At 41.2% G+C, this 71,349-nt stretch overlaps 4 protein-coding genes across 12 annotated transcripts; 3 read left to right on the top strand and 1 right to left on the bottom strand.

The window, feature by feature from the left end:
- Positions 1-382: 382 nt before the first annotated feature.
- On the bottom strand, positions 383-12,401 carry prkar1aa (protein kinase, cAMP-dependent, regulatory, type I, alpha (tissue specific extinguisher 1) a). 2 transcript variants are annotated; one of them, XM_053616594.1, is made up of 11 exons: positions 12,254-12,401; positions 9,351-9,544; positions 8,981-9,148; positions 7,824-7,915; positions 6,935-6,996; positions 6,749-6,795; positions 6,495-6,653; positions 6,345-6,405; positions 6,139-6,260; positions 5,257-5,338; positions 383-5,095 (listed from the first exon to the last, which is right to left on the bottom strand). In XM_053616594.1, exons 2-11 carry the CDS (start codon positions 9,522-9,524, stop codon positions 4,923-4,925), a joined length of 1,140 nt encoding a protein of 379 aa, XP_053472569.1. In that variant the 5' UTR covers positions 9,525-9,544; positions 12,254-12,401; the 3' UTR covers positions 383-4,922. The 2 variants fall into 2 exon arrangements, with proteins under 2 accessions (XP_053472569.1, XP_053472576.1); XM_053616601.1 differs by having other exon boundaries at positions 9,351-9,530; positions 12,254-12,399.
- Positions 12,402-14,876: 2,475 nt separating this feature from the next.
- On the top strand, positions 14,877-21,185 carry zgc:86896 (uncharacterized protein LOC415190 homolog). The gene is made up of 11 exons (XM_053616646.1): positions 14,877-14,893; positions 15,064-15,156; positions 15,535-15,615; positions 15,881-15,985; positions 17,001-17,223; positions 17,769-17,876; positions 18,899-19,105; positions 19,696-19,771; positions 19,925-20,118; positions 20,507-20,597; positions 21,031-21,185. Coding segments are annotated over exons 1-11 (1,185 nt in total). The 5' UTR covers positions 14,877-14,892; the 3' UTR covers positions 21,037-21,185.
- A 2,294-nt stretch (positions 21,186-23,479) lies between these two features.
- Positions 23,480-45,912, top strand: wipi1 (WD repeat domain, phosphoinositide interacting 1). Of its 4 annotated transcripts, none has more exons than XM_053616622.1 (14): positions 23,480-23,553; positions 23,693-23,848; positions 29,663-29,745; positions 30,462-30,631; positions 31,610-31,706; positions 32,328-32,425; positions 33,040-33,132; positions 33,230-33,300; positions 33,529-33,636; positions 34,332-34,496; positions 36,296-36,403; positions 38,026-38,135; positions 40,249-40,349; positions 45,332-45,912. In XM_053616622.1, the coding sequence occupies exons 2-14, from the start codon at positions 23,775-23,777 to the stop codon at positions 45,380-45,382; spliced, it is 1,329 nt and encodes a 442-aa protein (XP_053472597.1). In that variant the 5' UTR covers positions 23,480-23,553; positions 23,693-23,774; the 3' UTR covers positions 45,383-45,912. The 4 variants fall into 4 exon arrangements, with proteins under 4 accessions (XP_053472597.1, XP_053472607.1, XP_053472612.1 ...); XM_053616632.1 differs by having other exon boundaries at positions 23,544-23,571; XM_053616637.1 differs by lacking the exon at positions 23,480-23,553 and having other exon boundaries at positions 23,578-23,848; positions 30,465-30,631.
- Positions 45,913-55,086: 9,174 nt separating this feature from the next.
- Positions 55,087-68,147, top strand: slc16a6b (solute carrier family 16 member 6b). Of its 5 annotated transcripts, none has more exons than XM_053616681.1 (6): positions 55,087-55,172; positions 59,452-59,710; positions 61,056-61,199; positions 63,046-63,174; positions 63,939-64,811; positions 65,027-68,147. In XM_053616681.1, the coding sequence occupies exons 2-6, from the start codon at positions 59,473-59,475 to the stop codon at positions 65,230-65,232; spliced, it is 1,590 nt and encodes a 529-aa protein (XP_053472656.1). In that variant the 5' UTR covers positions 55,087-55,172; positions 59,452-59,472; the 3' UTR covers positions 65,233-68,147. The 5 variants fall into 5 exon arrangements, with proteins under 5 accessions (XP_053472656.1, XP_053472632.1, XP_053472648.1 ...); XM_053616657.1 differs by lacking the exon at positions 55,087-55,172 and adding an exon at positions 55,185-57,607; XM_053616673.1 differs by lacking the exon at positions 55,087-55,172 and adding an exon at positions 55,187-57,779.
- The last annotated feature ends 3,202 nt before the right edge of the window (positions 68,148-71,349 follow it).

A 71,349-nucleotide genomic window follows, 5' to 3' on the forward strand; every position in this document is an offset into this window, starting at 1 on the left:
ATTTTCTTACATCACAAAAACCTGCCATTCTCACAGGCGTGTGCGGACTTTTCATATCCACGGCAGCTATTATCGTTTCTTATCAGGATTAAAAACGGTAAAAGCCACGCCCACGAGAGTGAAACCACAAGCACCACGAACGCCTTTTCGACCCGCGGGTTCAAGCGTAGGTTTAGTGGCTCGTTTGAAAACAGGAGGCGTGGCTTCTGCCAATCCTAGTGAAGGGGGGCGTGGCCTCTTACTCCTCTCATGAAAATGGACCAGAAGTGAATTAAATCGCAAGATCCACACTCCTACTATTAAAGAAAAAACCCCAAAAAACTCAAGAGCGAAAATACGTAGAGTAAAATTCAAACTTTAATGAACGAAGAGAAAAGAGAGACATGTTTAAGAATTTTTTTTTTTATTGCTTGGCCTGCCATTAGGATGATCGATACCAAAAAGGGTTACAACATCAGCACGATAAGAAGGGATGGAAAGAAAAGAAAAAAAAAAGAAAAAAAAAAACTGTATACATCACTGAAACAGAGAAGAGAAAATGGTCCTCAGCAAAGCTCAAGAGCAGCGCAGATGGACACTCAGCCATGATCACATCATATCAGCTTTTATCCATACTATAGCTCTGAAAAGAATACATGGGAATGACTAATGCACAAGGGGAGGTGTGTTCTGGTGGTTAAGGGGACCAATATGGCCACTTACAGAGGGAGCCGTGAACGTTTCATCATCATCATCATCATCATCATCATCATCAGAAATAAACAGCATGTCGTTGCAGCACTACGCAATGCACAGAAAATCATTTAACTCTAAACTATAAACGCGTCACAAATTCGCGAGAGCCGTTTCCTAAAATCAAATACTGCAGAAAATCGACGTGAGGGAACAACGTAAGAAAATCACATCTGGTTCTTTTCACAAGGTTCTGCTTAAATTTTTTTTTTTTTACAAATGTAGGAAATCCAGGATGTTCAGTCAGTATTATACTACATGAAATAAAACACATGGTGTGACACTAAAGTCAGTCAGTCATCATCATAAAAAAAACAAAACTGTTTCATTAATACACAATGCCAATGTTACATTTTCACATCGCAATAATCGCGTAGCTGTTTAACACAGTTCACGATGTCTTTATGTCATATCGCTACGTTTTTAGATGCTCATTCGTGAACTGGAGCCACCATTTTGTCCCCCATGCTAGTTTGTCTCGAGGCCCATTTACGATCGATACGCACCGATTTCGTTTAAAAATCCTTCGAGCCAATCGTCTGCATTTGAAGCTTTACCACGTCATAACTGCGTTTTGTAATAGCGTTTGCTAGTGTGAACGTGCGGTTATGCGACATGAACAAGACCGCACTTCAATCCTGCCCCTGCAGAAGCTTTGAACAATCCCCACCCTTTCGTGCCGAAACTTTCGACCAATCCCGGAATTCCCTGCAGTCATTACCGTTTGTACCCGCCCGCCATATTTTCTAACGAACGTTTTCTAAATGATTCTCTTTCGCATGACATAAACGAATGAAGGATTTAAACCAAAGCGACTCGGACCACCATAAGGAACTTACAGAAGATGAAGGGACGAACAAGAACATGTTGCGTTGTAAAACTGTGATAAGACGTGGGGCGATTATTGCGATACGAGACTTTATCCTATGCTCAAACCCACAGACTGATAGATTTGCGTTTATCAAAAGCGACACTCAAGCTAAAGGAACTTTTGAAAATAAAGAAATCAGGCACTTCCACAACCTAAAATTATCCGACACGAGTGTAAAGAGACTCTTATATGGGTTTGCAGCTCTCACTCACACACACACACACACACACACACACACACACACACACACACGTTTTCAGCTTGAGTTTCCTCAGTCAGTGTTGAGAAATACAGTACGATGTTTGGAGAACCATAATTCACTGTCCTGTTTAATACTATACAAAAATGTTTGCTATATAAACATTCTGTATTAAAGTTGCAGTATGTAACTATTGGGAATATTTGGAGGCGTGCACATGGTGGTTTACAACGTAAGAGTCCCATCCGACAGCTCTAAATTTATTTGAGACTTTTAGGCCGACTTGAAAGAACTACGTATTTCATTTTTAGAAAAAAAAAAAAAAAAAGAAAAAAGGAAAAAAAAAAAGTTACATACTGCTACTTTAAACATGTTATAAAATGAAGTGACCATAGACCATACTAAATAAAAGCTATTCTGTTGTTACGGTAACGACGAGTTCGCTTTCTGCTCCACAGTGTTTATAATCCAAACACAATTACGTTACGAGGACCTTAAAAAGAAAAACACAGTACCGCACGTGTGCTAAAGTTCACTCCGCGACGCTTCGCTCCGTTAATCCAAAGCAGTTACTCGAGAAATGTGGACAACAAACCCGCAACACCCAAACAAAACTCTGCTATGAAGAACAGAAGCACCGTGAGGTAAAAAAAACTGAGATTTATCCCCTATTCCGTACGCAAACGCGTCACTATTCCGCTGTGGACGTGTCCCAAACCACACCCTATTCACTAATGAGACATCTGAAATGTCTCCGTTCCACTATAGAGACGACACTGTGGGCGTGTCCCAAACCACACCCAGTTTACTAACCACCATCTAAAATGTCTAAGCATCATCAGTCCGCTGTGGAAATGTCCCGAACCGCTCCCTATTTAATATACAAGGCTTGATAGACGCCACGAACACCTCTCCCTGATCAGTCTATTATGGAGGTGTCCCAAACCACACACCCTATTCGCTAGTGTGGCCTCCTCTATATTAATCTACTACGGACATGTTCCAAACCACACCTTATTCGCCTCGGAACCACCACGACAGAACGAGCGGTCTACCGTCGACGTGTCGCGATACACACTCGCTACATAAACACCTCACCACTAGTCCGTTGTGGGCGTGTCCCAAACTAGAGACTTTATTCACTACACCACGTATGCCACATGTGTAGATGTCGACGGTATTTGGTGTTTTGGATTGTTTAACCTATTGCGGGCCATAGTGGGATTTCGTGTGCTGGATATAGAAAAATAGTGCACTACGTAGTGAAAAGGGTGCGGTTTTGGATATACAGTTGAAGTGAAGGGAGAGTACAGCAAGCAAAAGAAAACAAAACAAAAACAACAGGACCAATAATAATGCAAAATAAGCGCCACATATATTTATATATATATTTAGAGAGAGAATCTTAATATTTCAATTTCAGTATATAACAAAGTGTGCAAAAAATACAGTTATGGTGATTTACTATCATTTACTTCTGCTATATATGTGCAATAAAGAACAATAAGGAGCAAAGCGGATCGCTACAGTACACACACACACACACACACACACACACACAGAGTGTTTAAATGATTCAACTTCAGTACCCTCGAGAGAACAAACAGAACCAACAAGACACACACACACACACACACACACACACACACACCAGCCCAAAATGAATTGTAAACACTGCTAAAGGGCGCAAACTTGAGAACGCTCAGTTTACAGCCTCGTCTTGGGATTCGTCGCGCTCTGAACACTTCCAAATAAATCACGTCATTCGAAAAGAGAGAGAAATCGGTGATTCCTGATCTTCACTGAAGCCCAAAACTCAAGATTGGAAAAGACAACACAAAGAAAATTAAGACCTTAAGGTGGGCTTGGTTTCATTACGATTAAACAAACTCATATTTTACGATTTTCTCAGCCATTAGGAATTGATTTTGAAAAGGAAAAAAAAAAAAAAAAAAAGTACAGAAAACAGTAAAAGACAAGGATCTTGAATAATTTCTCCCTGAAGGTTTTGTTCTTCCAGTGTTTATATTATATCATAATCGCTGGATGGTCTGTTTAATTGGTTAAACAGAGTATAACCCCCCCCCCCCCCATTCACTTAGGTTATTGTAACCTCTTGTAAGTTTCATCTGATTGATATTAGACTTTAAACGTCATCGAGTTCTTCGTCAGAGAAGCAACCCTTTGGAACAAAAAGTAACCGGAGCAGTAGGGCTGGGCGATATGACCACCTCATATCAATATAGCGATATGTTACGAGAGCAGTACGATATCGGTACATCACCCAGCCCTAGCTTGCAAAGCGGTTATCCTGGTCAGGATCACGGCGGATCCAGAGCTCGTCCCGGGAATAGTGGGTTCGAGGTGGGAATACACCCTGGATGGAACGCCAGGATTTAGTAACAGTAAGCTTAAATATAATAAAACAAATCTATTGTACCTATAAACGAGTTAACAGGCTCATCTGTAAAGAAGAGGAGTCTCTCTCTGTCTTTTTTTTTTTTTTTGTAATATTTGACTTCCTGTTTCAACGTTTTGTTTGAGAATATCAGATTAAGCTACAACACACACACACACACACACACACACACACACACACACACATATATGTGGAAAACGTATGAAGATCTACTACAAGAATGTGAAAAAAGATGAAAGTGATCTCGGTGGAACTAAAGCCAGATGCTAAATACTCTGAAATGGTTTGAACGGCTGAACAAAGAAAAAAAAAAAAACGCAATAAATTAAAAAGAAACGAACGGATAGATGGATGGATGGATGGATGTACCGAGCAGCCTTGTCTCGGGACTCGTCACGCCCTGAACGCTGCAGAGAAATAAATAGTCACATTTACATGAACAGAATAACTGTTAAGGAGAGTAGTTTCTGGTCGACTTCCTGTTTCGGCAGCTTCACTTTACATCTCTACGTTCGAGAATACGAGGTTAAATCGACAACACACGCACGCACGCACGCACACACACACACTCACGCACGCACGCACGCACGCACGGCGAGCACGAACGAAACGTACACAAGTAAGAAAATAAAGCGTAGCTGGACCCTGCGATAAACAGAGGAGGTGAAAGAGAAGAGAGAGAGAGAGAGAGAGAGAGAGATTCAAACGGAGAGAGAGACGAAGCTGTTGTACTGCTGGATGTTCCTCTTCAGGATGTCGGAGCAGGGTCCGAGCACACGCTCAAACCGAGGACGGTCGAGCTTCACGCACTTCAGAGGGCTGCGTGCGACCACGGTGGCGGCGCGAGGACGGTTCATCAGCAGCGCGATCTCACCTGAACACGCACACACAATTTTTTTTTAAAGCTCGAAGGGCATAAAAACGACAAATTCTCATCTATTAGAAATGCACGGGCGAGAACGAAAGCACGAAATAACAAGAAAACATCAAATCTTTTTTATTATATTTCAGGTGAATAGAGGAGAAAACGCTCACCGAAGTAATCGGAGGAGCCGAGTCTGCCCACTTCTACAAACTCTTCGTTCTCGGAGCGTCTCTGAAGCACCGCTGCAGATCCCTGTAAACACCAGAGCACCTGAGTGTGTGTGTGTGTGTGTGTTTTATACAATGGATATAAAAAGTCTACACACCCCTGGTAACACCAGACTTTTGTGAGGTATAAAAATGAAGTGAAAAACAATCAGAAACATCTGAAATAAACTTTTTTAAAGTTGCATAAGTATTCGGGACGAGTGTTCAGAACGAACCGATCGCATTCGATCTTGTGCTCAAAAGTAATTATCACACGGCCGTCATCGACGAACTTGTTCCGATTAACCCCAAATAAAGACCGGCTGTTTCTGTAGGATCTTCATCACATCTTCTCGGTTTCGTCCGCGTCGTGGTTTGTGAAGAGCTTACAAAGGCTGTATGGTTACCTCGCTGTTAACCATGAGAGGGGTAAAGAAGAATTTCCCCAGACATTAGATATACCATGGGACACTCTGAAGGCGCTTTAACGAAGTAATAGTGTTAGTTTAGGGGGGGGTGGGGTGGGGATTTGTACACTTGTGCAACCAGATTATTATACATAAAAAAATGTTCTTTTTCTTTCCCCTTATACAAGTTTCTGATTGTTTTCTCACTTTATAATTTCAACTTAAAAGTGGAAAGATAACTGACATGATTGATCTTAGTTTCGTCCTTTACTTAACAAGAACCTGTCCTTTTAACAGGTGTGTGTAGACTTTTTGATATCCGCCGTAATGCCATCTACAGCACCTTTGGATTTTCGCTCGGGAGATCTATCAGTTTCTTTAAAAATTTTTTTAAAAATAAACATTTTTTAAAAAAAAGTTCCGCTAAACTAGTGTTTACCTCGAGGATGATGAAAAACTCGTCTCCGGGTTGGCCCTGGACGACGATCTTCTGCCCGTCCTCGAACTGCACTGTCTCCAGAGCGTCGGCCACCGTTAACCTCTCCCATTTATCCAGGGATTCTGAGCGCGGGGAAAATGCTCCGTTAGCAAACTTATGGATTCAATTTAAAAAAAAAAAAAGACGAAACGAGTGATGAGGCTTACCCAAAATGGACACCTTGCTCAGGAATTCCTCGTACATCTTCCTCTTCCTCAGAGTGCTCCCCTGCAAAACACGTACGATTTTCATGCTGAAGATGAGAGAATTGGTCTCGTATTGAAAAGTGAAAACCGTGTGTGCGTGTGTGTGTGTACCATCAGTATTCTCCGGTAGCTGTCTCTGTCGATGCCCCACAATTTGACGTTGGTTTTGGCTCGAACGGTCGCCGCTCTCGGAGTGCCGTAAATCAGCGCCAACTCGCCGAAACTGCCGCCTTCTCCGATACTCGTCACCCACGTGTTGTTCACGTACACCTTACGCAACGTACAGAACGCAACAACACATGACGGACCGGACACGTGACGGCAATCGATTATATACTTAAAAAAAAGGAACGTCTCGCTCTTACGTCCATTTCACCCTGATCGATCACGTAGAAGTTGTCGCCCTCGTCACCTGGAGAAAGGAAAAAAAAAGAGAAAAAAATTTAAAAAATAGAATACAATGTTTGACATTTGTTGTTTCAGTTTAATTACATGAACTGCATTTTGCACACACACACACACACACACACACACACACACACACACCGCACCTTGCTGAATGACGGTCTCTCCGGCGATGTAGTTCACAGGAAACATAGCATCGAATATATCGCTATAGAGGAGGGAAAAATATATATTTATATATTTAACACGAGTCCGTCGGTACACTCGTTGATATAAAGACAAAAGGAAATCTGTCTCACTTACAAATGTTCGCTATTAAGGATTACCTATACTCTAGATATTAGTTATTATTAGTACTGACTGAGTTATTAGTAACAACAGGGGAAATCTGTAACCTGAACTTTCCAACTCAGTCATGTCACTGGAACACCACTGGATAAAACCTTAAGGTTTAGTTGAGGTAATCTTACTAAATTAGCATTTTTATTCACGCTAGACAACGATATTACAGGTGTCTTACTGACGCCGTGCGTTCTCCCTGAATACAGTATTTACAGCACTTTGCTATGAACACAAGAGGGCGCTGTTCACTTCATGATGTATGAACCCCCCCCTTTCCACTCCAGGTTCTGGAGGGAGAGCGTTTGGATATAAAACTCAGCAGCGTATATGTGAATCCCATCCTACAATCTGTCGGAGAAGCTTATAGAAATGTTATTAACGAGCCACTGAATATATGTGGCTGGTTTTATGCTGGAGTTTTGTGTAAAAGTATAAAACATCTGTATACATTTGAAGAAAAAAAAAAAATTGTAGCGGTTTTGAACCCGAGTAATATCTTGAATGTAATCTGAATTTTTATCGTTAATAATCATAAAATCTTGATACGTATATATGATTATACGGTACTTCTATGTACATACTGTATAGCGTTATGCCCCGCCCCCCGAACCATCAAACTCATATATTCAAGCGATTGTAAACATCTCAGTTTATATTAAAAAGATTTTAAGCAGAGTAAAAAAGAAACGTCACCTTCTCTCGTTGTCATCGAGGTGGGAGAACAGCACGTTCTTCTCGATCGCTTTAGCGAGAGCAGCCATTGTTTTGTAGTCTTTCGGAATGACCTGGAAAACAAACACGAACACATTCGTTCTTTAACTTCTTCACTGCGCACACACCAAGGGTGTGTTTAACAAAAATCTAAATATATACCCAACAACCGTAACTTATTTATAGTTTTCCCCATTATAGCTACTTCCGAATATATATATATATACACATACATATATACACACATACACACACCCCAAGGTCATAAGTTTGTGGACACACGACTGAAATGTTTCTCATGATCTTAAAAACCTTTTGATCTGAAGGTGTGAGATTAAACCTGTGAAATCGGTGCTATAGACAAAAACTATGATCGTGCCGACGTATTCGTTTCTTTCATTAGAAAACTAACATTTTATTTACAAAAAAATAGTTTCTTAAACGGACGACTCTGAGGGAAACATTCGGAAAAGCAGCCGATAAGAGTCCAGCGTCGGTGTGGACTCCTTTAATACTGTTTAAAAATCATCTCAGGGAAATTCCTCAAGAAATCGGGCGAGAAAACGCCAAGAACACATTTCTGGAAATTCTAGGCAAAAAGGGCGTTGACTTTGAAGATGCGAAAATACTCAATTATTTTCATTTATTTTGGATTTTTTATCAACATAATTCCCATAGTTCCACTTGTGTTATTCCAGAGTTTTGATGACTTTATTATTATTCTAAAATGTGGGGAAAATAATAAAAATAAAGAACGAGTGTGTCTAAACTTTTGACCGGTAGGCTGTGTGTGTGTGTGTGTATATTTTATATATATATATATATATATATATATATATATATATATATATATATATATATATATATATATATATATATATATATTTTAATTAGCAAACCAGTTGTTTTTTTTGTTTAAGCGGTTTGCTAACATCTCTGAATAGCTAGGTAGTTCACTAAATTACCAGAAATACAAATACAAGAACAGACACAAGTTCACACTAGCAGGTGACAAGTCACTCGTGTCTTGTAGTTTATTCCTTGTGGGTGTGGCCTGTCGAACGTTTTTTTTTTTCTGTGTGAACACAGCATAAGAGTTTAATTAGTTCTTGGCTCAGTGTGTAGAGAGGTCTCAGTACTTTTCTGACGTAGGATGCGGCGTCCTCCTCGGTGTAAACCTCTGCGCTGATGGCGCCACGGCGACGGCGACCTTTCACCACCGGGTTCATGGGAGGAGAAATCTCGTCCTCGCGGGAATCGGAGCGAGAACCGGACTTCTGCTGGCTGAGAATCTGTTTGGCCTCCTCCTGCATATAATCGATTATATACATTAAATAAATATAATTTTTTTTAAACTAGTGTGTTTAGCCTCATTAGCCTTGCCTCTCCAGCGCGCTAAACTACAGATGCAAACTTAAGACAACAAATATGTCCGACGATCAACAAGGACACCGTGGGCGTCTTTTCATTTTTCACTGATTGTTATTTGCTGTGAATGAAAGCGCGCACCTTCTCGAGCCTCTCGAAGTAGTCCCGGAGGAAGGCCATGGGTCGCTCTGGCCTGGACGTGCACAGCTGCACGATGCAGTCCTTCAGCAGCTGCTGGATGTTGTGCTTCTGCACGTAGAGCTCACACTCCCGCAGGCTCCTCTCCTCCTCGGTGCTTGAGCTGCCGGACGCCATGATGACCTGGAGGAAAACACCTAGAAAAATGAAATCTGTCAGAGAGTTCTGCATCGAGCTCATCCGAGTCAGTTATTTGTCGATACGTTTCAGAGTCTTTCGGTTCGGGTCGGTCGTGCTACAGTCAAATCAAGTCTTATTCAGAAGTACTGAAACAACCGGCTCTGGTAATGGAAAACCAGAAAAATCTGTGTGTTACGGCTCAGCTATGCTAGGAACACACATAGTTTACTTAAAGCTGCTCTTCTGAGTGGGTTCGACATCAGTTCCCGACCTCACTAATCCCACGCTCCAAAATGTAGTGGACAGCCTTCCCAGAAGAATGGAGCTTGTTATAACAGCAACATCTGGAATGAGATGTTCGACAAGCACATGCAAGTGTGATGGTCAGGTGTCCGCAAACTTTTGGCAGTATAGCGTATATTATCTGAAGTTACTTTGCCAATCCATTCTACAGTACACTCTTAGGGGGGGGGGGGGGAGCGTTCAAAGGTTCTCTAAACGGTTCTATCCTTCTAAAAGGGTTCGAGAAAGAAATTTTTAAAAGCCTCCCTTTTTCACACATACATGAAAGACTGAAACTGTTTCGCAAGCTTCAAGACAGTTTGAGGTTGAAAGACAGAATGAAAGAAAGAATGAGTGACAGTCAGTTACGGGGAGAAAGACTGATAACAAATAGAGTGATAGAAAGTAGAAAGTCAGAAGGAGTGAGAGTGTGACACAAGTTGGAGATGATGAGAGTGCGCGTTATTGGCAGAAAGACAGAAGGCGTGAGAGTGATACGGGCAGATTGATAGAAAGAAATATGGGAACAGAGCGAGGGAGAGAAAAAGAGGAAGGGAGAGGGGGGGGAAGAGAGAGGGAGAGGAAGGGGGAGAGAGAGAGAGTGAGAGGGAGAGAGAGAGGGAGAGGAAGGGAGAGAGAGGGGAAGGGAGAGAGAGAGAGGGAGAGAGAAAGAGAGAGAAGGAGAGGAAGGGAGGGAGAGAGAGAGAGAGAGGAAGGGAGAGAGAGAGGGAGAGGAAGGGAGAGAGAGAGGGAGAGGACGGGAGAGAGAGAGAAGGAGAGGAAGGGAGAGAGAGAGAGGGAGAGGAAGGGAGAGAGAGAGGGAGAGGAAGGGAGAGGGGGGGGGAGAGAGGGAGAGGAAGGGAGAGAGGGAGAGAGAGAGGAAGGGAGAGAGGGAGAGAGAGAGGAAGAGAGAGAGAGAGAGAGAGAAGGAGAGAGAGAGAGAGAGAGAGAGAGAGAGAGCGCTACTAGTAAATTGATGGAGAGATAGATGGGGAAAAAATGGATAAGATAATGTTACAGATGAATGCCCATGAAATAACAGTGTTGTTTTGGGATAGCAGTAAGTATAAGATAATCCACAGACCAAGCTGAGCGTAACGCGTACCCGGTCCCTCCCGGATTTTGTTCAGACCCATCAGCCGACGCCCTCTTCGGTTCTCATGCGGCGAACGCGAGTACAACTAAAAGGTCTCATTTACCAACAAACATCACTGCGAAAGACCGCGCAGAACAATGTCACCAAGTCAAGAAGTTTTCCACACACACAAAAAAACAGACGCAACAAAATGAAGCATTTTTTTGGCCGCAACAATCACAAAAAGCGCCGCCACGTCCCTGATTCGACGCCGAACTCTGGTTACCGTCTGTATGGAACGGCGCGGGTTCTCACCCTGTCTGAGCTGGTTTCCTCAGGGTTCTCCGGTTTCCTCTTCCTGTCCAAAAACACAGCAGTAGGTGGACCGGCTACACAAAATGTCCTGTTTGTGTGAACGACTGGGTGACTGTGTGAACGATGCCCTGTGCTGCCAGCGTTCCCGGGAACGCCTCTCGGACCCCGTGCCACCCTGACCCGGATGCAGCGCTTACCAAAGATGAATCGAGGAATGAATGAATTAAAGAAAGAGTACACAGACTTGAAAGCCTTGTATACGCCAGGTATTATCCTGGTGTATCAGCACCCCGTTTTAGGTAACCCTGAACCCACACCTGCACTTCCTTTACTTGTGGGATATGTAAATAGAAAGTTAAGCTTTTAAGCACTACGTTGCAAAATAATAATTATAAAGTGTTCTATAGGAGGATGTAGGTATGTGGAACTGCATTTACACTGCACACAAGCCCAACTCTCCTGTAGTGAATTTAGCCTTGGAAGCCTAGCCATGACAGATTTTGCTCGTTATTTGCTTAAGCTAGTTATTTTTTTTGCACAAGAAAAGACGAATACACGACACAATTTATCGCTATTAAGATGCAATGCAAAATTTCCCTTTAATCCGACGTATTTATATCAGCTTCAACCAGTCAGGTGATAAGCGTAATGCAGCTAGCCAGCTTTTTTTTTTTTTTTTTTTTTTTACATTTTTTTCCCCCCTATCCGCATTCGCTAAACCCCGCCTCCCGGCACTGGGATTGGCTACCTCTTTCCCGCTGTCCGCGCGAGGATTCGCTACAAGTTTCTTTCTCGCGAAAAGTCACCACATCGACCAATGACCCCGAGGGGGCGGGTTGAAGTTGTCCAATAGCCGCGAGAACACAGTGTTTGTCGTAATACTGGTGGGAAAAGATCATGCGCCTGGAGAACGGTTAAGAGAAACGCCATCTTGTAAACGCTACCGTTATCAAAACAAACGGAAACCACCGCATTCTGACTTTGTTTCCCTCTGAAACGTCCCCAAACGAGCAGAAAACCTAACGAAAGGCCGCCATTTTGTTAAACACCCTACCTGAGTTGTCAGAAAAGATGTCCTTGGTGGTGTTGTTCTTTTGGTTTGTTTTTTTTATTTTATTTATTTAACTTTAATAAACAGTGACACTCCCGTTCTCTCTTCTCGGTCCTCGCTTGGATGGATGCCTCAACCCGGAAACACGTCATCACCGGACACAAACACGCAGTGACGTTAATTTGCCCCCCTCAGGGTTTTTTTTTGTTGTTTGTAAAGAGGCTAAAATGTAAAATAATGTACAATTTACTTTATATATGTAACGTATAATCGTCATTTTATACTTATAGTCAAATATCCTACGTATAAAGTATCAGTTACAATGTATTCGGCAAATCTGTATCAATCAGGTTTCAATCAGATTCCTAAATGATTTCTGTAGGAATTTTCTGGTTCACATTAAAAACCTCCAGAACCAAATAAGGCCTTTTTTTCACCCTAAGATCATTACATCAGAATAAACACGGACACGGGTGACATCGTAGCTTTGCTGCCTCACAGCTCCATCGTCCTGAGCTCCGATTACTGTCTGTATGGAGTTTCACATGTTCTCCCCTTGTCCGTGTGGGTTTCCTCTGGGTTCTCTGGTTTCCTCTCACCTCCCAAAAACATGCCATTAGGTGGATTAGCAAATCTAAATATGACCAAGCGTGTGAATGTGTGCATGGTGCTTTATGATGAATACCTCCAGGAAATATTCCTGCCTTGTGATAGGCTTGGGATCCACCATAATCATAATGAGTCTTTATTGATCACGTATACACATGCACAGTGAAATTCTTTTCAGAGCGCAGGGTCAGCCATGATACAGCGCCCCTGGAGCAGAGATGGTTAAGGGCCTTGCTCAAGGGCCCAACATTGGCAGCTTGGCAGTGCTGGGGCTTGAACCCCCGACCTTCCAATCAGTAACCCAGAGCCTTAACCGCCACTGCCCCCCCAACTGCACCATGATCAGGCTAAAGCATTTATTGATGAATCAATGAATAAACTTATATAAGCCATCAGGAGCCATTAGGAACAACACTTTCCATTTACACTTTAAAACCCATGAGGAAACGCTATATTATTATAGTCCTGTAATCACAGCCTCCTTAATCAAATTTATTTTCTGGACATCGGGCTTAGAAAGATGCTGCCTGATAGCACACGTTTACTTGCCTCAAGATGATTTCTGAGTAATAAGCAAGCAACACTGGCTAATTAATTAATTAATTAATTAATTAAAGCGATTCATTCTAATAAGCGATTATGTAATAAGTCGTTGTTTTGCATGCTGTCACATACACAACACAGATCACTTTATTGAATTATTATTCTTTTTTGGCATAACGAAAGGCACTTTTTAACTTCACGATGAAAACGAGAGCAGTTGGAAATGGGCGTGTCTTTGCGTCCATACATGGAGATGTTCCCAATCTTCACTGGTGTTGCTAACCTCCTTGTAGGTGTACAGTAACACGCCGCAGCCCATGCGTCATTCTGTACAGTTTGTCTTTCAATGCAAAAGTGAGCAGTGTTCGTGTTGTTAAACACCTCAGTGTCACCGCTGGATTGAGAAACATTCCACCAAACCAAAAAAAAAACAACAACACACCTTCCAGTTCTGTGATAAGATCGGACACAAATTAATGGCTTTAACACACACACGCACACACACATACACAATGTGCATGGAAAAAAAAGATAAGCCTGTACACCTCCAAGGGAGGAGAGTGTAATAAAGTGCAGTAAATGTTTAACACAGTGTTTAAACCTCCAACACTGCTGTACCTGATCCACTCGTACCAAAACCACACACAGTGTCGGTGTGAGTGCTGTACTGTCCTGAGAACCAACCACCACCCAAACACCACATTTGTATATAATATTACGTTTCCTACATTATCCACAATGTCTTCCTGATCATGGTGCAATGGGATTTAGCCCTCGCTTCATCTCGATTCTCCGAGAGTGATGCAGCGGCGCTTTAGTGTTCAAGTCTGTCCACATTTCTTGCCTCCTCATCTGTTCACTCCGCTCAAGCAGATCGGCTTCTAAAGCCGTAACTTTCATGTTAGTATCAACACCATCGTGCTCGTCATCTTGTAGATCGCTAACAAGCCGAGCCGAGTCTCTGATGAAGAAGAAGAACCATCCATCCACCTTCAACCGCTTACTCCTTTTCAGGGTCACGGGGGAGCCTGGAGCCTATCCCAGGGAGTATCAGGCACAAGGCGGGGGACACCAGTCCATCGCAGGGCACACAATCACACACACATTCACACACTACGGACACTTTAGGACTGGGGGAGGAAACCGGAGTACCCGGAGGAAACCCCCGCAGCACGGGGAGAACATGCAAACTCCGCACACACAGAGCCGTGGGAATCGAACCCCCGACCCTGGTGGCGTGAGGCGAACGTGCTAACCACTAAGCCACCGTGCGCCCACTGATGAAAAAGAACTTTACTCGGAAATGAAAGCTGAGCAACAAAAGGAGCTCTGGCGGTTTTCTTTTTAGGAAGCTTGCAGTGAAATCTGTGATCGTGAACATTTTGCAGGTTATGACGTCAGAGCGATACGCAAGCAGTGACCTGTCATAGGAATTGCAGAATTACAGCACCAAGAAACAATTTGGCACCTGAATCACTAATCACATCACAAGTATGTCAGTATGAACATATTTAATGTGTTTCAGTTTGGACTTGTCTTTTAATTACTGTATGAATTCATCCAGACAGACTCAGGTGCCGTTCTTCAGGCAGTATGCAGACACGCCCTCTTCCTCCTCCTCCTCCTCCTCTCGCTCACTCGGTGTTTTTTTCCCTCCCCAGTGCCTCAGTGTTCGGCTGCATTCGTGTCGACTGCCCAGAGTCCACGGAGCCGCACAACTGACCTCAGGACTGAATATACCGACTCAGAGAAAGGTGAAGCGCTGAGTTCTATACATGTACATGTATAGACATATTAGTCTAGTGTCAGATTAAAATGTCTTTGTGTGTCATCTAGCAAATCTTTTGCATTTTGTAGTTTTTGTTAATTTAGTATAAGTGTGTCATTTGTGATAAGGAGGAATCAAGGGGATGTTTCTGTTTAATTTTAATTTGAGGTTTGATTCAGTGCAGTGTTCACTTCATTAATGTGATGAATGTTTTCCATGTTTACATTGAGCTATAGTTTAGGTATTTATTTACAACAACAAAAAAAACCCTTTACCTGTAGTTTCTTGTTTATACCTCTTCTTGCATTTCTGTAAGACTTAGGTGTGTGTGTGTGTGTGTGTGTGTGTGTGTCCTGCATTCCAGAACTCCTCTGTTCCAACATGTCTCTGTACAGCTTCGGCTTGGAGCCTCTGTCCTGTCACGCCTGGAACAAAGACCGAACTCGTAAGTGTGAACACCCGTCACTACTCCCTCCCTACACACAATAATCATCCATTACAGCATCACCAAGTGCAATCTGATTCTGCAAAGTTACGCCTTGAACACTCAGCATTTCAACTTTTCCTAAATCTGCTAAACGCACAATCCACTTTAGCAGAACTGAGAGAGCGTTTAAGTGCATAAACGTATGTAACCGGAGAGCATCGCTACGATCATCATCATCATCATCATCCTCCTCATCATCATCATCTTTGCTTCTGCCTTTCAGAGATCGCCATCAGCCCCAACAGCAGTCTGGTGAACATTTACCAGAAGAAGGAGAAGGAGTGGATCAAAATCCACGAGCTGAAGGAGCACAGCGGGCGAATCACGGGTAAAAGAAAAGCAGGAAGAGGGCGCTCCATTAGTCGCTATCTCACTGATAACACAACACACACACACACACACACACACACATATACACACGGCTCACCCACAAAACATACACTCCTGCAGAGAGGGCTGGGCCGAAAATACACTTTGACCATGAACACATCGGCATTTACTCACACACACACACACACACACACACACACACACACACACACACACAGTACACACTACACTCAGCATACACTGTGTTACAACAATACAATCCGGCAATACAATCATGAATATGTACGTAAAGACGATTGATAGATCAATGGAAAAACGCGACAGCTGCACAGACAGACAGACAGACAGACAGACAAGCAGATAGGTAACTTGACAGACACAAAGACAGACAAATGACCAGAAAGGTAGATAACCAGACAAATAAAGATATGATCGGACAGACAGACAGACTGTTGACCAGACAGACACAAAGACAGGCAGATAGTTAACCAGTCAGACAGGCAGATGATCAGACAGACAGTTGAACAGACAGATAGTTGACCAAAGCGACAGACAGACAAATTACCAAACAGATTGACAGAAAGACAGACAGATAGATGGTCAAAGAGACAGAACGACAGACAGAATGGCAGACAAACCGTTGACCAAACAGATATACAGACAGACCGACAGAAAGAAATTATATTACTATACAGACAGTCATGTGGCCAGATAGACAAAAAGACTAAACAGACAGACAGACAGACAGACAGAGAGATTACCAGACATACAGGCAAAAACAGACAGACAGACAGTCAGGCAGACAGACAGACAGACAGAGGAACAGGCTAATTGCTAGATAGACAGATGAACAGAAAGACAGACATACAGGCAGACAGACGGATGACCAGAGAAACAGAATGACTGACAGATAGACAGACGGATGACCAGACGAACAGGCAGATGAATAGACAGACAGTCAGACAGACAGTGTGCAAATAGATATTTACTGTTCTGCTGTAACAATGTTTCAGGAATCGACTGGGCCCCGGACTCAAACCGCATCGTCACATGCGCCTCAGACAGAAACGCCTACGTGTGGACGCTGAAGGACGGCGTGTGGAAGCCGACTCTCGTCCTCGTTCGCATCAACAGAGCCGCCACGTGTGTCAAGTGGTCACCTCAGGAGAACAAGTTCGCTCTTGGAAGTGGAGCCAAACTCATCTCTGTGTGTTACTTCGAGAAAGAGAACGACTGGTAAGACACACACACACACACACACACACACAGGCTCACATCTCAGGAATATCATTTTCCAATAACAGCATGAAACTAAATGTTTTATTTCTCTTTTATCACACCAATCTGCCCACACTAGCTATTTTTAATTTATTATAAAACATCACGTCATACTTTTTTTGTTGTTGTTGTTCTGTCATCGGCCTCTCAATAAACACAATAAACTCCTGAAGACTTTCCCTTGTTGGAAAACCCAAAGTTACAGCTTAGACCGATGTTTAAAGAGCAATTTAACCCAAACCAAAAATGTTCACACTTTCCTCTTGATCCCAAATCAGCAAAGACACACCAAGTTGAAGTGTGTAGCTATTAAATGAGTGTAAAACTCCCGGTCCGAACAGAGCAAGCTGCATCATACCTAAATCATCACTCTCTGAGCTCAATCAAATCGGTTTAACGTAAGCGGTTCTGTAAAACAAGTTCATATTAAACTCGTTTACAGATCCGAATGACAGTTAATCTATTAGCACTTTTGAATGGTTTCTGATGGTGTTTTTGCGCAGGTGGCTCAGTAAGCACATAAAGAAAGGGATCTGCTCGACCGTGCTCAGTCTGGACTGGCATCCCAACAACATCCTGCTGGCAGCCGGATCAGCCGATCTCCACTGCAGGTTACACCACCTCTGTGTACTAATTCATATTAGTGTATCTCATTATACACAAACATTATATCTGATTTATATCCAGAATCTTTCCTTATTCAAAATTCCCTACAAACGACCCATTATTGTTGTACTTACGACAAAACAGCCTACATTAAATATATACATATATACGTCTGATAACTCGGCCATGTTGACATTTCTCGATATGGTGGATCCCACGGAAGCTGAGTTGGCTGGAAAGCTTTAACGCTTTAACAGAAACCTTGTTTTAACTGCTACATCAAAATGGGACATCAACGAGCAAAAAGAGCGAGCAGGAAGCCTCGTAAAACAAGACAAATGAAGTTTTACTGGTGGACACACAGTTCCAGAACAAACAGAAAGCTTGGTAGTAAACCAAAGACCTGGCTAAGAATAAAACAATGCACAATCAGGCTGAGATTGATAACTCATCAACACGGTTGATTGTTAACAGTAAACATTTATTCTCCAGCCATCAGGGATCATGGGTTATGCAAATGGATGCATGTTATGTGGTTATGTAAAAGCACAGCGAAGCCACAATAATAAATATTGCAATACATGTGCAAGCAATGTTGGAGTTTATAAGCAGTGTATAGGATTTTTAGGCTCTGGAGCTGTTTTGATTTAGGTTTATGTTTGGTGCTATGTACACTTCTGAGAAACAGCTTGTAATGATTTATAATCCCACTATCCGTGTGTCACGCAGAAGATGACAGGTTCCATTTTGAGTCTTGTTCCTCTACAGGTTTCTTTCTCGTTTCCTTGCTACAATCACTTCTGGAATCTAAACCTACCTCCAGATTTCGGTTTGGAAAGCTGCTTTTTGACTATCCATTGTTAAAATGTGCTGCTATGCAAATCAAATTGGACTGAATTGGAAAGATTTGTTTGTGTATTATGTGATGCGCACTAAATACGTCCATCTGCCGCTCATGAGTCATCATTTTAATCATCATTTAAATTTCTAGTAGTGCAGCTGATCGGTTATATTTCTGATTTCACAGGGTTTTCTCCACGTATATCAAGGAAATTGAGGACAAGCCTGGCCCGACACCATGGGGAGCCAAGATGCCGTTTGGTGAAATGCTTCTGGAGCATAAAGACTGTGGTGGCTGGGTACACAGCATCGCATTCTCTCCGTCCGGAGACGCGCTGGCCTGGGTCAGCCACAACAGCTCCATCAGCGTCGCCGACGCCACGCAGAGCAAAGAGTAAACACCCGAACTAATCTATTTACAGTCCAGACAGATAATGAGAATCATTTGATTTTACCGTAGTACATTTCTAAATCATGCTTCTCTAAGAAACATGGCAAACATGTTTCATGGGTAAATAAATACTATATGTAACATACAGTTGGCTCCAGAACTATTGGCACTCTTGGTAAAGACTTGTTATGAAATTGTCATATTGTCATTGTGGTTTATTTAACACAGTTAGAGTTCCTATGCAGTCTAGTGATTTTTTTTTTTTTAAAGTTAAATAAATGGTATCATGTTTTTAGTTGCATTTTGTTTATGGGAATTGCCAATTACTGTGACACTTGGTTTTTGTTTAAAAAAAAATTGTATAAGGATTTTTTTTTTTTTTAAAGTTTCGATTTCTTTCATATTTCGATACTTAACCACAAGAACATTGTTTATCATAGCCGTTTTGGCCATCGTTGCTGAGGTCGTCAATAATTCTGGAGCTGGCTGTAAATAAAAGACGTGCGGTATGAAATAAAGTAACATAGAAAATAGCAAAAATAACCGAAATGTAATAGTAATTATTATTTGTATGTACTAAATGCATTATGCAGGGTTACACAGCTGACTATAGAACATCTCCCCATGCTCAGTGTGCTGTACATCAGCGAGACCGAGATTGTGGCTGCGGTAAGTCTATGTGTTAGCTTCAATCAGAACAACTTGATGGATGGATGGATGAATGGATCGATAGATAGATAGATAGATTTGAAGGTGTGCAATGGCTTTGATACAACGTGGTGTCTCCTCTCACTGGTGTTGGTTTCTTTTTGTACATCACAGGGTCATGACTGCTGTCCCCACCAGTTCTCCTACAAAGGGCCTGGCAAACTGGAGTTCGTGCGAAAGCTGGGCATCGCCAAGCAGTCATCCAAAAACAGCATGTCGGCCATGCAGCACTTCCGCAACCTGGACAAAAAGGCCAAGACCGACGAGGAAGACAACGAGCTGAACACTCTACACCAGAACAGCATCACGTAGGGAAAGAAAACATCAATGCTGCTTGATGCAATGACAAAAAAATCGAATAAACAATTTTCCCAAATGTAGCCAATCAGATAAGACATGTTCGATGTCTGACGTCTGCTTGTCAGGTTAAGAATTCAATATTTAATATTCAAACCAAGTACCTCATTGCTATTATTATATTGTGGCCATGACATTGTGTAACTTGAACATGTGAATTAATATCCTATAGAACGTCATACTTAATAGCCAGTATATTCATTTGTGGCCAGGCCTTATTAAAAAGGTGGCTCCATATCGACTACACTTGAGTGTAAGGCGTATTTGTGACTATTTGTACTATTTTTGCATGTTTGATTGGAGAAATGTCATATTAAGAGTGTCTTGTTTGGCCTGCAGCCAACTGTGTGTGGTGGAGGGAGACAAGGTCAAAGTGGAAAAGTTCAGTAGTGTCAGTCTGGATGGAGCCATGGTGCTCTGGGAACTCAAGGTACTGCATGTCCACAACTGTCAGCGAGACATTACACAGTGCATACTGTTCATAATGTTTTGCCAAAAATGACATCGATATTGTCACCATGACCTCACTCGTAGCCGATCAGATAAGACGCACCTACTCATATCCAGGCCTGAAAAATTATTTACGTTTCATTTTTTGTTTCTTGAATACTTTTATATTACACATGTAAATAAGGAAACACGCACGTCCTTTGTAGTGAGAAAAGAACATTTTTAATTTGGTTGTAAAAATTTTCTTTTTTTTTCATTATATATTTTTCTCTCACCATTTTAATTCTGATTTACTCAGGGAAATGTGTGTATTTTTAATATTATTCCACATTGCGGCACACTAAAATTGTAGTTTTTACATATTTATTGACTGTCATTTTTATGTTTCATCCTTGTGTTGTTTTTTTTCACAGCCTTGAAACTCGCTAATAAGGCAGAAAGGTTTTGTGGCCGATCCGACATCCACGCTACACGAAAGATCTCAGTGTCATTCTGCTGCTGTGCTTACAAATATCATTTAAGATCAATACTTTATTTTCTTTTTAAAAATAAACATGTCATACTGTTATTTTTAATTTCTGTAATTACTCAGAGAAAAGATATTACTCTGCAGTAAACATTATGGGGACACAGACTTTAGTTTCCAAGTTTTCAAATGATTTTTAAAACATACTTTGGTTTTAAGATTTTTTTTTTAAAAGAAAGTTTTCCTGTCATATAATATCAAAAAAAAAAAAAAAAAAAAAACCATAAAATTTTTAAAACATATTTTGATTTTAGGATTTTTTTTAAAAAGAAAGTTTTCCTGTAATATCATATCAAATAAAAAAAAAAACCATTCATTTGTAAAAATTCCATTGTGATTATTCCTTATTGCAGTGCTTATACATACCAAATCTCTATCACACCTTTAACCCCCCCCAAACCCTGGGCATACACAATCCTCACCATTGCCGAACCTTGAGCACACTAATCCTGACCTGATCTTAACTCAACCCTACACAATCCCTAAACATAAAATTTTTGCAGTAATTCTAAAAAGCTTGATAAATAAGAAGCAATCAGCCTATAAGTAACTGTGAAGGGCGTTCCTGGATGTGGATGCCTATAATGCCTTCTATAAAATGATTCTTTCAAGCCCTTTACCCCTTATAACCATTCCCCTGAGTAGAGTTTAGGGCTATGATTGGACAGTGATTGCATTTCACTTTGGCATGGCTGCAACACACTGAGGGAAGTGAAATGCAATGCATTACGGAATTACGTTCACTTCTGATGTGGAGTCAGTGTTTAATCCTTAACAAGCCATACCCTGCTGATCATTCTTCACTAATGGTATAAAACGGCATAAGAGCAATGCAATGAAGGTTTTGCTTTTCAGTGCGAAATGTGGTCCCCATGTCACAACCAAAAAGCAGTACCATGTGTCTTTTGCATTCTATGGTTTTCCTTGGAACCACCAGTTTAGAGCAATTACAAGTACATGAATTTTACATTACCGTTCTGACAGTGTCATATTACCAATGACTGCACAATGACTGAAAACATCACAAAATCATTATGAAATACTGTATTCATTGCAAGGGTCTAGTCCACATAACACTGTCCATCAGGCATCACACATGACCCCCATCCTTCATCTTGTAGGTGGTGAATCCACACGATGGCTCCATGTCACCATATGGCTCCAGAGGGTGGGTCCTGAAAACCTTAATCCAGGCAGGGTAGACTTATCTTTTTTGTACCTTTCATAGGGGATTTCAGGATCACTCTTTGTCTGACCTCTCCCCTCAGATCTGTTCACCAAGGGTGGAAAACTGGGAGAATTAAGCTCCCAGTGATATAGCCTTTAGGTTCTCCAAACTACACCAGCCCATTCACCACAGCATGGTTTTTAATGGAAATAAGGGTCCTCCACAGGGTTGTGACAGAATGAGGACAATCTGCGAGAACCTTGTAGTACAGCTGCTGGTCTGGCTCCAAGAGGAACCAACTGAGGTAGTTCAGACGCCTTACAAAGATGCCACCCCCAGGTCGGCTCCCAGTAGAACTGAATCAGGCACGTCCCATTGAACTGAGACTCCGTGGAAGGCCCAGGCTCTGTTTGAAAAATTACATCACCCAGTTAACTTGGAAACATCTGTCAAGAAACTGGAATCTGTGGCTGGGAAGTGTGGTTACACCTCCTCAAAAAAAAACAACATACCAACATGGCACTAACAACATGGCACTAACTAGACTTACCATCAGCGAGGAGGACTGTCATGATTACTTTCAAGTGCACTCAGATATTCAACTGCTTCAAAAACAAAGTTACAACTCCATAAACATGCAATTTCTCCTCATAATGATTTAGAAGGATGTGAAGGGGCGTTGGGGGCGTGGCTATACAATGACTGACAAGAGGACAACAAACAAACATTCTGGACAGGAAGGCGGGTTTCCAAACTGGGTTTTATTTTCAGCCACGTAATACAATTTTTCTGAGACAATGCTTAAACTGTTTTTAAAAAATAATAATTTCTACATTATTCGTATTAGTAGCAAATGAAAAACATCGACTATTGCACCTTTAAATGTATAACAGTTAAAAAAATAAATAAAACCGTATCTCTTAAAAAAAAAATTTTAAGCACAGCAGTACTATACACACACAAATAAATAAATAAATAAATAAACAAAAAACAAACAAACAAATAAATAAATAGCAGATTATTCGGATTTGCAACGGTTATTTGGTTGTTGTTTCCATGGTTGTGTCCACATCCACTTCCGCAAATCCAACCAATTAGCGCGCGCCTTTAATCCAGCTGACCAATCAGAATTAAACCACACCACCAACCGTTCACTTTAGCCCCGCCCACCATGTGACGCGACCTGTCGTGACGCAAGAGCCATCAGCTGTTTTTGTTTGGCTCCTGTTGGGATCATTTAGGGTCTGTTATGCTGCCAATGTAAAACGTTTAAAAACAAAAACTGCGTTTATTAAGTGTTTATTAACGTAACCGCAGCGAAGGTAACTGATTAAACTGTCTCCTGATGCATGTGTTCAAGTTTGCGGGTTTCTTTTCGTAGGTCTTCGGCAGTGTGAGACGGCTCCAGCGCATCCGGGGGCTCCGGTGAAGGCGGGGCCGGGCGGAGGTCGCCGGAGTTCGGCATGGAGAGCGGAGATGGAGGCGGAGGAGCCCGCGGCCCGGCACTGCGCTGCGCCTCCTTTAACCAGGACTCCACGTAAGCACTTCCACCATCATTCAGCCACATAAACATCACACTCCCCAGCACCAGGGACTCCAGAGATCATCAGTAAACATGCTTCTCTAAATTTGTTTTATCCTATACTTATAGATGTTATTTATAGCAATGAAGAGGTTTAATGAAGCAAACAGGATAAGGAATGTAAATAAAACACAGCTGAAGGCATGAAATGATCTTGATTGAACTCATACTGTGTTGAAATACTCTCATCTGCAATTTTATATAAGTCTAAATAGGCACAAAAAAAACACCCCAGTCTATGTGTGACCTTTTTTTTTATTTTTTATTTTTTATTTTTAAACTCCTCACTCATTTAACCCTTAACCCTAGGACATGTTTCCATCTGTAATTCGTATAGTTAAAAAAAAAGAAAGAAAAGTAATTAGCATGGAACAACATTATTTAAATATCCCTCATTGCATCTGTTTTCTACATGAGTTGCGTGGATGTACTGTATATACAAAAGAAAAGCAGCATTCAAGTTACCTGTAAATGTAAGGAATGAATAACACTCGACAGGTCGTGCCGTTATAGTATAATATCATAATAATAATAACAATACACGCCGGAGGAGGAAGTGCATTATTTTCACATGACAGCACGGTCTGGAGCGTACCGTTCAAACGATTTGCCAATAACCACAGTGTTTCTTTTATTAATGAACAGCGCTTCCTGCTTTTTAATGGTTTATCGTGATTTAATGTTGTGGAATGTCTGAGAGACAAGTTAGTTCCTGTTATCGCTTATAGCTGCTGTAATAAAGTGTTGTTCCTTCACCAGGCGCTCTTTCTCTCGAAACACAGCCTGTCGTTTTACTGAGAAACCAGCAAGCGTAAACTCCTGAGCTGGGAAGTTACAAAGTGTTTACAACCAAGACTCGATGCACCTTCTATAAATGTTAAGTAAACGTCTCCTACAAAGCATCACCACATCAACGATTATACGTCGTTTTACCTTGTTAAACAACAACACCACGTTTTTTAAAAATCTGAAGAAGAAAAAAAAAAGATTAGACTTTGTGGAGCGTCTGTTGTACGAGTCACTGCATTAATATAGAAAGAATAACGTACTAGAACGAGCAGAGCGCGTTAATATTAACCCGTCGTTCATGTTACGGGCGGACACGCACTCCGATATATACCACATCTACGGTATATACGATTATACCACAGCGCGGTTGAATGCTCGAATCTGATTGGTTAGAAGGTGTGCACACCTTCTAACCAATCAGATTCGAACATTCAATCTCGCTGTGTGTAACGTTGAATTAAGGAACACTTACAGTACTTGTGTGTGGCAGAAAAGCAGCAGTAATTGAGTTCTAGTAGAAATCTGAATTTAAATGCACAAAATCTAAATTGTAAATGCTGTTAGTTTGAATTTGTTTCATACCAACTTGAATTCTGAACTGGGATTGAGTTCCAGGTTTGAAGTATGTGTATAATCAGTGTCTAATAAGCGTTCCATCTTTTTATTAATTCACATTCTTGGAGTCTAGAGCTGCAACAACTAATCGATAATAATTGATTATGAAAATCGTTGTCAACGCATCGCATTATCGAATAATCGGGTACTTTTATTCACTATGTTACTTCTATTCTGAAAACACACATCGGAGAGTAAATACTAAAGTGTGTCCCAAACGACGTACTATACACTTACACTATGCACTGTGTACTCTACCGTCTAGTGTATGGATTTTAGAAAGGGTAACATCGTCTAAAATGGATCACGAGCGGGTTTTTTTTTACTACCCGGAAGTATAAGCCGCTTCCTAGTCGACGGTGCATGACGTCATACGCGCGTAAAGTGATGCCGCTAGCTTTAGCAGATACCCAGAGTCACCGACAATGACTTTCTTCAGTTTACTGTTTATATATTAGTTTATATTATATACAAGTATTTGTGCATTATTTGTTATGGATGCACAAAACGCATAGAATTAAACTACAGTCCTAAATGAATAATATATATTCTGGTGTGTGTGTATTGTGTTCTTTTCAGTCGTATATAATTGGACAAACAGTTGTGTAAAGTTTTAGTCTGAAGTTTATATTTGTAACACTCAGTTTGTGGATTTCATTTTGAATAATCGGGAAAATAAAATAAAAAATAATCGGCCAACTAATCGATTATGAAAATAATCGTTAGTTGCAGTCCTATTGGAGTCACTTTCGAAACATAGGGCTGTGTGCGGGTAAACACAGTGGACCTCAACATTTCAAACGATTTGGTAGTCACTAAATTTTAGACGGCCGCGTAACTTTTACGTCCGCGTTCTTTACTGAGACGTTTGAGATTTTAGACGGTATTCGCACGGTATGATACTAATTCAAACTTGAATTACTATCTCATTGAAGTTGAGATTTTTTTTGCATTTAAATCCAGTTTTCTAATGCCATGATTCTAACTCCATAGCAGCATTCAACAGGCCGTACTGTTTTTTTTTTTTTTTTTTTTTTTTTGTGATTGACATGGCCAAAAATGCTAGACTTTGTGGCGGCATTTCCTTTTTCAAACTTTGCGATGCAGCTTATAGAATTTATTTATTTATTTACTTATTTATTTATTTAATCTTCTGCCTAAAACTGCTCAAAACTGCAATCGCACGAAATTGTTCTGCGCGGGCTGTCACAGTGATGTCTGTTGGTAAATGAGACCTTTTAGCTGCACTCGTGAATCGAAGAGGGCTTTGGCTGAACGTGCGTCGTGATGACGTCACGTGACGTGTCTTGGCCCGGATCGGCGGTCGTTTTTGAAAACTCGCAAGCTCCTCAGAATATCGCCGAGTTTACTGGATGTTGCGTTAATTTCTGCGATCGCTAAGTCGTGAAGTCCTGGCGGGACCGATTCAACGCGCCTTGCATTGTACTTGCATACACCAGAAAAGCTGTGTTCGGTTCACCTATGTACAGCTGAATTCATGAACACTTAAGTGTTGGAGAATCGACCTGAGTATTGGTTATCACTTTAGGTGTAACTCCTGCAAGATTTAATAAGTTAATAATTACGTTTATTACGTAATTTGAATGTCGTAATCGCCGTACTATATTAAGTATCCTCCTGGTGCATTGCGTTATCACTGTCCCAGCTGCACACGGTTTGTCTTCTCGTTAAAAGTTAACGCGTCACCGACGTACAATCTTAAGCCATTGATCCATTTACGGTCTCTCGACAAAGCGACCTGCTAACGAGTCACTCGAAAGTGATGCGGCAAGCACGCTGCGCTGATCTATCTGGCTTTGGGAGCTTATTCAGGAATTAGGATTGCACGGGACAAATTTACACAACACACACACACACACACACAGAGTGGTGTAACTTGTCATGTGTTTGTAATAAAAAGGAATGCTGATTTATGTAGTTTGTCCACAACACCGGGCTGAAGTTAACAAACCGGAGTTATGATTTTGTTGTGAGAGGATTTCCTCAGAAAGACAGGACAGGAACAGACACGAACAGCTGTGTGGAGAGGAATGAAGAGGCCGTGAAACAGATGTGTGTCTGAACAACGTGCGAACATGTCGATTACAGCAGGTCATTGTGTTGCCTGCAGTTAAGAACGCTCTTAAAGCACACCTATGATGCTTTTGAAATGTGCCTCATTTTGTTTTCTCATACAATAGATTTACATGCATCCGAGGTAAAAAAAAACACTTTAACGTGCTCATAATTTAAACTGCAGCATTAACATTTTTTTCCCCCAGTGTCACAATTGACTCGTTCAATGATCCGTTCTAAATGATTCATTCTAAACTCCTCCTTTCAGAGAGCATACTCTGCTCTGATTGGTCAGACGTCCCAGTCTGTTGTGATTGGTCTACCGCTGTCAGCGAGCAGTCATTGAAGACCAGAGACGGGGCTTTTTGTTACAAACCTACGTAGGTTCGTACAGGAAGTAAAGTCTGGAATCACTAACGACTCGTTTCAGCTGTTCAGAATCGATAACTCTGCTTGTCCTGCGCTTTGATTTTTGAAACTTTGCAGACTACATACATAATTTTACAGCTACGTATATAATGCACTACATGAAAGGTAATATTTGAAAAACTATAATAGGTGCACTTTAAGTCAGATGGAATTGCAGCACGTCGTGCTTCAATAAATGTTCATTCAAATCAGAACGAAACGTACTGTACGGTTTAATAATGAAAGCGGATTAACCTGTATGTCTGAAAGGATGCTTTCACATATTCATGGTTGGGCTTTTTTATGAATAGAACCCTGGTGTGACTCGACTTCAGGAAATGAATCAAAAAAACGGCATGCGTTTTGGGTTGCAGCATTTTTTTTTCCTGTAAACGTGAGCTGCTAAACTGAGCCAATGGACAGAGCTGTAGCACTGCAGGAATGCTCTGGAGTTTCGTTTAACTTTTTATTTTTTTTTTTTACCATAGGCAAAGAAAGGAATTTGCGCCTGTTTTGGTGGCACCCGTGTTCAGCGTTGAATTTATTTGTGATGTCACACTCCACAGTTAATGGCGCTTGTGAAAGTAGACCCTCAGGGCTTTAAGAATTTTTCATAAGGATTTATATTTAAAAAATTTTTTTTACCTAGTTTATTAGGTTTAAATGTGATCGTGGAGAGGTGTGAATCGTTTGCCCAGCAGCCGTTTCTCCATCGCCTTGCTCGTAAGCAGCTAAACACAATACGAGTCACGATACTCTACACACAGAAACCCAACAGTGTCCTGACCAATCTTATAACGGACTCGCAGCATTCGTTTATACCGATCGAAAATGTCCGAATGGAACGCCAGTGTACTGGGAGAAAGCTTTAAACATTTAGTCGTTGATCTACTTATCTAATCATTTCTTTAGCGCTGGCTCTGCGTTCTCCTTACTCGGGTGATTTTGAGATTTCGGTTTTTATTCCAGCGACATTTTCCGTCACTGCATTTCTGACCAACGGATTCTGAGTACGTTTTCTCACTACTACGCACATCTCTTCAGCTATCATACATCTATCTTACTCTCAAACTGTGCCTGCCTGTTTATTTATCTGTCTCTCGAAGAGTCTGCGTCTCTATTGGGTTATTTATCAGCATAACGTTCTATGTCTATCTGTCTTCATGTACTCGGCAGTCCACAGGTCACGACGTAGAGAGTGAGACAGTGTGTCGATCATGTATTATTATTTCTGTACTACTGCGTGTTGGATATGAAGCGGTGACTGGAGTCAAAGTGAATATCACCGTTGGTCGTAACAGTTCATTTCAGTGGAACAGAACTTTTTGATAAACTTACTGTTCAGTGATTATTATTATTATTACTATTATTATTATGGGCTGCGTGTTGTTTGAGGACACAAAAAAAGGTTCGAGGGTAGATTTAGCTCTTACAATTGTCTTCACTGAGGATGTGTTAATGCTAACAAAAGAGGCTGATTATCCTAATTAGACAGTGAAGCCATAATTCATACCTTAAAGCCCCGAAGTGTTCACGGCATGCGAGACGAGCAGCTTACGTGAGCTATATGACTCACAACCCGAACAGGAATTTCTACTGCATCGGGTTTCAACGGTCTTTACCGCCTTCCTGAGAACACCATCACTCCGGAGCTATAATTTAGAGCCATGGTGATTATATCGATTAATAATTGTATATAAGGTTTTTAAAGTTCTAGATTTGAATCGCCGATGTTCACCCATTTCCAGGATAAAGACTTTTAAAAACTCTAAAAATGGAAAATGTCTGTGCCATGACCTTTGAAATGTCATATATGTGGGCATATGGTGAACCAAACAATTCTTGCCATTATATTTATTTGTTTATTTGTTGTAATGTAAGGTCACTGGCTGTGGGAACTAAGGAAGGTTACAGACTGTTCTCCGTCACCGCCGTGGATAAACTGGAGTGTATTCACGAAAGTGGTAAGGAGAATGAACGTCTCCTTTATGTTCATTCCTTTATTTTTTTCGCAAAAGTTTTGATTTATTAAAATGTTCTTTCCTAATAATTACATAACTCTCAGGTGACATGTTGTTCTAAGGAAAATGATCAACAATTGACAACTCATGACTGATGAGTTGATTTATTTTCCTGTAACAGCATGTTCTGAAGTGTTTTATTCAGTGTTACATCACAGCAATTTGACAATGATTATCATTTTTATTTGCGAAAGTGTGACTTACTTGTTATCCGTTTATAATTGCATTTAATGTTGGTAAACCTCCGCAAAAACGAGTTAGTTAATAGGACGAAAAAAATCGCAGCTTCTCATGTTACCAAGAAACCGCAAAACTGTCCGGGCTGAAGGGTTTCCTGTTTCGGTAAACGGAAAATCACAGCTACTGACTGTTACGAAGTACTGACACTCGAGAATCAAAAGTTGTTACTATAGAAACGATAACGTCTTCGAAGGAGCACGTTAATATAAAGCTGTGATTCACGTCGCAGTTGAACAGCCGTCAGAGCTGCCGTTGTAGAAAACGAATCGACACCTTCTGACCAATCGGAATCTTGAATTCGTCCTCGCCGTCGTATGTAATGCGTTGAAATACGCAAGAACATAACGGGGTTACGGATACTAGTCTCTTAAGCTCTGTGTGTGCAGTGACTCTGAGGTGTGTGTTGTGTTACGTTTCAGCAGAGAACCCAGACGTCTACATCGTGGAACGTTTGTTCTCCAGCAGCCTGGTGGTGGTGGTGAGTCACTCGATCCCGCGGCGCATGAACGTCTATCACTTCAAGAAAGGAACGGAAATCTGCAACTACAGCTACTCTAACTCCATCCTCGCCGTGCGCCTCAACCGACAGGTGGCCAAGATATTACCTCATCGGTGCAGATCTGTCAGAATGCTAGTTTTTAATCACTCGTTAGCCATGCGAGTCATGCAATGTGTTTTCAGTGGCTAAAAAACTAATTTCCTTTGATCACAAATGCTTGCTGTGTGAACGTTTTGCTCTGGAGCTATGAGGCTGAGGTAGCAAGTAAGGTTAGATATATATATACACACCAGTTTGGCATTATACAAACTGCATGTCAGAATCATGAAACACTCACCACAGATGGTTAAGTTTCTCAAACTGACTTGCTGATGTGGCTTCTGACATCGTATCACACTCATACATTGAGCTGTTATCTATTAGACAAAAGGATGTCCCAGAGCTAAAAATAACCAAAGCGGCCGTTTTGAAGCACAGTGTGAACTTTTAAGTACATGCATTCCACATGGGAAGATAACAATACAATGCAAGAGGCTAAAGTTATGAGAAGACTGTTGAAACAAAGCTGAGCATTTAACTAGCTAGCAAGTTGCTTTTTTATAAGTCATTTGTAGCAAACGTGAAGGGGCAGAGACAACATAAATGACACAGAATTGTTCAGAATATCAACATTTTCCTCAGATATGTGGGAAAATTCCTGAGAAAAGACTCGGTTAGACTGAAATTACCCTGTAATTACACTTAGCTTCGACTGCTAACTCGGCTTCCATGGGATCCACCATATTGAGACATGTCAACATGGCCGAGTTATCATATTAAAAATTTAGGCTTTTGTTTGACGCGAGTACAACAATCATGGGTCATTTGTAGGGAATTTTGAATGAAGAAAGGATTCTGCATATAAATCAGACGTAATGTTTGTGTATAATGATGTACACTGCTTCAAAAGATGTTTGAGTCAGAATTAGCACTGAACAATGGTGAACAACTTATTTTCATTTATGGTTTTACACTGTATTGCAGTTACATTAGATTACTCCGTGTGTGTGTGTGTGTGTGTTACTGCAGAGGCTGGTGGTTTGTCTGGAAGAGTCTATTTTCATCCACAACATAAAGGACATGAAGCTTCTGAAGACTCTTCTGAACACACCATCCAATCCCTCAGGTGAGCTGGAAAACTCTGTTTATGTGTGTATGTATGTGTGTGTGTATGTGTGTGTATATATATATATGTGTATGTGTGTGTGAGTATGTGTGTGTGTGTGTGTGTGTGTGTGTATGTATGTGTGTGTGTGTGTGTGTGTATGTATGTGTGTGTTGGTCAAAGATTAATGGCATAAGTGATTTTGTTTACCTTAAGCACATGTGGATACTGTATATTGCTATTTTTTTAACACAATAATGTTTCTAAGTCAGTATCGCATTTTTTTTTTTTGTGGAGAAACAATCACAAAAAGTTTCGCAATTATATGTACCCCCTGCACGGAGTCTCTTTGTTCAACTCAGTTTGAGATCCTCCAGGCAGTACATTTCGCAACACACAACATTAATTGTGCCAAAGTCACTGAGTCAAAGGTAACTGTAGAGTGTTTTCTTTTCTTTCTCAGCGGCCCCCCACCTTTTCAGAGTCCCCCTCCTCACCACCTCACTGTCTCCAGTAGTTTGACAGAGAGTCTCTTAATGAGTGCCTGTAGCTTTGAACGTGATTGTACACTTACGACGTCGCACACTCGATCTGCTTCAAAGTAAAAGCCATGTCCTTAACCCTCTGTGTGATTCTCCGCAGGTCTCTGCGCTCTCTCCATCAACCATTCCAACTCTTACCTGGCGTATCCCGGCAGCGCCACCATCGGAGAAATCATCGTTTACGACGCCAACAATCTGGTGAACGCGCCACAAACGTACCACAATACTCAGCCCGTGTTTTCTTCATGATGACTGTGTAATCATCAGGGCAGAATACCGGTTGAAGATGCAAATGACATCTTGACAGATATTACATGCTTCACAGATATCATAGTAATGAAGCGATCCAATCCATGCTATGAGTTCATGACCAGTTGTGTATTTACAAGAATGCGAGCTGTTTTAAGTTCCGTCCCTAAGACCGTGTTATTCTCAGTGGATGGGAGTTTGTTTTAATACATTGTGGGAACAGGTTTGGTTCATGAATATTACACCCAGATGAGATCAATTTAGCTACGTTCTGTGCATCCCTATCAGCCTCTGTAAGCGATAGTGCTAATTAGCTGTTTTGCTAACAGGCTACGAGTAAAAATAAATAAATAAATAAATAAACCAGGTAGGGTATTCTCTCTGGCTTTTACACATAAATTATAATAACTCTTCAATTAGACACTAATAGCTGATCAAAACACAAGACTATTCACAATAGCTTCATGGGAAATAGCTTGGTTAGTTTGAAGAAGTGTGTGTGTGTGTGTGTGTGTGTGTGTGTGTGTGTGTGTGTGTTCTTATCTTTGTTTTTCCACACACAGAACACGGTGACTGTGATTCCAGCTCATGACAGTCAATTAGCTGCCATCACCTTCAACGCCTCAGGCACCAAACTGGCAAGCGCCTCAGAGAGGGTAAACACATGCACGCACGCACACACACACACACACACACACACACATTTACAGACCCACACAACCTGGGATTGATGTGTGCTCTGTGTTCTTACAGGGCACGGTGATCCGAGTGTTCTCCATTCCAGAAGGACAGAGACTGTTCGAGTTCCGCAGAGGAATGAAAAGGTCAGAATAAACCGCATGGCCGCATGAGTTTATTTTACTAGCTCCTTGTTTGTTTGTTTGTTTGTTTGTTTGTTTATTTTTTTGTTCAAAATTTTAATTCGGTTACTTCACGGTTCGAATTTCATTTTGTAGGCTGGATTAGAACCTTTATTGGGCTGGTATGTTGAAACCCTTGCTCTAAATGTTGTGTTTGTGTGTGTGTGTGTGTGTGTGTGTGTGCACGCTCAGATACGTGAACATCAGCTCTTTGTCCTTCAGTCCCGATGCTCAGTTCCTGTGTGCCTCGAGCAATACCGAGACGGTCCACATCTTCAAACTAGAGCAGCATGGACACCGGTATGGGGAGTACACACACTCGTACACACAACCTCACTCTCACACACAAACTCTTGCACGTACATATTCATACACGCAAAGAATCACACGCTCGTTCTGGGTATAGATTTATTACGAAAGCAAGCTGAGGCTGAAATACAAGTACTTGTTACGTCAGCAAGGGAGATATTTTTTAACAGGACACGTTCATGTATGATCAGACGGAATAATAATGAGGAATAAAACACTCAACGCCATGCCGTTATCGGGAAATGAATAACGACAGAGCGGTGTGATGCTGCCTAACGCCCCAGAGTCGATTATTTTCCCCGAACCGCATGTCCCTGAGTGTTTTATTCCCCTTATACTACAGTGATTTATTATACAATGAAATGACACGTCATGCTTTTTATCCGTTTCTAGCGACTTTCAGTGTTGTGGAACGTCCATGAAGCAAGTTAGTTCCTGTATTATTTACATTATAGCAGCCATAAACAGTCATTCATTCACCTGCCTCTCTCTTTTTGCTCTCACTTGAATGTAATAAGCCAGAAAAAGGAAAAAAAAAATGCAGCTTGTCTCATTAGAAACAGGATTTTTGTTTGTTTGTTTGTTTGTGATATGATGAAAGTTAGGACATTTCCTATGGACTGTATGTCAGCTCAGCTCATTGTGTGTGTGTGTGTGTGTGTGTGTGTGTGTGTGTGTGTGTGTAGTGGGGAGGAGGAGAACCCCTCGTGGTCAGCGTATGTGGGGAAGATGTTTTCGGCGGCGAGCAGCTACCTGCCAGCGCAGGTTTCAGGAATGATGAGTCAGGATCGAGCGTTCGCTACGGTCCGCCTCAACACACACGGCCACAAACACACCTGCACTTTAACAACGTGAGTGTTCATACACTAACACACACATACACCACTGTTTGTGGTAACACACTCCCTGTCATGTTGCTGTTATTGTGTGTGTTCTTTCTTTTAATCTACAGAGCCCTCCACTAATATTGGCACCGTTGGAAAACATGAGCAAAGAAGGCTGTGAAGAATTGTCTTTATTGTTTAACCTTTTGTTTAAAAAAAATCACAAAAATACACTTCTGTCATGGATATCGAACAATTGCAAACACAACACAGGTTTATCTGGAAAAAAAAATCTTTGTTAAATATAGGTGTGCAACATTTATTGGCACCCTTTTTGTCAGTACTTTGTGCTAGCTCCCTTTGGCAAGATAACAGCTCTGAGTCTTCTCCTATAATTCCTGATGAGGTTGGAGAATACATGGTAAGGGATCTGAGAGCGTTCCTCCATACAGAATCTCTCCAGATCCTTCAAATTTGAAGGTCCACACTGGTGGACTCTCCTCTTCAGTTCACCACACAGGTTTTCTATGGGGTTCAGGTCAGGGGACTGGGATGGTCATGGCAGGACCTTGATTGTGGTCAGTAAACCATTTTTGTGTTGATTTTGATGATTTGGATCATTGTCCTGCTGGAAGATCCAACCACGGCCCATTTTAAGCTTTCTGGCAGAGGCAGTCAGGTTTTCATTTAATATCTGTTGATATTTGATGGAGTCCATGATGCCATGTATCCTCACAAAATGTCCAGGTCCTCTGGCAGAAAAACAGACCCAAAACATTAAAGATCCACCTCCATATTTAACCGTGGGCATGAGATACTTTTCCATATGGCTACCTCTCTGTGTGCTCCAAAACCACCTCTGGTGTTTATTACCAAAAAGCTCTATTTTGGTTTCATCTGACCATAGAACCCGATCCCGTTTGAAGTTCCAGTAGTGTCTGGCAAACTGAAGACGCTCGAGTTTGTTTTTGGATGAGAGTAGAGGCTTTTTTCTTGAAACCCTTCCAAACAACTTGTGGTGATGTAGGTGACTTCAGATTGTAGTTTTGGAGACTTTCTGACCCCAAGACGCAACTAACATTGCAATTCTCCAGCTGTGATCCTTGGAGATTTTTTGGCCACTTGAACCGTCCTGAACGCAGTGCGTTGAGATGATATAGACACACGTCCAATTCCAGGTTGATTCATAACATTTCCAGTTGACTGGAACTTCTTAATTATTGCCCTGATGGTGGAAACGGGCATTTTCAATGCTTGTGCTATTTTCTTATAGACACTTCCTATTTTGTGAAGCTCAACAACCTTTTGCCACACATCACAGCTATATTCCTCGCTCTTACCCATTGTTATGAATGACTAAGGGAATTTGGCCTATGTGTTACCTCATATTTATACCCCTGTGAAACAGGAAGTCCTGGTCGAACAATTTCCTGCTCCTAGTCACCCAGGTGTACTAAAAAATGTAAAATATCAATGGGAATATACTTCAAATATATATAGTTTTTCATATGAATTCATAGGGGTGCCAATAACTGTTGCACACATATTTAACAAAGATATTTGTTTTTTGGATAAACCTGTGTTATGTTTGCAATTGTGTAATATCCATGAGAGAAGAGTATTTTTATGAAATTTTTTTTAAACAAAAGATCAAAAGCTTGAACAATAAAGACCATTTTTCACAAAAGCCTTCTTTACTCATATTTACTAAGAGTGCCAATATTAGTGGAGGGCGCTCTTATGTAATATATATATATATATATATATATATATATATATATATATATATATATATATATATATTCTATTTGCTCTCTAACTTTCAGAATCCAGAAGCTTCCGCGGCTCCTCGTAGCTTCGTCTGAAGGGCAGCTCTTTGTTTATAACATTGACCCTCAGGACGGGGGCGAGTGCACGCTGGTGCACACACACAGGTGAGAACGAACAAGAAAAAGTGCTGTAATGATTAGTTAATGGTTGCTCCACTCGGTCCTGCGTGGTCTTGCTTCGGTTCCTGTGACTCATCAAGGGGTTAAACATTCGCTTGTGAATGGAGTTAATTATTATTCATTCACTTTAAATGCAGTTCAGAGTGATTTACTGTGTGCAAAAAAAACAAAAGAACACCGAACCATGAAAAACAAGAAAAGGAGACTTTAACTGAGTTCAGACTGAGACATAAATATAATTAAATAATCGCAAATAGAATAAACATATATTTCAGAATATGAACAAATGCAAAGTCTATATAGATGTCTGTGGACATTTTAAGTCAAATGAAAACCCTGAAGTTTAGAAGTGCACACATTTTTATAAACGTCTGATTCAAACTGGTGGGTTTTTATATTATCACTGAAATCCCTGTTTTACGTCCATAACTTTTGCATTCCAGAAATGCGTTTTTAAATTTTTTTTTTATTTTTTAAATACCACATAAATCCAGACTTTAAAACCGACCGATGAAGTGAAATCAGGTGCTTTAAGAATGATCACTCCAGAAAATTATCTGTGTCAGCAGAAACCTGAACAGTAGCCCGAGAGAAGCGCTGCGTATCCACCTGTCACCACTAGGGTGTGCTGTCGCTCTCCTGTCGCTCTCCTGTCGCTCTCCTGTCGCTCTCCTACTACATTAAAAGGGTCATGACATGTTTTTTTTTTAAATGTTATAATCTTCCCTGAGGTGTAATTATACTTTTAGTAAAGTTTTTTTTTTTTTAACTGAGTAATTTCTGACCTTTTTCCACCCTGTCTCTGACCCTCTGACTGAAACGATCGTTTTTTTTTGTGTCCTTTACCGTTAAGACTTCAATGTAACCACCCACTGTTATGATTGGCTAACATCTTTGCCTACGAAATAATTACGAACATCCCCTGCCTTAACACGCACGGAACATTTTTCAGCGACTGCGTACCAGTGGGCGTGGCCGACGGTGTGATGATGTAAAAGTAGGTGTAGATGTCTTGCTGTATTTGCCCGTGTGACTTCACAAATCCCTCCTCATCGATCGTTTTTGGAGCTTGGTTAAATAAACGCTCTTTTTGTCCTGAGAACCATGTATTAAGCGATGAAACTTGCAGGACGTTTTAATGGTGCAATGACGTCATATGTCAAAAGATGAATTTGATTTCTCACGTGTAGTGGAGTTAGGCTTGCCACCGTGGAGCTGATTATTTCCATAGAACAGCACGGACAGTATATTATTTCTTTTATTCCGCTGCGGTTTGCCAATGTCAACGAAACCAGATGAGCGGATGAACCGATTAGATTTTGGAACTGATCCGAACAGGGTCAAAGGTCACAGCGAGGACAAGTGTGTGAAATATATATATATATTTTTCTTCAATAGCTTCTGTACTGTTGAAAATAAATAAAATTTAAAGAGGCTTGTTACGTATTAGTAACAAGAAGGACGAGACTCGAGGTCTGTTGAGACGTTGAGTTCTACTTGTGTATATGGTAAGATGATTCGCTGAGTCGTATTTTTTATTTATTTTTGTACAAACGAGTCCCCTGTCTCTCTGTAGTGTATCTGACTGACCTTTAACCCCCTACCAGGCTGTTAGGATTGGAAGAGGAGGCTGAGGTGTCTGAGGGAACGGCGACTCCTTCCTATGCTGCCACCGCGGCCATCGGCACCAGTGGTCCCGTCTCTGCCACACTAACCGGTACAAACACTGCATACACACCAGATTCAGATCATTAGGTATAAACTGTTACCAAAAAAATCCAAATGATTGGCTCCAGTAAACTCCTAAGACCTTCTGTGTTCAGCTTCCGTTCCGTACGGTTTAAACACTGACTAAGAAACTTACCTGCAATTTCTCCTAGGTCTCAGTGTTTAATTCTCGAATCTGATTGGTCAGAATGTTCCGGCAGCTCCGACAGTAGTTCCAGCTGCTATAAAACACTTCAGGATGTGGTGTTGTAGGAAAATAATCATCTTTGGTGTGGAAACAGTAACTCCGCTTCATCACACCGCCCTGTCGTTGATTTGATTTTCCTATAACGGCACATCTGAAACTTCAAAAACGAGAACAGTGAGAACAGTAAGAGTCCGCTCCAAAACTATTGGAACGGCAAGGCCAGTGCTTTTGTTTGTGCTGTACACCAAAGACGTTTGGGTTTGAGACGAGAGTTTAGGATTTCAGCTTTTGTTTCCTGGTATTTACATCTAAATGTGTTAAACAACATAAAGCGTAGAAGCTTTTGTATCAGACGACCAGAGGTGGGTCGAGTAACCAAAAAATGTACTCAAGTACAAGTAAAAATACTACAAAAAATTTTACTCAAGTTAGAGTAAAAGTAGTAATGTTTATAACGACTCAGACTACATGGAGAACTGTAAGCCCACCTTTCCTTGAAAGTCTGTCTCTTCTGGCGGATGTGGATCAGGGGGTAGAGCGGGTTGTCCACTAATCGTAGGGTTGGCGGTTCGATTCCTGGCCCACATGACTCCACATGCCAAAGACACTGTTGCTCCCGATGGCACACTAGCGCCTTGCATGGCAGCTCTGCTACTATTGGTGTGTGTCTGAATGGGTGAGTGAGACACAGCGTAAAGCGCTTTGTAGAACCGCTAAGGTTAAAAAAGTGTGTTCTGTTTATATGATATAGAACCTGGGTTCAAGATGAAGCAGCGAAACCCAGTCGTGTGACGGGTAAAAAAACACACAACCTGTCATTTTCAGCATGAAATCTCTCTCACTCACTCACTCACTCACTCACACTCTCTCTCTCTCACACACACACACAAAACCAAACATTTTCCCAACAGTTGACTGACTTGATTTTTCACATGTTCACAACACAAACTTGTCAGCATCTGCATTTAAACAAGACACCAGAGAACAAAAGAACAGACTATGGGACAGAACATAAGAGAAAGTGTGTGTTCAGAGAGAGAGTATGTCTGTGCATGCGCGCGTGTGTGTGTGTGTGTGTCCTGCCTCCGTCGATACGCTCGCTTCTTCCCCCTCTTCAGCCGTTATCTTCCAGGACCGAGCCGCTAAAAAAGTGCGCTCTTGTTGCGTCCGTATTCAGACCGCTGCAGCGTATCGCGAGACTCGCGACCTCATTATACGTGATATAAACTAAGTATTACAACTACATCTATTCATGAACATTTAACAGGATCGGGCGAATATCGACATGAAAGTACATTTCTGTGATTTGTTACGCAAGTAAATGTAACGCAGTAAATGTAGCGCGTTACATCCCACCTCTGCAGACCACCCAGTTTCTAGGTGAGCAAAAATATAGGAACAGATAAGAAGTAAATTCAAGTAAATAACACTTAATATTTGGTTGTGTTTCCATCGCTTGCGATAACAGCATCGAGCCTGAGACTCACTGACTTCTCCAAATTATTGGCTTCTTATTTTGTGATGCTTTTCCAGACTTTTACCGCAGCTTCTTTCAGTTGTTGTTTGTTTCTCCGTTCAGTCTCCTCTTCACGAGGTGAAATGCTGCTCAACTGGGTTAATGTCTGGTGATTGACTTGGCCAGTCTAAAACCTTCTACTCCCCCCCCCACAATGTCTTGAACATATGGCGAAAACAATAGAATTGTCCTTGCTGTTCCAATAATTTCGTAGGGGACCGTGTATATAAAGTATACAGTAGCATGAATACAATTGGTGAGTCTTTTTCCCGTCCTAGCCATACGCATATTGCTAGCGTGATGGGGCGCGTCTTTCCATGCTTCTCTCGTCTCAGGTTACACGCAGCCGAAGGGATTAAGTGTATAACGTGTGCGTGTAATGTGTGTGTTTCCACTCAGGATATTCCGAAGACGGAGGGGTGATGAAGGGCGAGGTGATTCCCGAACACGAGTTCGCCGCCGGTCCCGTGTGTCTGGACGACGAGACCGAGTTTCCTCCCGTGAGCATTCCGAACCCATAAAATCCATCCGAGTCACTAAAACTTCATCCGAATCGCTAAACTCCGCCGCCGCCGCCGCTGCCTCCAGCCTGCCCCGAGCGGTTTCCCAAAACCGCAGCAGCGTGTTTAACTCATTAGAGCAGTGTCGTGTCCCTGTGCCTCAGGCTGTGTGTTTTAGATTTTTCAGCAATAATCAGTGATTTTTAAAATCCTCACCTCGGTGATGATCGAAATAAACACTCCTGATGGAAAGCCTAAGAGCTGTTCTCGTGCTCGGGGTTCCACCTGAAGGCTGGTGTGAGTGGAAGTAAGAGATGAAGATAATGGGACGACACTAAGATAATACTTCTTACAGAAATCAGGCATCTTTAACGAAGACGGACATTTCATGATCCGTTATCTCTATCATATTAATGTGTGTGTGTTATTTTTTCTTTTCTTTTTTTTTTCCTAAAGCTTTTTATTTATCCTAACGCTTTTTAATTCTGACTTAACGCAATAACGTGAACGAAACCTGAAACGTCCGTGATGACTCCTTTATCAGGCAAGGCATGTTTGGTGTACAATATTTGCCACACACTCACCATCATGGACAAATCATACATTTATTTGCTAGCTGACTAGCATGCGTGCTGCCCAGGCCCATGTTTTAGCCCAGAAACCTAATGGACTAAGCTTATATAATATAATAAAGCATGGTGAGCTAGTTAGCTTGTTAAGCGCATTAGCGAAGACAGGAACGAGGTCGTGATTATTATGTTCTTCTAACAAACGTTCTAACGCACATCGTGTTCGCGATCTTTGGTTAAAAAGTCGTTGGTTTCGGCTGTGAGCTGTGGTGTCGAGTCCTCACGTCACACTGCCGTGTAATCAGGTGAGATACATGACGGTTTTAGTCTCGTAGAGCGCGTGTTCCTCGTTCTCAACAGATCCGATTAAGCCGGCAAGTATCCAACATTCTGCCTGGGAACAGATCACAGCTCGGGTGCTGTGTGTGTGTGTGTGTGGTGCAGCAGGCGGTAGGATTAGTAGCGCATGCTGTAGTTACCGCATGGAGGTTACGTCGCAATAACGTGAAGTGCATTACGTTTAAATTAAAGTTACATACCAAATAAAATGAATGCTAAGGGAAGGAGAAGTTTTCTCGTTTTCGTCGGGTGTTATGCTGCGTTCGTGGTGCCTTGTCAGTAGTAATTTGCAAGTCGTAATAACGTTATTTCCCGAATTTGGCCGTTCAACTTGCGAAGTGGAAAAAAAAAAAAAACCCAAACGTGGACGCCTCCTCGAAAGAGTGCTTTTGTTTTTTTGCTCAGTCAGAACACGTAAATCTCATTAAAATAAAAAAAAAGCTTCTTTTCTTTAACTGCACTTTTACAGTTACAGGCCTGAGTGCTTAGTGGTTCTGTTCTACTTTAGTTAAGTGATAGCTCTAATCTTGATTTAATATCTCGTCAAACCAAATACTGTGTCTGTATATTAACTGAGCTAAAGCCAATACCGTTATAAAGTCCTGTAAAAGTAGAGTGTATGTTGATTTGACGTCACTCCGTAAACAGGGGCGGAACTGGTAGTTGCGAAGGCTGCCAGTTGACGAGTTATTTATTTATTTATTTATTTTTACACCGGATGTAGGCGGGGAATTACAAGTCGCAACTTCGCCTTGAACGCAGCATTAAACCTACCTGTCCTCCAGGCAACTACAAAATAAAACGCTCATAGCTGAGACAGGAAATGTGCTTATCACACACGCCCAGGCTACTGCTTTGTCCTCGCCCGATGTGTCTCTCTCTGTATATAACCACTTTAATGAAAATGCAGAGTACGGTACTGTACAAAACCTTTTTGTTTCCAATCAAATGGCCATTCATGCTACATGTTCATCTTATGCTACAATCCATCGTACTCCGATCTCGGAAACTTTAAGGTCGGTTTTCTCCCTGCGCCGACCTAAACGTTTTCCACTGTTTCGGCTTGGGGGGACGGGGAGCGGGGGGCGGAATAAATACACGGCCCCCAGAGCAAGGTTATATTTGTATGGCTGAAACTTTTAAACATATTAAGAAAAGCTACACGAATGCTTTCTAAATCATGAGAAATCACTTCGAAGACGTCAAACGTCTTGCCCAGCTTTGCTCATAGAATGTATCTGTCAGAATGGTTTGATCACGTCATCACGCGATAATCAGGCTGGAATTACGTTGAAACTAAAACTAACACAAACGCTGCCTGTTAAGGAAAATCGAGTTGAAAACGGTGCAAAGGGAAATCTGTGTACCGTCGACGCTACCGTATTGTACAGAGTCCCGACTGGGCGACCGTTCCGTCGTACAGTTCGGAGACGTCGGGATTCAGGGTTTTTTTTTTTTGAGTTCTGAGTACAATGGATTGCAGCATGATTGGTTGATAATTTGGTGGCAAACGATATCGATTGGAAAATGTACAGTACGTTCATTTCATTTTCAGCAAAACAGCCATTCAGTGGTTTTACACTACAGCTAAGACCAGTACTGCAGTAAGTGCTGCATGGACATTCGATCAAAAATAAAATGGTGGTCTATGACTTATGCACACTACTGTGTGTGTGTGTGTGTGTGTGTGTGTGTGTGTGTGAAATAAATACGCAAGTCATTTCTAACATCCAGCTCCGCTTTCAAATCTTAGGCCGCACGTTCGAACCGAGTCAGATGGATGACGCCGATATCTACTGACGGTGACTTCCGATGTCCTTCAGTCCGCTTTTATAAACGAGCGTGTCAGAAACCACACGAGCAAGTCCGTGGCATCGGACGCGTCCACGGAAACGATTGCGGAGACACGATCATGTGATCGTTTAGATCAGGGGTGTCCAATCTTATCCGCAATATTGTGGGCCGGCGTGGGTGAAGGAGCCGCACCTGATTCCACCTGTTTAATCAGTTGATCTTGGCTTTCAATAGACTCAGGTGTGGCTTCTGCTTGGTTGGAACGAAAACCTGCACCCACACCGGCCCTTTCCGGATAAGATCAGACACCCCCGGTTTAGATGCTGCAGAACGCTGAGCCGTAAAGATTTTATTATTTGTTAGCTACGTTAGACGTCATAACTTAAGAAGCAAACCTCAGACAACAAACCTGTGTTGGCTGCTGAAGTACATTTGGTTCAACGTGGACATTGTGGTCATTTTATTTTTTGACTGAAGTTCTCTTTTTTAAATATCCTCCTTTAAATCCATCCAGATGCTGAAGTCAGAGCAGCATTACTACAGGACTGAGGTGACTCGTTTATGTGTAATAAACCAGAAAAAGCTAAAGTGTGAGTTTAACCCACACGTTTGGTATGATTCCTCATTTGTTTATAAATCCCTCCCCCCTCCCAAGACGTGTTTCCACATCATCAGGAAATGCTTACTTCTCCGTATTACCTCGAGTTCACTTTAAACAATGTTTGTGTTTACGTGATTTTCCGGATCGCGTTAATCGACGACGTCTGTCGTTCATCGTATAATCTGACACGGAGAACTTTATCGCACGGTGGTATAAAGTTCGGCCGAGGTTTTATCGGGGTCATCTCGTACGTTGTGACAAATAGGCCTAATAGTCTTAAGATAATGTAAAACTCTAGCTAACAAATAATGAAAGTCTCACCAAAGATCTTTTCCATAAATACATTCCCAATATATTAACCCAGTGCAAAGGTTAAAAAATTATTATTATTTTTTTTTAAAGGACGCAAATGTCGGACACCAAGTACGTCTTGTCTGTTTTGACCACATTTATTAGTTTTTTTCCTAGGTAATAATAAAAAAAAACATATCTAGCGTGACCAAGGTTGCCAAATTGGTGTGTTGGTCAAACTTGTGCAAAACCAACCAATCTGGCAACACGAGTGCCATTCTTAAATAATAATAATATTGTTTTATTTATTATTATTATTATTGTCAAATCAATGACTGCACCATGTGTCTCAGTTCTGTTTTAAACACACAGTGTTCACTTCCCCTTAGTTGAGTCCCCATGTCCATCATTTCTTTCTTTATTTTATTTCATTTTATTTTTAATTTTAACAGCCTGACTGAAGCTGCTTCTTACCCAGAAGGCATTGCTGCAGTGTAAGCAATTAAAATACTCTGTATTTCCAAACCATACCGTTTAACGCTATGGTAGCTTTTTTTAGGTTTGATTTTTGTTCCTCCGACACCTTCGTTCGTGTATATGACGGATGACGGAACTGTTTACTGTACTACCGAGTGTTGGCTAGTTAGCAAGTTAGCGAGCCGATCCATCTCCAGACAGGGACGAAGACTGAGCGAGTAAATCTTTTCCGAGCCTCACCTGCCCAAGAAACAGCTACGAATAAAAAGTCAATCTTGACATTTTCGAATTATCTAGCTAGCGGGCGAAACCGCTAGGTGGCGAACCACGTAGCTACAGAGTTAAAACAATTTCTCGTCACAATAACATTTGATACGGAACTACACTAGTTACTCGTTGGTCATAACTTTTTACGCCACAGCGCTAGTTGAGTTCTCGATTCTGATTGGGCAACGTTGTACGAGTTGACAAATTTTCTACACATATTAACGTTATCGTTTCTATAGTAACAGCTCGTTCACAGCGGCATGCTCTATAAGGCGACGTTTATGTAACCTTTTTTTGGAAGGAGTCTCCAGTGTCAGCACTTTGTAACAAGAGAAAGAGCTAAAAAGCGAGGCTGGTGAGGGAGTGAAAGTTTATAGCGTCTGAAATGAAAGTGATAAGGAACTAACTTTAAGGTTAGTTTAAAGGAATAATAAAAAAAAGTGTCATTCATTAATTTGCTCATGCTGCAAACGGACACGCGGCTAGGGTGCGTTAGAAACAGTAATGAAAACACAGGGATTATTCATGTATCATTTTTGCATTAAGCGTCAGTGTTGTTTTGCTGCTCCACTGTTGTTTTGTCTATAACACACCCGAGCACGAGAGAACAATAAAAACTTTCTTGTGATTCTGGTTTCTGGTAGATAAATCGGTGTCTTGGCGGATCCCGTCGTGGCAGAACCGGCCGTCCCTGAGAGCCTTCAAGCCGGAGCGGGACGACCCTCAGTACACAGGACTAATTAACGTGTTTCAGGAATAATTAACCCAGTTCCGGACTAATCCAACTCATTTCAGGGTGCTAACGTCACGAGCAGAAAAAGCATCAGGAGGGCGTGGTCGTTGTCGCTCGCTCTCCTGAAGGGTGTGTTATATGCATGAACAAACCGTAGCCACGGACACGCCGCACGATTTCATGAAGATGTAAAACTGTAGCATCGTATTATGTTATATTCTCATCATAACGATATTGTTTTATCCGTTTCTGTTTAACATCGGCATATTTACAGATGGAATATGTTTTGTTGTTGTTTTTACACGTGTATTTGATGTATTAATACCTAATCCACGTTTACACGTCGTCATCATCCTGAACACTACTCCAACAGGATGTACTTTTAATAACTGTATGTGCCTATGATTTTATTTGTATTTCGCAGAATTGCTGGAAGACCAAAAAAAAGAAAAAAGAAACTATTGGAAAATAGGATTAAATTTATGCAAAGCACTTCTCTTGTCTGGACTGAGTTTTTATTTCTTTTTTCTTTTTGATTATTTTTCTCTTCAATGTTTTCTCTGCTACAGCACTAATTTAGGATTGCCGATCATGCTCGCTGGTGGGTGTGTTTACTGAAGTGCATCACGCAACCCTTGCTTGGCGTTGATTCATTTTCCTATAACAGCGGAACACAGAGTTTTATTACTTACATAATATTTGAACATGTAATATAAATAAATAAAAACTTTTGCCCTTGAACTGCAAGGAGGCTGAAAATGACGTAGCGACGCGTGGACCGAATTCGCATTTTTATCATTCTCCTGACAAGGTAAACAATCTAGTGCCATTCCTGTCTCTCAACTGATCTTGTATTTCTGCTTTTTTATTTCCCTGTCTTTCATTTTAGATAATAATCTACCTTAAGTAAGCATGACTGCTGGTTGCCTGACTCAAATAAACAAACTCGACAACAAAAAAAAAAAAAAAAAGGAAACGTCCTCTTGCATTCAACCGCTTTTCTTTCCAGCAAAATTCTTAATGTGTAAATATTTGTATTAGCATACAAATATTCAACAACTGAACAAGTTTCACAGACGTTTGACGTACAGAAATGTTATAATGAGTCCCCGAACAAAGTGGGGATTGATATCAGAAGGAACAGTCAGTAGCTGGTGGCTGCCATCTGCTTTAAGTACTACAGAGCATCTCATCCTCATGGACTGCACCAGATGTGTCAGTTCTTGCTGTGAGATGTTCCTCCACTCTTCCACCAAGGCATTTGAAAGTTCTCGATCACGTCTGGGGGGAGACACACGGTTACATGCAATTTTCCACTGCAAGGACGATCAGCTGTCCTTCTTGTCTCCCTGTAGCCGTCTTAGACGTCTTACATCACAGACATTGCAGTTTATTGCTCTGGACACATCTGCAGTCCTCATGCCTCCCTGCAGTAGGTCTATGGCATGTTCATGCAGGTGAGCAGGAACCCTAGACGTCTTTCTTCTGGTGTTTTTCAGAGTCAGTAGAAAGGCCTCTTTAGTGTCCTAACTTATTGTAACTGTGACCTTAATTTCCTACCGCCTGTAAACTATTTGTGTCTTAAAGACAGTTCCACAGGTGCATGTGCAATAATTGTTTGTGGTTCATTGAACGAGCATGAAAAACATCGTTTAAACCCTTTCTAATAATGATCTATAAAGCTCAAAATTGTATTTGAAATATGGTCTCCTGAAAAAGGGACATTTCTTTTTTTTTTTTTTTTTTTTGCTGAGTTTACATGATAATACCCAAGCAAAAAAAAAAAGAAAAGAAAAGAAAAAAAGTATCTGTTGTATAACCTAGAAAGGTAGACGGCAGTCCATTTTACACTGTTGATGGAACATTTTGAAAAAATTGGTCGTTGAGGTGTTTTGGTGAGGTTTCTTCATCATTTGCCTTGATCGGTTAAGTGAACGTGATTAGCTTGTCTTTGGATGTGTTAAATTGTCTGTTTACAAGTTAGAAATATGAGCAGGCCACGTTTTTTGAGGGCTAAAGTTTGTATCCCCTGAGAACAAAAAATATTACACCACCCTGTGTTATGTTTCACAGATCATTGAGTAATGAGAATGGTAACAAGAGTAATATAACCTCAGAAGCACTTTGCTTGCACAAGGACTTTTGACTCCATCCACTATTATTACTGAAGTACACTGCAGTTACTTCCTGGATTCTTCTTCAGAGATTTGGAGTGCACTGGACGTTTTTGGAACGTGGACAAAACCAGAGAACCAGCAAGACGTCAAGAGGACATGCGAAACTTCACATAAACAGTAATCCAAGCTCAGGATGCAAACTTCAATAACTGTATTAAACACCAAAGAACAGCTCAAATAACTCTATGTATTGCCATGTCAAGGAATATTATCTCATTTGGTCCAGACAGATTGCAAAACTGTATTAATTGTTTGTCGTTAGTTGATATCAATATCTAGGTTCATCCACATGTCCAAACCATATCATGAAAAGCGATATTCAGTTACAAATTACAGGACCTCCTTATTGCTTTATCAGCCTGTGTTTGAGTTCAAGGGTTTGATGAAAGCCATAACACAAGCCATTTTAAAAATGTTTATACAGTATCTTATCAGCCCATACGCCACATCTGAGCTCAGATATTCACAATCAAGCTCTCATGTCGTTCAAGTCATAGAGCTCTTTAGAACCCTGATATGCTAGTACAGTATATAACAGTGACAGCATTTTCAGTGATGTCTGATAATCCTCTGTAATGAAGTCTCAGGAGCCACTAGATCTCTCTCTAATGTTCTCTAGAGAGTCCGGTATGTTGTATGATTAAATGTACCCAAGAACTGACTACTTTTTGATTGGCATTTCAAACAGCTAATGGTGTTTCAGTGGACTGAACCTGTTCGTAGTTCAGCGACTCTGTTTTTCTAAACATAAAACAGCTCGGCTGCTGTAGCAGTTCCTCTGTTGGTGTTTTATCCAATCATATGCATTTAGATGAAGGTGGCTCATCGGTCCAGAGACTAGAAATCATGCCTAGAAATATTAGCACAAAACTTGGAGAGTTTTCACAGACCTTTGTAGATTTATTATTTTGTTTCCTGTATCTGGTCTGATTACTGAACTGACAATGAAACAAAATGATCTGCCAACAGAATAAGACACTTTCAAGTGTCGGGTGGCGGAGACGGTGACGGAGTCAGGTTAAGGTTCTTTATTATAACAATAGCAAACAAATCTCAAACGAGAAGCAGATTCAAGGTCGACAAACAGGCAGAAGTCAGGCAATGTACAAACGGAGATACTTGGCATAAACACTGAAACACTGAGCACTGAATCAAAAGGATTGTTATAGACCACCCTGCTGAAAAAATGTAATAGAAAACATTACAGAAGTTCTAATGGTTTCCACTACATATACCATTAGCTATGAATTAAAACCATTACCATTACTGGTCCATAATGGTATCCACTAGACATGACACCAGTAGAAGGCAACAAATTACCAGTAGAAACCCACAGGGACCATTACAGCTTCCCATTTAAACCATTACAAATTCTGAAGCTATTGCTATTGCTATTGTTATTTTATCTATCTATCTATCTATCTATCTATTTATTTATTTATTTATTTATTTATTTATTTTTAAACATTTCCAGCAGCACAGTACATGGTAGCACATATACTTTGCAATGAGCTGTTAGGAAGTGAGTCCTTAAATACTGTGCGGCTGTAATTGTGCACAGGTGTGTGTGATCAGTAAGAATGTGACGGTCTTTGTGGTGGTTGGGTGTTGTAGTCCTTGGTGGCCATACTTGTAGGCTGCCGTATAGTCTGAGAGTTGCAGTCAGCGACCATGTTTGTAGGCCGCTCTGTGGTCTGGGATTTGTACACAGCGGCCATGTTTGTAGGCCGCTCTGTGGTCTGGAAGTTGCAGTCAATGGCCATGTTTGTAGGCCACTCTGTGGTCTGGGAGTTGTAGTCAGTGGCCATGTTTGTAGGCCATTCAGTGTTACAAGACGTGGAAAGCAATGCCGTTTCTGCCATTGACGTGACATTAAGCTTGTAATTAGTCAAATGCTTGGAAATAGGCTTAATACTTTTATATTTTTGTTCTGTAATAATCTCATAGTGAGAAATATTTGATCATTATGCCTTAATTCAAGATACAGAATTTTCACTTGGAAAGACCGTCCCCCCCCCCCCCCCCCCGACTTAGAACTGTAGCGATAGAAAACGAACGATAAGTGCAACACTTAGAAAATGATAGAATTTCACCGCATACTCATTTGAATTATATAACTACAATCAAACTTGCTGCCATTTTTCTGTGTATGTACACTTAAACATATAATAACCACTATCAAGGAGTCGTATTACTGTGATTTTGTGTTTGGGATATTTCCTAAAACAGACAAATTTCCAGTAAAGAAATTTAAACTTTAACATATTGTTTTTTGAGACGAGGTGTGTGTAGGATTTCTTTAGAAAGGCATACAGAGCATCTTAGTTTAGCTGGTTCTGCAGGAGGTCAACCTGTAATTACATACCATAATAACTATATGGTTTTATATGTCACTACTCTTTACAGTACATGTCACACCCTATAAAGCAACTGAAAACATCTACTGCACAAACAACACGGCTGATGTAACCAGCACGCACTCACAGAGGCATGGCTTAAGCTAGATATTACTGTTGTTAAATATCATGTTCAATAATTATATTACATATATGAAATTATATAGAATTTTATTACATTAAATATGAATTGTTATGGTAAGGCTTACATTAGAATAAACAAGCAGGAGCCAGAGTCACCAGGACAGATGAGCTCGGTTTCTTTATTAGGGCACATCCGGGAATCGTGATCCAAATCCACAGCCGCAGTGAAGTTCAGCGGAGATCATTCCAGTCCAAACAACAAGAGAGGAGACCAAAGACATCAATCAGACTCTAGAAAGTGAAAAACTAGGACTAGGGAAATAGAAACAAGGGCACCAAGAAAATTAGTGGCAGGAAAAATGGAAACAAATGAACTAGGGAACTAGAAACAAGTAGACCAAGAGAACTAGGGAACTAGGGGTAACTTCTAATTTGGTAAGTAGGAGTGAAACAATCAAAAAAAACTCAAAGCAAGTAGAAAATAGACAACAATTGACCTCAAAACAAAGAGACAACCAAATAAATCCAACAGAAAGAAGAAACAAGGAGATATGGGAAATATAAACAGAGGCAAACAAGCAGACTTGGGGAATGAGGTAACTAGAAAGAAGGAGAACTAAAGAATTAGGAAAATATGAAGGAAAGTGGGCACCAGAAACATAGACCTAAACTAGACACAATGAAACGAAGTCACTAGGGAACTAGAAACAAGGAAATTATAAACAAGAAACCGAGGGAACGAAGGAACTAGAAACAAACAACCGCAGATTTCAAAACAAGGAGACAAGGGAACGAGGGAATCAGAAGAAATGATTATGTAACAGCCAGAGACAGATGGAGGCCAAACAGCCAACCTGGAGGTGTTTATAAAACACTCAGAGCCTGAATGATTCCAGGATTGCGTATTAATCATGTTTAAAGCGTGTTCTTTTCTATAATGCTCCATCTTCAGAATGTTCTTGAATCATATCAGCACTCATTAGATGAGGAAGTCGAGATCGACGATTTGATAAGAACATTTTCGGAATAAAACACTTGGGGGTGTGCTGTTATAGTAAAATAATCAACGACGGTGTGGTGTGATGAAGCGAAGTTACTGTTACCACGCCGAACTGGATTATTTTCCTATAAAAGCACACCCCTAAGTGTTTTATTCTTCTATTACCGATTGCAATTCTCCACTGATTGCGATTTTTTCTCTCTCTCTCTATTTATGAACAACAAACTAAGTTTTTTAAATAGTTACATTTATTGTCCTGGAACATCCGTGAAACAAGTAACTTCCTGTTATCACTTATGTTATACTTATACTTATGTTACAATCGTTACCCCATCAGCCTTTATCCTTCTGTCTCGACAAAAAATACAGCTTGTCATGTTACAGAAAAACTCTTTTGTCCGGAAGATGTTTCTGACAAAGAGCTGACACTGGAGACTCCTTCCATAAACACTGAATAAACACCTCCTTACAGAAAACTTTAACATTTCAACAATTACACACAATATTACAAGCATTTTTTGGAGTGTCCGCCGTACCAGTTTCAGTAAAAGTCGTTACTATAGAAACGATAACATATTAGAAGTAGTGCATTACAACACTAGAGTCCTGGGCCATCAGAATCACACATTGTATTTGTTTTCCAAGAAAATAATTCAGTTTTATGTGAATGACTCAGAATATTTGACTCAGTGGATGGTTTCTGTAAATGTGACAGCGATGAGCAGACTGAACGAATTTTTCTAAATAAATCTGGCCAGACGTCGGTTTTCCAAAAATGTTCCAGCAAGGAAGGATATTCACGTCCTCCCTGGCCTCTCAGCCAGATGACACCTATAATTTAATTATCATTTTAGTTCCAGGCCTTTCCTGTGGCAGTGAAAACTTCCTGCAGAGGAACTGAGCCGAAAGGGATTGACGTCGTCGGTTTAGGAATGAGGCCAGGCAGAGGGAAGCTCGGCTCACTGCCACGTGGTATTTCCAGAAGCGGAAGTGAGTCAGGATTTCCTCTGAAATGAAAGGACTGACCCAGACTGTGTGGGACCCCAGGGGGTGGACATGGTTCTGAGCTGTCCAAGGTCCTGAACTCCATCTTAGACCCGAGAGCGGAACATCACACGCTACAACGAGCATGTTTCAGACGCAGTGAAAATTTGTGGGAGTTTTTGTCTGAGCAAACATCTGGCATCTGTTCGATAAATATTCTGATTTCATTCTTTGTCTTGTTCTATACAAATATGATAAAATGGTTGTTTATTTATGCTGTATGTGTGTTTTAGTACATGTTGCTGATCTGCCGATCTCTGTATTAGCCTGTATTAGTTTGTTGTTAATCTGGTTACAATAATGCTAGTCTGTGGCTAGCCTGTTTACTAATGCTAGTTTTTATGAATTGGTCTGTTTCCTATAATGCTAGTTTATGGTTTAGCCTGTTTACTATAATAGTGGGCGCACGGTGGCTTAGTGGTTAGCACGTTTGCCTCACACCTCCAGGGTCGGGGGTTCAATTCCCACCGTGGCCCTGTGTGTGCGGAGTTTGCATGTTCTCCCCGTGCTGCGGTACTCCGGTTTCCTCCCCCAGTCCAAAGACATGCATGGTAGGCTGTCCTACCATTGGCATGTCCAAAATGTCCGTAGTGTGTGAATGTGCATCGCCCTGCGATGAATTGTCACCCTGTCCAGGGTGTACCGCGCCTTGTGCCCGATGCTTCCTTGGATAGGCTCCAGGTTCCCCCATGACCCTGAAGAAGGATAAGCGGTATAGAAGATGGATGGACTATAATGCTAGTTTGTGGTTTAGCCTGTTTACTATAATGCTAGTTTTGTGGTTTAGCCTGTTTACTATAATGCTAGTTTGTGGTTTAGCCTGTTTACTATAATGCTAGTTTTGTGGTTTAGCCTATTTACTATAATGCTAGTTTATGGTTTAGCCTGTTTACTATGATTTAGTTTATAATGTAGAAGTTATGGTTATAATTTTGGAAGTTAAATTTAAAGACTTTAAATCACACAGTAGACTACCGATCCTGTAAAACAGTGGTCTTCCGAATTATCTGCAAAGGGCCGGTGTGACTGGATTCTTCCATTACAGCCAAATTGGAGGCACACTTGAGACTATGATGAACTTCTTAAAAAAAGGAAAAATCAGGCCCTTTGCAGATAAGATTCTGCAGACATCTGCTGTAAAACATTTTTTCAACAATTTATTCTGAACTTGTTTTCAAATACATGTCCATTAACTGGTGCAATTGTGTATTCCTCCAATAAGGCCACACTCCAGGCCTTCAGACGTTTGTTTCGGATGTCAAAGTTTCTTTCAGATGCACGTGAGTGAAGCAGAAGCGAGGTCATTATTAAAATTGTCTATGTTGAGCATAATTGGTCCTGCCATGAAGCCTTCGTGACACATCATTCAGACATTTGGTTTGGCGTTGGTGTTCTTCATTTGTGTAACTCATTGACTCTTATTGAACTTCTCACACCATGCTCTGCACTGCATTCCCTTCAAGCGTCTAGTACAGCCTGACTCGACACACCATCCCTCAAGATATGAGCATTATCTCACTTCTCTCTCCTGCACCCAGGTGATGAACTGAACTTCTCCTGGATGTTCAAACATCTGAGTCACTGACTTGGAAGAAAGACTGAAGATCGACCTTTTCACCAAAGCACTCAAACAAAGTGTGACTTTTTAGCCCAAGCATTTTAGCCCAATGGTACTCATAGGCCCTGAACTATTTGTAAGTTTTGGATGGAGACTTGATAAAAGTGTTTGCCAAATGCTTAAAAGGTAAAGGTAAATGTGACTCGTGTTTCCTTGGGATGTAAATAAACAAAAGAAAATGTGTGTATTGCAATATATGCATTTTATAAATAAAATAGATGACACAAGTGTCGAACTAAACACCTGTCATGGAAAATACCCTAAATATATTGAACAGGATGGATCAAAGTGTCAGAAAGTTCACGCGCTTAGCATGTAACACCCACTGAATAGTCTGTTACTCGGAGGTCAAAGTCACCTCTTCTAGCTCTTACCGCAGACACCGTAATGCTTCATCATCATCATCTCTAGTCAAACATTGATTTGCATTCCAGCTACAAGATTTCTGAGCAGACACTGCAGCTCAAATTTTATTTATTTATTTTTTTTACTTATTGCGCAGATCATTTAAAGTCATAGTTTGGCCCAAAAATCCAACGTCTCATAATATTTCCCCTTACCCTAAATGTAGTTAATCAGTTGTGCACTGGAGCTACATACACCATCATGTAACACCATTTGTACTTGTCTTATATTTAAAAAAAAAAAAAAAAAAAAAAGGCAGAATAAGTTTTATTAAAATATTTAATTTACGAGTCAAATTGGAATAGGTGAAAAGAAAAAAAAAACATTTGAAAAATAAAACCAGATGGGGAAATAATAATAAAACCAGACTACATGGGGAAAAAGCCATATGGGGGGGGGGGGGGTATTTACATGTGAAGTTCATGTGACTTTTCCTTAAATGTATTCATGGCAGAACTTATTCTCCCTGTCCTTAATTATGAAAAGAAAGAAAGAAAGAAAGACAGAAAGAAAACTCCAGCAGAGTGAGTGAACAGGGTGTTCTGAAACTGTAGATAAGGCCTTATCAGCCCTGTCTGTGTGGCGAGTGCGCATGCGCATGCCCATGACGTCAACCGCAGCAGGCTTCCCTCGTGTAACACGTTGATGAATTTATTCTTGTAACTTTTTCCCCCACACCTACAGTATGTGTGTACATTTCTTTACTGGAGAAGAAAAAAAAAGATGTAAACGCAACACCATCAACCCAAATCCTCATGAGCAGGAACGGGTGTGTTAAATTGATCGCCTCAGTGTGTCTCTGCTGTAATGAGGCAGCGGCACAGAACTGGAATAAACCTGATCTGCCCGGTACAAACCCTCACTCACTCAGGCGCGCACAAAAGCGCCTCTGCTCTGCTCCACTGCGGTCTTGAGCGCGCGACCCCGGATATCTATGCAAGCAAGGCAGGCTCGCGCTTCATTCGCCGTCACTGCAGAAACACAGCAATACAACAATACAGCATAGGTCTGTAATCTTCACCTGTCAGGTAAAAACCAACGAAACAAGTCAAATAATAAAAAATAAATCAACAATAAAACATAAGAACTCGATATAAAGATTTTTTTTTTAATAAATACATTATTTTTCATTATTTGTCTTTGAATGATGTGACTAAACTATATGCTTTTAAAAAATTAGGATAAAAAAATATTTATGATTTTTTTTTAATGTTTTAATTTGTAAACAAATACATCAGTAGGCTTCATGGTCATATTAACCTATTAATTTTCCTGTAATTAAAAAGTGCTTAAGGACATTATAAATCTATTATGGTGATAGATACAGTACCTGTTGGTTTTGGGGAAAAAATGTATAAAGTAGGCGAATTATGTACTTGGAAAAAAAAATATATATATATACACATAAATATTTAGATACACAATACTCTTTTTAAAGAAAATAAATATATAAGTAAGCTAATATAGAGAAAACTTCACCACTAGTGCAAATAATATTTTTTTTTATAATAACAATTACTATTATATTTGTTATAAGATCATGTTTATTATATAGCAGTATATCTGGATGTGTGTATGTTTATGATGTTGTGTCGGCGCGCGCTCTGAAGGCTTTATGAAAGTGCGTCACGGGAGCGCGCAGTGGCAGGGACGCGCGCGCTCGCGCTCGTGGCCACTCTCAACAGTGAAGCGGTGGCGCGCGTGCCTGCGTCTCACATACCGGCTCGAGCCGGTATCAAAATCTGCCGAGAGAGGCGAGAGAAAAAAAAAAAAAACCGCAAAAAAATTAAAATAAAAACCGGAAAAGTGGGGGAAACGCGAGGACCAGCCGGTTAGATAGGTGATGCTCGCGCCGCAAACGGCGTCACGTTTAGATTAGAGCACGCGAGCGATAATATTTTAAGGATCTCACCGGAGTTGTGGTCTGTTTTATTGACAGAGAAATAAGCGCGTGCCCAAGTTGCTCTCCATTCACAGTTATAGGAGCTCGTTAACGTTGAGATGAGGACGTTCAGGTTGCTGAAAGGAAGGTAGCTTGTTGTTGTTGTGTTTTTTTGTTTTGTATTTTCGAGTGGAAGCACGACCGCCGAATTTTTTTTCCCACGTTTTGTCCAATCATCATTTTTGGTAAGTAAAGCTTAGCCCATGTTCATAATATCACGTAATAGAGGTTGTCAGAGTACTAGCCTACATGATCCCAGTTACATATTCCAGGGTTGAATGTAAAGTTATCAAGCATTTTTCTGCTCAGAGGAAAAATCTGTCAATGGTGTCTCACATTTGCATACGAGGAGGAAATGTGTAACTCTTCACCTTTGTGAGATTGCTCAACAGAAAGCGCGTGCATTAGAGAAAATTTAGTCCTAGATCTCTATCAGGAACTTGTTTGTACTGACCGGTTGAAGCCGGTATATGAAGGAACGATAATGCTTTGAGCACATCCGCATGATGATGCTGCTGCTGCTGCTGCTGAACCCTGAACCGATACTGCACCATTTAGAATATTTATAGTCTGTGTTAGCCACAGGGAGAAAAAACAAAATACCCCATACATTTCTGTCATTATTTTATTCCTTTTAATGATTCAAAAACCGGAAGTGAAAAGTTTACAGGAATAAAACAATATTCTCTCAGTTCCTGTAACTAACGGCGGTGTCTGACATAACTCTGCCCACGCCATTCGTCTGCGTCATCAACTCGGTTCGTCATTAGCCTATCAGCAACCGACTCGGGGCCGGCTCATGAATATTAATGATATTAATAAGCGCCGCACAGAACTGATTTGTGATTGGCTGAGGTAAGAACGCGTTGCTGAGGCAACCGCCTTGCACCAGGTGTTCTTCGTTTGTCTGGTGTTAATGAATATTGAAAGACGGCGAAATAACCATTATGATGATAACCGTTATGTGTCTGCGTGACGAGGGGACGTGTGACGTAGCACTGTTGGCAATGATTCTTATGATCAAAGGCGATACAGAACGGCTTACAGATGCGGCCAATATCTTGGCATACTGGCTTTTAATTACTAATTGTCGTCCAATCTGCAGCAATAGTCTACTAAAGAACTTCACGGGCTTATGTGGGACCTATAGAAATCACGTCGCCTTAGGCACTTAGTCCCGTCACCACGATCAGCTAAATACCAAATTTGGGTATCAGTGTGTGCGTCATGCACTCTTTCGCACTTTGGTTTATCTTTCCAGTAGGGATGTCACGATACCAAAAATCTAGTAGTCGGCACTGATACCACCAAAAGTACACGATACTCGATACCAAAGTCCATACTACGGTGTGGTATAAAAATAAAATAAAAAAAATTAAATTAAAAACTCCCCTGGAGGACAGGGTCGGGGGTTCGATTCCCACCATGGCCCTGTGTGTGCGGAGTTTGCATGTTCTCCCCGTGCTGCGGGGGTTTCCTCCGGGTACTCCGGTTTCCTCCCCCAGTCCAAAGACATGCATGGTAGGCTGATCGGCATGTCCAAAGTGTCCGTAGTGTATGAATGGGTGTGTGAATGTGTGTGTGATTGTGCCCTGCGATGGATTGGCACCCTGTCCAGGGTGTACCCCGCCTTGTGCCCGATGCTCCCTGGGATAGGCTCCAGGTTTCCCCGTGACCCTGAAGAGGATAAGCGGTAGAAAATTGATGGATGGACTCTCCTGGAGGACATCCTCCTCTGGCTGATACTGGCAAAAAGAGAGAGAGAGAGAGGGAGAGAAAGAGGGGGGTGGTATTTTAGTTATCAAACACTGACAATGAGTGGAGGTGCACTCCTAAATGCACGCGCGCACACACACACACACACGCATGCACACAGACGCGCGCGTGCGCACACACACCTTATACTCTGAATGCAAGCATTAGTTTAAATTCACTGATATGGTGGCAGGACAGAAAGATTTATTTATTTATTTATTTATTTATTTATTTATTTATTTTTAATCTCAGTAAAATTTACTTGTGCATTAAATTTGCCAAATATATCATGTACCGCTGATGTGATGTGTTGGAATGAGGGCATGCCACTTGATGATAACCCGCCGCAAAAATACTACGCCTCTTGCGCTTCTTAATAAGTACTCTCTTTACTTATTTATTGCTCGTACCAGACTCTTTCCGTTAGCAAATATTTTTACCGTTATTATCTCTATATATATATATATATACCCGTCGGTATATACCTTAGTTTTGGAGCTGTGATCTAAGAAACACCGATATCTCTGCCGTCGCAGAGGCGAAGTTCCTGGGACTTCTTATAAGAAATCGCTCCATGTAATACCTATCTCAATGTAGTACACGCATTACTTATATCATTGACTCCCTTCCATACAAGACGGCAATATACAAAATTGTATCGCTTCATAAATTTCTAATTCTAATTCTAAATTCTTGATGATTCCTACCAGTCAGTGGTAAGTAGGGATGCACCGAAATGAAAAGTTTTTTCCATTTATTTCGCCATTTTTTTCACCATTGCACAAATTAAATAGTCAAAATGTGCTTTTTACTATTTTGTCTTGCTTTTCAAAGAAAAAAATCAATTACAAAAACTACAATTTCAAAATATTTATTTAATTTATTCATTCCAGCAGGCATAGGCTACCAACAAGGCACAATATAACTTTAAATAAATAAATGAGTAAAATAAAAATATTTTGATGCGGTCATCTTTGAGCCCCTCTTGAATAGCCGATGTTAGGCGTATAACTGACTGCTGAAAGAATGGAACACTCTGTAGCCTACAACTAAAAATGTGCATTGACAGGAGTGCAAAAAAGTGGATGGACCCACAACAAATGAATAATTGTCCTAGTCATATGCCTAATCCTTTAACGGCCATTCTTACATCTTTCTCTGACACTTTAAAATGCTTCCACACTGCTGACATGTTTGCTGCAATTAAAGCTTCGCGCGTCTCACTCTGGTTGCTAGGCTATTTGGTCGCGTCATCAAACACGTCATTGTTTCGGCCTTTTCACTTATTCGGCTGAACACCGAAAGTGCTTTTTTTGCTATTTTCGGTCGATAATTTCGGTTCCCGAACATTCGGTGCGTCCCTAATGGTAAGGCTGTACCACTTATCGGTCTTTTGCTTTGCACAACGAAGGGCAAACCGCCTGCGTGTCAACACGGACTTCAGGCTGAAACTTTTCCACGAGCGTCCTCCGGTTTGCTTGTTGTCCAGAAAAGCTGAAAAGACTCGCGCAGTCGAGCCAGCCAGCCAGTTTTAACCTTGTTTTGATTGTAAACAGTATAATGTTTGTAGTTGAGGTGTCTCACACTTCGGATCCTGTCCCGGTTCTCAGACAGGACGTGACGAGTCGACCATGATGGGACGGACGCCCACTCTGCATGGCTGCATGAAGCCCAACGTCTACCCGCAGGCTCCTGACGGTGGTTGGGGCTGGGTCGTGGCCGTGGCCTTCTTCTTTGTGGAGGTTTTCACCTATGGCATCATCAAGGTCTTCGGAATCTTCCTGCAGGATCTCACCAGCAATTTCGGAGAGACCAACAGCCGGGTGTCCTGGATCGTCTCCATCTGTGTCTTCGTCATGTCCTTCACAGGTTAGACGCCCCTGCCGAGATCAGTCAGTAGTCTGTCGTGGGAAAATGGTGGTTAAGAATCAGGAACAAATGATTGAGACTTCTGCTTCAAGAAAAATATTTTATTTGGAAAAATCGAACTTAATGGAAAAACAGATTTTGGAATCCGCTCTATGGGGAAAAAATATTTAAGCATATGATTTAGGGGAGAAAAAAGCAGTTTAGGACTATGATATGAAAAAATAAAACAGGTGAAGAACCGTTTAGGGGAAAGTATGACCATTCAAGGGGGGACTGTATTAAAGGAATTTTTCAGACAATTAATGATTCTATTTTAGGACCAAAAAAGTATTTTCTTTTAGTATAAAAACATTTAGAGATGATAATAATAATAATAATATTTTTAGGAATCCATTTTGGGGAGGAGGGCAGGGTAAATTTTTAAGGGAAATAGATTTTGATCAGTTTTAGGGGAATTTTTTTTTTTTTTTAAGAATCAATTTTAAGAAAAAAACCCCTAGATTTTTGAGGATCAGTTTTAGAAGAACCCCCCCCCCCAAGCTTTAAAGAATTACATGGGGGGGGGGAATCTATAGGCAAAACAGGAGTCATTTTTTAAGAAAAAAACTAATTAGGAATCGGTTTTTGGGGAAAAAAACCAGATTCTTAATTTGGGAATCTTTAGGAGGGATCTTTTAGGAGGGATGACTGGATTTGAGAATTTGTTTATATATATATATATACAAAAGTGTTGTAGGACCAGAAATAATGCAATTCCCTGTTCCTCCTGTTACCTTGAGCACATTTATCCCACTGTACCATAGGTATTAGATCACGAGTGCGTGTCTGCACTGAGACTCATTTCTGTCATTAGGAGTACAAGCACTTTTGGAAATGGGTAATTAAAGAAAGAGCTTCCTGTGTAAGGAAGTGGTTCTAAACACTGCGTGCAGTTAGCAGCCACGTGTACATCACAGCAGTCTCCTGTGAGCCATTATGGGAAAGCCGTGTGTGTTTGTCGAGCCTCTGGTTAGCCTGGTGTTTAGTCAGGTTTTATCAGTCTACTTAAAGGAAAAGTCATCGAGGTGAACTAACGAAGTGTGTCATGGTTCATGGCACTCGTAAGCATTTCTTCCAGATGAACGGTACAGCTTTTTACACTGTGTAAACAGTTATGGCTAATGACTCACAAGGGCATGTCTGAATCTCGCCCTGGCAGTTGTATGCATTATATGCTTTGTCATCATGCGTTCACTTTATTTCATCAATTACAGTACATACTTGTTCGGAACATTACTGGAACAGTTTGTGATTGTTGTTATTAAGCGGTGTGTGTGTGTGTGTGTGTGTGTGTGTGTGTGTCCAGCTCCTCTGTCCTCTGTGCTGAGTAACCGGTTTGGATTTGGGCCGGTCGTGATGGTCGGGGGCGTCCTGATCAGTTTGGGTACCATCACCACTGCCTTCACCACATCTATCACTCAGATGTACATCACCGTGGGCCTCATTACAGGTACTTGTGTGTGTGTTCATCCAGGCCATTGAGAAGTGTCTAGTAGCATTAAATCAGGTTGATGTCTGTTTCAAACTGGAGCAAACCATTTCCATATAAATGGGAGAACTCCTTTTATACTTTATTCAGTATCCCTGCATACCTGGGCATGTGAACAAACACGGAACAAACCATCCTAATAAAAGAGGTGGTGAAATCTGATATTTTGTCGCCCCAATGATCAGCATGTACGTTTAATTCCTACCCCTGTCTATCAGTCTAACAACAGGAAGATTAAAAATCAAATCCTTAACGCGGATTATTTCTGACTAAAGATGGAAGAAACAATTCGTGAACAGAGAAACCAAGAAACCAGTTCAGTATCCGGTCACTTTGACTCCCTGCCGCTGCTAAAATGTTTTGCTAAGCGCTGATTTGTTGATGCACCGCCATCCGTGTGGCGTGTGTTCTGGCTGTGATCCATTTTGTGGAACTCTGTCAGACTGACTCCGGTGTTTATAATAACAAAAAGCAAGCGTTTCTTCGTGATTGGTGGACGCTACACGCCACAAACGAAATGTAGCTAGATGGCTAGGGTTCCACTGAGAATATGGCTTTGGAGTATCTACATAAACATTGCCAAATAGTTAGCTAGTTATCAGCGACAGGGTGGTGTGATGCGGCCCAACACAAAACAGACTTACTACTCGAGGTCGACCGATATTGGGTTTTACAGATACAGATAACTAAGTTGTGTGGTACCTGCTGATAAACGATGAATCAACCGATAGTTTTTAAAAAGGATACGGGATGAAAACGTAACACTCCAAGGAAAATATTTACGAACTTTATTACAAAAATCAACAGCACTGACTGTACCATGGAAATGCTGTACCTTTTTAAATGAAATAAATGTAGAAATATTAATATATATTAACTATTAATAAATATTAAAGCAAATAAAAGATATGCATCCAAAATAAACCCAAAAGTAGCACTCCAAACAGCAAATAAAAATAAAGACATCCAAAATGAATCAAAAAACACTTCAAATAACATAACAAAATTTGTCAGTGACGGCTGCTAACATTTTAAAACATTTTTTGCTAACATTTTTGTTTGGTATTTATTAAAGAATGGCACATTCTAACTTCCTGTTTCGAGTTTCTTGATGTCGGTCAGCGGAGGAGATGGAATGCTATATAAAACCGTGCTTTAACACAATCGGACCACTGTAATCAGCTCACCTGTTTTGATGTGAGTGCTTGCTCTCAGAGCATTATGAAAATGCCTGTCTAGTATTTGGGGCAAACTTGAGAGAGAGGCAGGCCCAGCACTTCCTGTTTTAGCACTGTACTGTGTGTGTGTGTGTGTGTGTTTGTGTGTTTCAAGTTTTGTTCTTTTGAAAATGACCACCATTTTCCCTAAAGGTACTGAGAGGGAATCCGAGCAGTGCTGTGACCGATCTGCCCTTCACTTATGGAATTCGCTGAGTCATGATTATCTTTTGTACTCACAATTGTTGGAATTTGCCTGTGCAGATTTGAATCCTGTGTCTCAAAATTACGCAAATGACTAGTCTGATCGGTCCACTTTTTTCGTTTCTCTTGCCGTTCCTCTTTATTTCAAAGCACTGCTAGCTTTCCCCTGACAATCAGAACACGTTTAATTCTGCTTATGGAAACCCCTCCCTAACGCAACAATTTTCTTTCTTTTTCCTTGTCCCCCCTTTTTTTTGTGTTTCTCTCTTTAATTGCAGTTTTCTTTCAGCGCAGTCTCCGATGGCAGCCAGTGGCCGAGTGCTCTAGGGTGACCTGAGCCCATGCACGAGTGGCTGTTATTCTTCCTTTGTGCTGTTTTATTTCAGGCCTCGGTTACTGCCTCACCTTCCTTCCCACCGTCACCATCCTCTCGCAGTATTTCGACAAGCGCAGGTCACTCGTCACGTCATTCGCCTCCACCGGAGAGTGTTTCTCGCTTTCCGCCTTGGCGCCAGGTAATGACCGCTCACTTGGAACAGCTCCTGCAAAACCTCTTCGGGAATGTGTATAAGTCAAGTTAAATATGTGCGTACTGCAAAGTAAAAATTGGCAATTAATGGTTATGATTAAACATTAATTACATATTAGTAATCCTTTTTTTGTCATACAGTAGGTTAGTAAGGTGCTGTGCCAATAAGAGCCACCAAAACAGCTTAAGTATTCCTTGGCCTAGATTCTACATCTTTCACACTCCCATTTATTTTCTAGAACAGTCCGTATAGGATTTCGCGAAGTTGAATTTTTTTTTTTGTTATTATTGCTGCCAGAAATTTGCAGTTTTTCGAGTTTTTTTTTTTTGCGGAAAAATACTTGAATTGGCACGAAACGGTCTTTCGCAGTGATGTTTGTTGGTAAACGAGACCTTTTTTTAGCTGTACTCATCTTCGACGCACGTGAATCGAAGAGGGCTTTAGCTGAATGCGTGTTGTGATGCCGTCACATGGCGCGTCTTGGCCCAAATCTGCGGTAATTTTGAAAAACGGCAAGCTCCTCAGAATATTGTGGAGTTTGCTTGATGTTGTGTTCAATTCTGCGATCTCAAAATCACAAAATCCTGGAGGGACCGATATAAAATGCTATGAATATTTTTAAAAAATGACCAAATACATTGAGATGCTGCTTTCTGGTCAGACATCAGTTATAAAAGTCATCATCATCATACATTCTACTTTACTACTAGCATTTTCCAACCATTATCATTTTTCTCCCCATTTTTCAGCCTTCAGCGTGTTGAAAAACCAGGTTGGCTGGCGTAACTGCATGATTGTTATAGGGCTCCTACAGGCTTCTGTGATTGGCTGTGGAGCCCTGCTCAGACCAATCATCCTACAGCCTGAATGTTCTAAGCAGGAAGAGGAACTGGAAGGTCCTCAGTCTCCCCTTAAAACGAGTCCCGAAAACAAATACGAGCTGGAGAACGAGTTCACGCACACGTCGCTGAACTCTGTCGACTCTGGTGTTCAGTCCATCTCCTCAGCGGAGCAGAACATGGCCTCGTCAGAAACCTCAGAAACAGACCTGGAGGAGGTGGAGAGAGGAGAGGGCGAGGGTGATGATTGGGTACTGCCTTTCACTCCTCTAAAACAAAAACAGAACGAGGAAAGAAAAAGGAAATTCCCTGATCTTTCGCTGCTAAAAGACACCAGCTTCATTTGCTACTCCCTCTTTGGCCTGTTCGCCACGTTGGGTTTTTTTGCACCGCAGCTCTACGTGATTGAGCTGAGCGTGCATTACGGGGTGGAGCGCAACAAGGCCACCTACATGCTTTCCATCATGGCTGCGGCTGAGATTTTCGGCCGCCTGTCCATCGGCTGGCTGATGAACCGCAAACCCATCCGCAAAATCTACATCCTGCTGATCTGCACGGTGCTGCTGAGCCTGGTGCTCGCACTCTTCCCTGCTGTCTCCTCACATTTCTGGGCGCTCGCTTCCTGTTGTGCCGTCTGCGGCTTCCTGTTTGGCACGGTCGCCTCCAGCCACATCCCCATGCTGGCCGAGGACGACGTGTTGGGTATGGAAAGGATGACGATGGGTGCCGGAGTTTACGTTTTCATCCAGAGCTTTGCCGGCCTCGCTGGTCCACCGCTCGCAGGTAAACACTGTATAATGTAGATCTGATTTAAATAGAATAGTATTCAAACAGTAAAATGAATTCTGCCATCTCTCAAGTATGTAAATTACCACTACTGAGAAGTCTTGTTAGAAAAAGTTCTGTGTTGGTTCATCCAGAGGAAGTCTTAATTCGTATCCTGAATTGTCCCTCTGTGTGTGTGTGTGTGTGTGTGTTTGTGTGTGTGTGATTTGCAGGCAAGTTGGTAGACGTGACTAAGGATTACGGCTCAGCGTTTTACTCCAGCGCGGCCGGGGTGTGTGTCGGCGCATTGTTCCTCTCGCTGGTGCGACCGGCTAAAACTGGTTGGAATTGCTGCAGGAGGGACAGGAAGTGTGTAAAACAGGAACAGGAAGTTAGGCCAGATGACTACCTGGAAGTGGACATAATTCTGGAGCAGTGAGGCAACAAAGAACACGGCACATGTCTGAGATACAAAACACACACAAACAAACACGCACAAAACTTGAACAATACACCCAAAGACGAACTTTACAGATACTGATTCCTTTTTTTTTATTTGGTGCCTCGTTTTCTCTCCACTTGTATTTTTTATGTTTTTTTTGTTTAAACGTTTTTTTTCTCTGACCAAACGAAACCTCAAGCTGGTGATGCTGCTGTTCTCATCGACATAGTCTTGATTTTACTATTTTGTGTTGAAGTTGTGCAGATCTCAGTAAGGGTGAGCTATATGTTACAGAGGATACACTACATCACCAGTCAGCACTGCTTTAGGCAATACCAAGTCGCCAACGCTTTTTCCCGTAATTTATTCCTCAAAACATGAGGCAGTATTTAAAAAGATTAATTTCTGTGCAGAACAACGTTTGTTAGCGTTTCTTTTCTACGAAGTAAAAAGCTACTTGTTGCAGTACATCCTCATATTGCTTGCCCCTGCCTCAGCGCTGTATTATTTTATGTAGTTTACACCACGGTTTGTTGTTCTATTCATAATGACGCTAATTAGAGGGCAATTATGCCAAAATGTCAACATAAATTGCTCGATGAAAAGTAGAAAATCATGCAGAGAGTTTAAAATTAAAAATACAAAAACGTTCCAGTCTGAATTGTTCAGTGGCAGAAAGAGGAATCGGCAGTCCAATGCATTTAAAGCTTGACATGGGATACAAATAGGGTGTGGTCATTAATATGAGGTGGAGTTACATTCAAATTGCTGTTTCTCAGAAACAGTAAGTGTATTTTTTTGATGATGACCTGATCACTTGGGGCAAAAAAAAAACATAGCTGCCAACAGCCAATCAGCTTTCAGTAGGCATTTGACAAGGTTTTATTTTTTTTTTTTTTAAACGATGAAAATTCTCCTCATTTGTTGTCTTAAACCATAAGAATTTGCCCTTTTGGATCATTTAGCCTTTCCCACTTTCGTTTAAGACTAGTTTTAGGATTTTTGCCTTATCTTCCAAGGACTATGGTGGATGAAACTCCATAATTATCAAAAGCATTATGAGATTTGAAAACTCTTGTACAGTGGAGCTTAATGTACTCAAATAACTGGAACTCATGATTGATTGCATGGATTCACACAAAAAATAAAAAAATTCGAGGACTAGATTCAAGATTCAGGACAAAATTCTGGGGTGTGGTCATTCATGGGGGGTGGGTTTTGTTCAAATAGCTGTTTCTCAGGAACTATAAGTCTGATCAAGCTGAACTTTAGTGTATCAGTAATTGGATTTCTGATGGTTACTTCAGCTCTCAGCAGGCATCTGAGAGAGTTGGAACTGAGGTATTGTAACAAAACTCGAACAAAACTAATTGATATTAAAAATGTATATACTGGAAAGAAATCAGAGGTTGTCCATTTTTCTAGAATACCTTCTCGATCAAAACACGCTGCATGACTTCTCAACTTATGTTGAATTTAAACGACTCTGTTTGTGTTTTATTACTGCAGTGTGCGTGTGTGTAGACACACAACACTGCAGGCATCATAGGTGATCTGTCACTTATAGCTATTATAACTGCCACTCTGACCAGGGTATAATATCATGATAAAATGGTGGTCTCCCCACTCGAGGCATTGTTGAGTTCGTATCTGAAACGTGGGCCTTCGTCATTCATGTCTGATGTCATATGTTTTCTCAAACTTTCCAAGTTAAACTTGTGTGGTGAACAGAATTACAGGATTGCCTTCTCTGAGAAGGAACCCTCAGCAGACAGCTGTCTTTGTACCTTCTAAGGAACCTTAGGGGACAGACTTGCTGTCCCAAAGTGCTGCCTACTTTCTGAGTAGTGCACAGCCAGGTGTTCACGCTAACAACATTGTGCATGTTGAATGTGCTAATATATTGTGTAATTGATGATTGAAAATTTTTTCTTCTTCTACTTCTTCTTCTTCTTATTATGCTCCAGGTAGATCCAGCGACATGTCTTCCATGTTGTACATTTCTTTTTCTTTGTTATAAAAGTGTAATAGATGAAGAATGAACGTAGCAACAATGTTGTTTTTTTTTTTTGCTTTTTCATTTTTAAAAAAAAATATTTAAATCCTGTCACTACCACAACACAAATCAAAGTCATTCGTATTTATTTTGATATTTTTAATCCGCTTTATTTAAATTCATTAGCAAACTTGAATATGTTGCAGGCGAGAAACAATCGGACTCATAAAACCTACAAGTGTGTGTAATAACGTTAGGCCCCACTCTAATACGGATTTAACGTGCCCTTCACTTCCTGTCACCATTTCCCCTTGGCTCTAAGACGAGGGATCGAGTTACCATCACTCGAGATTTTGGAAGTTGTTACCATGAAGCCATTACTGCAATCTGACGCAGATTCCTTATTTCAAAATGGTGACTGAAGCTGTTTAACAGAAGCAATAAAATTTCAAACTTCTGTACAGCGGAAGTGAGAGAACTGTTACTTTACTCAGCTAGCTAGTTAACAGGCCTGCTAGTTTGCACCTCATATAGTGACAGAGTGTATAAATCTCATGCACATTGTTTGTAATGTGCCTTCTGACTGTACGAAGGACACGTTAAAAGCCGTATTGGTGCATGGGGATGTTTAGACTTGAACACACACACACACACACATTTTATGACTTGAATGGCTTTGATTTATTGTCTCAGCCATAATGTTATGATTGCACTGTATGTTGCTGGTGTTTTCATTTTTTTTTACATCACACATTTACATCTTATTTAATCTTGGTTCCAGATTTAAAAAAGAATAAAAGAAAATTGTGTGCAATGAAACCAAACCACAATGTAGTGTTTGCCTCTGAAATGCTGCAACTGCTGTACTGCAATTAGACTCATATTTACACAAGAATAAACTCTGTTATTAATTTTATGGGCTGTCATTTTTTGTTTTTGTTTTGCTCTAATGTGCACGTAGGAACCCGAATAATCCACACCATTATCTCAGAAAGTTCAACACCTCTGTTATCAAACTTGCATAAATGTCAGGAAATAATAGAACAGAAACTAGAGTTGGAGAACCAGTTCATACTGCAGAGGTCAAAAGGATCCTTTTCACAGACTGACACTTAAAACTATACGTATTATTTGGGAGTGTGTTGCCATAGGAAAAATAACCAGTGCCTCTTTCTTCTTCTCTCTTGAATTAAATAAAATGCAGCTTGTCATGTCACAGAAAAACCGTAAACTATTGATAATGGAGACTCCTTTCACACAGTGAAATAAACATCTCCTTACAAAAATCTTCACCACATCAACAATGACATGTTTTTAATCAGTTAATGTATCTGGGCTGCTGTTATAGAAAATTAATCAACACCTTTTGACCAAACAGATTTGAGAATTCAACAGAGTTACATATACTACAGGCTTATAAACGTTTGGAAATGTACACTAATATTGCATAAGCATCAGGCTGTTGATCCAACAGCACCACCTGCTGTTAGTTTTAGTTTTATTCCCTCTCGAGGTCAATCGTATTGGATGAGGAGTGGCTGTGAACTGCCATCCTCAGGTATCTCCTCAGATGTTCTATGGGGTTCAAGAATGGCTTTGGCTGGGCCATTCAAGGACATTCAGAGTCTTGAACTCACTCCAGTGCTGTACTCACTGTATGCTTTTGGTCGTTATTATGCTGAAAGGTGCCTTTGCCCCAGTCTGATGTTGTGTGCAGTCTGGAGTATGTTTTCTTCAAGACTGCTCTGTATTTGACTGCATTCATCTTGCACCCCATTGTATGATAGAGTATTAGCTAGTTGCTGAGCAGTACCTGGTTTTTATCTGACATACTGCTTGGTTTTCAGCCCCAAAATTAAATGTTTTGTCTCGCCAGATAATCCCCCCCCCCCCCCCAAAATGTTCTCAGAGTCTTTTAAGTACCTGCCATATGCCTTTTGCTCAGGAGTGACTTCTAGTATTTCAGTGTTTCTGAGATGGCTGCTATGTTCCAGCATGTTATCCCATCTCTGAGGAGAACTTTTGAAGCTCTTTTAGTGCTTCCATTGGGTTCTTGGGTTCACCTCCCTTACCAAAGCCCATCTAACCCGGGTACTAAGCTTGGCAACACAGCTAGCTCTAGGAAGAGTCTTGGTGATTCCAGACTTCTTTTATTTCACAATGCTGGAGACCACAATGCTCCTGGGAACATTCAAAGCTTTAGAAATGGTTTTATACTGTTGCCCAGATGTATGTCACAGCACAATTAATCATGTGTAAGTTAATGGCCAAATGGTATATTTAAGTATATTTAATCCATTTAAAACGAAACCTATAATACAGTAAATGTGCAAAAGTGGGGTCTAAATATTATTGCAGTCCACTGTATATTTCTGTGTATATATACTGATTATAACTACCATCTTTGCTTACAAAATAACCAGCACCACCACCAAAGTGGTACAAAATTTGGTTCACAGGTGGTGCCAGTAAACCACGTCATCAGCCTCTATTATCTGAAGCGAAGACGTGATTCAGTGGCATGCCCCATTTCCTTTCTAAGGGAACTGAATGTTGCGTGAGCTTCATGCTGTTGGAACGAGTCTAACCACTCCGTCATACTGGGGGTATAGCCTGTCACAGAGGCTCCATCAATACGGGTGCGGCTGGCCGAAATGACGGCCACATAGACCCTAATTGAAAAAGGAGCCAACCTTGCTGAGAAACGTTCCTGTAAGAATTCCAGGACTATAGACATTACGCAGTTTACTGGGTCTCACTGACGTTCCTAGCATTTAACATGTTCTCTACAACCTTGGTTGAGAGACTGGAATCTATGAGCTGGTGCCCCTCAGTTGCCAGACTCAGTTTCCTTAGTTCTGGCCAAGGGTGATAAATCAACCCCCTGGCTTGAGACAATACTGTAGATCCCTGCGAATGGGAATCTCCCAGGGAGTGCTGTCCAGCAGCGATATTATCTCCGAGAACCAAATTCGAGCTGGCCAATCCGGTGCTACTAGCAGCAGATCTTGGAGAACTCGGGGGGGGAAGGCATACAGATGTGACCTTGGCCATGTGTGTACCATGGCGTCCAGCCCTGACCTTTGTTTTTTTGTTTTTTTTTGGTGCAGGAGGAGTGAGGGCGAACCACAGTGGGCAGCGTGTTGTTTCCTCTGAGGCGAGCACGTCCATTTCCACTCAGCGGAACCTCCGCCACATGGACTCACCCACTTGTGGATGGATCCTCCAGTCCCCGGGCCTCAGCCCCTGCCTCGACAGGATGTCTGCCCTGGAATCCAGTTGCCCGGAACGTACATAGCACTCACTGACAAAACTTCCCCTCCACCAGAGAAGAATTAGTTGAGCCTGCCTGAACAGGGGGTGCGAACGTCATCCTCCCTGGTGGTTGATATATAAGACCACCGCTGTATTGTCTAACATATGATGACCTCTCAACTGAGGGGAAGGAATTCAGTGCTAGAAGTATGGCCCACACTTCTAGGTGATTTATATGCCATACTAGATGTGGGCCACTCCAGAGACTGTGAGGGAGGCGTCTGACATTACCATCTTGCAATAAGAGATGCCCCTAGAGTGTGACCCAAGGCTATAAACCGGAGACACCTCCAAGTTCTCTGTAGGCATTGCTGCATGACACTGATTACTCTCAGGGGTTTTGTCCTCAGATGAAACCCCCGACTTTCAGCCACCACTGAATGGTCTCATGTGCAGTGGGCATAATGGTGTGATGTGGGCTGCTGCTGCCATAAGCCCCAGCAGTCTCCATAGAGATTGGAGGGGATGCCCAGACCTAACTTTATCTTACTCAATGTGGATAGGATTGCCCTGCATATGTTGGGGATAGACACATATGCATATGTTGGGGATAGACTCATCATATTCGAATACCATATAACCTCTAGAAAAGTCGCTCTCGACTACAGAAACAACTTTCCCTGAGGTTCAAGCCCCAAGCTCCTCACGTGGGCAAGAACAATATCTCGATGTTGAATCGCCAACTTCCTGGACCGCGCTAGAATTAATCAGTCGTCCACGTAGTTTAGCAAACGGATGCCCTGGAGTCGCAAAGGAGCCAGCGCAGCATCCATGGACTTTGTGACGGTGCGAGGGGATAAAGC

This window comes from Ictalurus furcatus, chromosome 2 (assembly GCF_023375685.1).
Source record: "Ictalurus furcatus strain D&B chromosome 2, Billie_1.0, whole genome shotgun sequence".
Lineage (NCBI taxonomy): Eukaryota > Metazoa > Chordata > Actinopteri > Siluriformes > Ictaluridae > Ictalurus > Ictalurus furcatus.

Coding starts and splice junctions, on each gene's coding strand:
- prkar1aa (XM_053616594.1), bottom strand. CDS start 9,524: ATGGCGTCCGGCAGCTCAAGCACCGAGGAGGAGAGGAGCCTGCGGGAG. Junction 6,997..7,823: donor CTCGATGACAACGAGAGAAG/GTGACGTTTCTT, acceptor CCTCCTCTATAG/CGATATATTCGATGCTATGT. Junction 5,096..5,256: donor CGGCTCCTCCGATTACTTCG/GTGAGCGTTTTC, acceptor GTGCGTGTTCAG/GTGAGATCGCGCTGCTGATG.
- zgc:86896 (XM_053616646.1), top strand. Junction 15,157..15,534: donor ATATACCGACTCAGAGAAAG/GTGAAGCGCTGA, acceptor CCTGCATTCCAG/AACTCCTCTGTTCCAACATG. Junction 17,224..17,768: donor TTCGAGAAAGAGAACGACTG/GTAAGACACACA, acceptor GTTTTTGCGCAG/GTGGCTCAGTAAGCACATAA.
- wipi1 (XM_053616622.1), top strand. CDS start 23,775: ATGGAGAGCGGAGATGGAGGCGGAGGAGCCCGCGGCCCGGCACTGCGC. Junction 33,301..33,528: donor TTCCGCAGAGGAATGAAAAG/GTCAGAATAAAC, acceptor GTGCACGCTCAG/ATACGTGAACATCAGCTCTT. Junction 38,136..40,248: donor CGTCTCTGCCACACTAACCG/GTACAAACACTG, acceptor GTTTCCACTCAG/GATATTCCGAAGACGGAGGG.
- slc16a6b (XM_053616657.1), top strand. CDS start 57,512: ATGGCCCTGTGTGTGCGGAGTTTGCATGTTCTCCCCGTGCTGCGGGGG. Junction 61,200..63,045: donor CACCGTGGGCCTCATTACAG/GTACTTGTGTGT, acceptor GTTTTATTTCAG/GCCTCGGTTACTGCCTCACC. Junction 64,812..65,026: donor CGCTGGTCCACCGCTCGCAG/GTAAACACTGTA, acceptor TGTGATTTGCAG/GCAAGTTGGTAGACGTGACT.